Source organism: Rhinoderma darwinii, chromosome 10 (genome assembly GCF_050947455.1).
Source record: "Rhinoderma darwinii isolate aRhiDar2 chromosome 10, aRhiDar2.hap1, whole genome shotgun sequence".
In the NCBI taxonomy this organism is placed as follows: Eukaryota; Metazoa; Chordata; class Amphibia; order Anura; family Rhinodermatidae; genus Rhinoderma; species Rhinoderma darwinii.
This window is the reverse complement of record NC_134696.1, coordinates 87,809,066-87,881,154: the sequence shown is the minus strand read 5'-3', so window position 1 is coordinate 87,881,154 and position 72,089 is coordinate 87,809,066. Positions and strand designations below refer to the sequence as shown.

Genomic DNA, 72,089 nt, shown 5'->3' with positions numbered 1-72,089 from the left:
TCTTATTTTCCGAACCCCTGAAGCTTCCTTATACTTGAATAAAAAACAACTGCAAGTTTCTATGTCGCACTATATTTGGAAAGGAGGGAGAGGATAAGTTAGGGAAAGTCTCCTGGAAAATGAGCTATTTAGAGATGAAAAATGCTGGATTGGGGATACCAAAATCTGGAGGAGCAAAATGCAACACTGTGGGCGATAGACAATCTTGAGCGGAGCATGCTGCTCACTGAGCAAGTAATAAGTGGGGTAGAACTGGCTGGAGAGGGAAGACATGGTTCAGCAGGATCAGGTAAGTAGCTGGGTTAATGCTGTTAGGGGCAGTAGAAAGGGGTCCAAGAAAAGGAAGGCCAACCCTGTTTCTGATATTCCAAGCAAAATTGCCAAGTTAGGTGATGATGCGAGGGTGTCGGTCTCAGATATGGCAGCCCTAGTGGATACTGATCTCCCTAACAGCCAGGAGAACAACTCAGCCAGTAGTGGGCGGGGTGGTAATGCAGGTAAGGCAAGACAATTAGTAGTTGTGGGGCATTCTATACTTAGGAAGACGGATAGAATAATTTGTCGCCAAGACCGCCTCAACTGAATGGTTTGCTTTCTACCCGGTGCCACGGTTGAGCATGTGGTGGAACGGATGGATAAATTAATGGGAGGGGCTGGTAATGATCCAGCTTTTGTGGTCCATGTGGGTACAAATGATAGAATACATGGTAGGTGGAGGAGCCTTAAGAATAATTTGAAAGAACTAGGCTACAAGCTGAAGGGAAGGACCTCCAAGGTGGTATTCTCAGGAATACTGCCTGTGCCATGCGCATCACAGGAAGGACAGCGAGAGCTCAGGGAGTTAAATGCATGGCTTACGTCTTGTTGTAGAGGAGAAGGCTTTGGGTTCCTAGAGCACTGGGCTGACTTTTCAATGGGGTAAATATTGTATTTTGCAGATGATTTGTACCTAAATGGAAGGGGGTCCACTGTGCTGGGAATTCTAGCTGGGGTGGCGTAGTATTTAAACTAGGGCTTAGGAGGGAGGTCAATGTAGAAAATAAAGGGGTAGTTAGGTTAGAGAGGGTTCAGACTAAATTGGTGTGGGGAGAAATAGACTGTGGGGAGAGGACTAGACAACAGGATAAGTAAATTATTTTGATACAAAACAGCAATGAAAATAAAAATGCCCAAATAATGTCTGATAATCATATTTCTGATACTGAAAGAGAAAAATGTAAAGGAAAGTTTAAATGTATAAACACAAATTCCAGAAGTCTAGCAAGCAAAATGGGGGAGCTGGAGGCCTTGGTAAAGGAGGAACATATTGGTATTGTAAAGGATCTGCCAGTCACAGCTTCCATCCTGAGTGGTGGAAGATGGAGTCAGTCTCACAGACATAGAAGCAGATGCAGAGTGATTACCTATGGGCGTTGACACAGAAGCTGTGCCTGGCAGATCCTTTACAGGTATAGTTGGTGTTGCTGAAACATGGCTAGACTCTTCACATGACTGGGCTGTAAATCTACTGGGTTTTACAATGTTTCGGAAACACAGGAAAAATAGGAAAGGCGGTGGTGTATGTCTGTATGTGAGAAGTAATGTGAAGGTGAGTGTGAAAGAGACATTAGAGGGTGAAGATTGTGAGGAGATTGAAACCTTGTGGGTGGAATTACAAAGGGAGGTAAACACTGAAAAGATTACTTTTGGTGTAATCTATAGACCCCCCCAATATAACTGAGGAGATGTAAGGTCAGCTATATAAACAGATGGAGCGGGCTGAACAGGCTGGTACTGTAGTGATAATGGGAGATTTTAATTACCGGGATATTAATTGGTGTCATGGTTCGGCTTCAACTGCAAAGGGAAGAAATTTCCTCAACCTGTTGCAGGAAAATTTTATGGGCCAGTTTGTGGAAGAACCGACTAGAGGTAACGCTCTGTTGGATCTGGTAATTTCTAATAATGCAGAGCCTGTTGGGAATGTAAATGTTCGTGAAAACCTTGGTAACAGTGATCACAATATAGTTACATTTTACATATACTGTAAAAAACAAACACAGGCTGGGAGGGCAAAAGCACTTAATTTTAAGAAGGCCAATTTCTTAGGATGAGGGCTGCAATTCAGGATATAGACTGGGAAGAACTAATGTTAAATAATGGTGCAAATGATAAATGGGAGATTTTAAAATCTACTTTGGGTAATTATAGTGCAAAATTGAATCCTATAGGTAACAAGTATAAACAACTAAAATTAAACCCCACATGGCCTACACTTTTTGTAAAAAAAGGTGCAATATATGACAAAAAAAGGGCATTTGAAAAATACAAATTTGAGGGTACAGCTGTAGCCTTTGTAAATTATAAAGAGCTTAATAAAATCTGTAAAAAGGTAATAAAATCAGCAAAAATACAAAATGAAAGGCAGAATGCCAATGATAGTAAAACTAATCCCAAAAACTTCTTCAAGTATGTAAATGGTAAAAAAAAAAGGTCTGAACATGTAGGACCCCTAGTTAGTGGTAATGGGGTGTTGGTCACAGGGGATCAAAAGAAGGCAGAATTACTTGCCAGTGCTGCTAATATATCAGTTGATATACTGAATTGGCTGAATGTAGATATGGTCCAAGCTAAGTTAAATAAAATAACTGTACACAAGGCCCGGAGACCATATGGGTTACACCTTAGAGTTCTTAAAGAGCTTAGTTTAGTTATTTCTGTCCCCCTAGTCATAATATTTGGAGATTCTCTAGTGACTGGTATAGTGCCAAGGCATTGGCGCAGGGCAAATGTGGTGTCTATTTTCAAAAAGGGTTTTAGGTCTTCCCCGCGTAATTATGGACCAGTAAGCTTGACATCCATCGTGGGGAAAATGTTTGAGGGGCTATTGAGGGACTATATACAGGATTATGTGACAAAAAATAGTATTACAAGTGACAGCTAGCACGGTTTTACTAAGGACAGAAGTTGTCAAACCAACCTGATTTGTTTTTATGAAGAGGTGAGCAGAAGCTTAGACATAGGGGCTGCTGTGGATATAGTGTTTTCGGACTGCAAAGGCATTTGACACTGTCCCTCATAGACGTCTAATAGGTAAATTAAAGGAACAGTGTCATGGCAAATAATTTTTTTATATGTTAAAGATGTTAGTGCTGTAATAAAAACGTTTATATTCATTTGTGTGTTTGTGTTTTACTGTTTCTTATTTTTACACTTTTTCTTCCCTATGGGGGCTGCCATTTTTTGTTCCATTTCTGTGTGTGTCGATTAACGACACACACAGACATGGAGTACGGCAGCCACAGTCCCATAGGGACTGTGAACGGCTCCCGTCCCATTCACGTCCGTGTACGGCGTCTGTGTGGGAACTGCGCATGCGCCGCTCCCACACAGTCCTATTCGAAATTGGCGCCGTCCGGCGCCATTTTCCTGTGGACCGGAAGTCGCGGCCGGACTGTAATATTACTACTTCCGGTCGCGGCTTCCGGACTTGTGCACATGGAACAGCGGCAGCAAAGGGAGCGGACGGGCCGGAGGGAGCCGCGGCGGCAGGAGCAGGTAAGCGATTTCAATGTATGTTAGTGTTTGTGTGTGTTTACTACTGTATGTAAACCTACTACACTGTGGGTTACCTCAAAAAATGGCGACACACAGTGTAGGAGGTTAAACCTTTCAAACCCCTTGTTTATCCCGGCACTAGCCAGGATAAAGGAGGGGGGGATGCTGAGAGCTCACTAGAGCGAGAGCTTTTAACCCAATGTTGCAATGCTGCAATTTTGGGAACTAGCTCCATCTAGTGACCAAAAATGGGTAGTATTATAAATTTGAAAAAATTTATAATATTTCCTGACTCGCGAAAAAAATAAAAAAAATTTGAACAATGTTTAATCACCCACACACTAAATGTTTACATTTTAAAAAAAAAACATGTTTTTCGGGCGACACCATGCCTTTAAGGACTATAGGTTTAGGAAGTATAGTTTGGAATTGGATTCAGAATTGGCTCAAGGACCATATCCAGAGTGTTGTGGTAAATTATTCCTACTCTGAATGGTCCCCGCTTATGTGGTCTACCCCAGGGTTCAGTGCTGGGACCACTATTATTCAACTTATTTATTAATGATATAGAGGATGGGATTAATAGCACTATTTCTATTTTTGCAGATGACACCAAGCTATGTAGTAATGTTCAGTCTATGGAAGATGTTCGTAAATTGCAAACTGATTTTAACACACTAAGTGTTTGGACATCCACTTGGCAAATGAAGTTTAATGTAGATAAATGAAAAGTTATGCATCTGGGTACGAACAACCTGCATGCATCATATGTCCTAGGGGGAGCTACACTGGGGGAGTCACTTGTTTTGATGGATCTGGGTGTACTTGAAGATTATAAACTAAATAACAGCATGGAATGTCAATCAGCTGCTTCAAAGGCCAGCAAGATATTGTCGTGTATTAAAGAGGCATGGACTCTTGGGACAGGGATATAATATTTCCACTTTACAAAGCATTAGTAAGGCCTCATCTAGAATATGCAGTTCAGTTCTGGGCTCCAGAATAGTCACTGCAGAAGTTGGTCACAGCAGCTACAGTAGATGGCTGAAAAAAAGGCTCAGATAATTTCCTAGAACGAAAAAATATTAGCTCCTATGTGTATTTTTTCAACCATACTATGTAACTATAAAATTTATTATCCTATTATAAAGCTGCAAATCTAGAGCCAATTAATTGCTGGAGTCAAGAAGATGAAATTCCAGTATAAGTTAAATTAGAAGCCGCATCCTTAAAAGACGGATGGCACCCAAAACAAATTTTGATCTTTGACAGTCTGAACCTCCTTACTCCCCGCAACCTTCCACATATAATGTCTAATACTCCCAGAATATGGTGCCTTATGTGCAATGAGTGAGGGGAACGATCTATTAATATAAAAATGACAGATTTTAAATTAAGTTATTTTTGGCTACGGTTTCTTTATGATATAGACAAAAATGACTTTTTGAAATCTGCCAAATGAAAAGTGTTATTAACAGGTATAAAATTGTTGAGGCTATTAGACTACAGAGCCAGATGGATATAAAAAAATATATACTTATATGGGTCACTGAACCTAAAAGACTCTTGAATGGTTTATCACTGATCTGGTAATATCAATGGTAAACTTAATTACATGTTAGAATGGGAAAGAGATTCACAAAAAGAGTTTTTGTTAGATGAATGGTTAACCGCTATAAAATATACCTGCATAAATATTAAATGGATAAACCACCTTGTAATTGTTAAAAAAAAAAATCTGCCTTCGGTTTTATTTAGACCCGAAGAAATTGGCCCAGTTCATTCCAAATTACCAAGGGCTTTGTTGGAGAGATTGTGGGATAACGGGTGACCTGATACATATCTGATGGGGGTGTGGAAAACTGAGGACCTTTTGGTCTGAGGTTTCTGGTCTGATTAATCAAGTTAATGGAAAAGGAAAATAAATCCTTACTTTAGAACTGGCTTTACTAAATATAACAGTGAACCTAGTTGCCAGAGAAAATAGATGGGCGTGTTGCAGAATTTTAGTTGCAGCAACAACATAATTGCATCGAACTGGAAAACAAATAAAATCCCTTGTATTACAGAAATAATAAACAAGGTAAATACATATGTAGATTGGGAGTTTGGAAAGTATTTAGTCCAGGAAAAATGGACGCCCTGAAAAAAATAACTTTTCAAATATATGGGCTGTTAGCTTATTAGCTTCCTAGTTTTCTAGCTTTTTTTTTTCTTCCTTTCTTTCTCCCTTTTCTCCTTTCTCCCTTCTCTATTTATTTATTTATTTTTTTATCATTTTCTAATATCAACTTTTCTTGCTAATGCTAACGGGTATATAGACTAGAATATATATATATATATATATATATATATATATATATATATATATATATATATATATATATAAATGCCCTCATACAGTATAATGCCCCCATAGCAGCCCCATACAGTATAATGCCCCTCATAGCTGCCCACACACAGTCTCTATGGAGGCATTATACTGTATGGTGCCACTATGGGGGCATTATACTTTATGGGGGGCAATATACTGTGTGGGGGCAGCTATGAGGGGCGTTATACTGTATGGGGCTGATATGGGGGCATTATACTGTATGGGGCCATTTTACTGTGTAGGGAGGATAGCTATGCGAGCATTATACTGTATGGGGGCATTATACTGTATGGGAGCATTATACTGTATGGGGGCATTATACTGTATGGGGGCATTTTACTGTGTGGGGGATAGCTATGGGAGCATTATACTGTATGGGGCAGCTACGGGGAGCATTATACTGTATGGGGCAGCTACGGGGGCATTATACTGTGTGGGGGCGGCTATGGGGGGAAGTATACTGGGGGGGCTGTTAGGCGCGGCAGGGGTCTTGTGGTGTTGGGGAGGGGTAGGGTGTGCCCAAGCTGAATTCTTGCACCAGGGCCCATGAGCCTTTAGCTATGCCATCTTATTTCATGTGAGTAAGAGTTTAATCTTTTCTTTTCCTGGCAAGGTTTCAGTACTATATGCATGCATATTTGATGTCAGAGGTTTTTCAAGGTGATGATTCAATACACCTCTATTGTGATATGTACTTACCTTTATTTATAGACGTATATCCGCAACGTATATTTCTTGCCATGCTGCTTTTAACTAATGTAGCAAAATAATATCATATCCCACTCCATAGAATCCAATATGGTGTTGCATATTTGGTGTTTGATATCATTTTTTTGTTTTTGTAATACATTATATATTTGGGTTTTTATCTTTGCTGTTGCTTAAATTAATAAATAAACATATTTTTGATACAATATATATATTCTTGTCTTTATGCTCCTTTTGTTCGATTTTCGTTTATATCATGTCAATTTGGGAGCCATAGGCTGTTCCCTTCTTATTTGAGACAGACTATTTATAGGAATAAATAATGCTAACGGGTGTAAAAGTTTTGATCAACATCATGAATTGTATTTGTATAAATCGATAAAAATAATGTTAAAAATTTATTATTTTGCCATTTGTGAGACCAAACGAAGTCCAACATGGCAACTTTTAAAGGTTATGTAGACCATTGAAAGGTATTTTTTTTTATTTTTTTTTTAATAAAATGGTCAGTCAGTGTGATTGGTGCAACTTTCTAAATAGTTTTCATTAAAAATAATTTTAACTTTTTGAGACACAACTGCTCTGTATTCTCTATACATAGCAGCTGTATCTTTCGTTTTGACCTGAGTCAGTCCCGCAGATCAGACGGGTTCAGTGCCAACATGTCATGCGTGTCTCTGTGATCTACCTGTAATCTATCACATCTAAGTTACGAACTTAGATGTGATAGATTACAGGTGAATGACACGCAGGATCCACTTTCACTGAACCTGTCAGTCCCGCGGACCTGACGGGAGCAGGACTTAGTGAGCGATACAACTGCTCTATATAGAGAATACAGAGCAGCTGTATCTCAAAAAGTAATGCAAATTTTTAATAAAAACTATTTACAATGTTGCACCAATCACAATTGACCTTTTTATATATTAAAAAAATGACATTCAAAAGGTTTACATAGCCTCTAAGGACTGTCTTCAAATATATATATATACATACACACAATCCAGGTACAGATGAACACAGCACTCCAACTCACCTATATATTAGGCCATGTGCTCGTTACCAGAGGATGAATCAGTTCCCCAACCTGAATCCAAAACTACCATAGAACAAAGTAACGGCACCAGGACTTCAGGGAAGATGAAACACGGTGGATTTATTCACATATATTGCATCCTTTATATTAATTAACTGTGAAATTCATGCACTTTAAATAATTGTCTTTTGACATGGGTTGGAATTTATATTTATATACTCTTTTCATATAAACTGTACAACAAATATGTTTTTGTGAATTGTTGAATGTGCTTCCTATTTATACTTGACACTGTGTGCAGTGTGTTGTAGCTTGAGAAAGGTTCTGTGACAGACCGAAATGTCGCTCACTTGGGGTGAATAAGTGTTTCATCTTCTCTGAAGTCCTGGTGCCGTTACTTTATTCTATAGTTGTTTTGTATTCAAGTTGGGGAACTGATTCATCCTCTGATAATGAGCACATGGCCTATATTAGGTGTGTTAGGGTATGTTCACAGGCACAGTTTTTCAGGCGTAATTCGGGCGTTTTACACCTCGAATTACTCCTGAAAAACGCCCCTAATACGCCTACAAACATCTGCCCATTGCTTTCAATGGGAATTACGATTTTCTGTTCCCACGAGCCTTTATTTTACATGTCGCTATCAAAATACGGCGGGTAAAATGACGGCTCGTCAAAAGAAGTGCAAGACACTTCTTGGGACGTTTTTGGAGCCGCTTTTCATTGACTCCATTGAAAACAGTTCCAAAAACGGCTGTAAAAAAACGCAGTGAAAACGCAGCGAAAACCGCGAGTTGCTCAAAAAAGTCTGACAATCAGGAGCTGTTTTCCCTTGAAAATAGCTCCGTATTTTGAGACGTTTTTTGTTAAGCGTGTGAACGTACCCTTAGAGTGCTGTGTTCATCTATATCTGGATTGTGTTTGTTGAATTAGAACACGTGCACCCACCGTGGTATGATGTCTACCGAAGATGATGTGGATTTAGGTGTGATTACACCCCAAGTTTTTGCCTATACCAGAGAGGATGCTGACCATATACTCCAGGGTCCGTCTGGAGATGTTACCTTCCTAAGTTTACCCACTGTAGAAAATGTGAGGAGAAAATGGGAGGCAGACTCCAAAAGATTGATCTCTCTTGAACTGCACCTTTCAACTCTTGGGGAATATTATAGATGCCTTCGTATTCCACACGGATACACAAATTTCAATATCTGGCAATAACTTTGTTTCTGATCTCTTTTAAAAAAGCAAAAACTGACAAAAATAATCTTCTACATTATACTAGTGGACATCCTAGGATAATATTGAAATCATTGCCCGTTAGCCAATTGATCAGAGTCAAGAGGATATTGAGTCAAGAGGACTATAATATATCCACAAACTGGATGTCCACACCGCAGAAGAAATGCCTCCCGATCTGACCCCCTTAGACTTTTATCTTTGTGGTCATCTGAAGGCAATTGTCTCTGCTGTGAAGATACGAGATGTGCAGCAACTGAAACTACGGAAACTGGAAGCCTGTGCTAGCATTTCTTCTGCGGTGTTGCTATCAGTGTGTGAAGAGTGGGAGAAGAGGGTTGCATTCACAATCCAACACAATGGGCAGCACTTTGAACACATTTTATAAGTGGTCAGAAACTTGTAAATAACTCATGAAAGAATAAAGTAACGTTAAAACCAAGCACACCATTGCTTTTCTTGTGAAATTCTCGATAAGTTTGATGTGTCACATGACCCTCTTCCCATTGAAAAAACTAAAGTTGGATACAAAATGGCTGACTTCAAAATGGCCGCCATGGTCAACACCCAGCTTGAAAAGTTTCCCCCCTTCCATATACTAATGTGCCACAAACAGGAAGTTAATATCACCAACCATTCCCATTTTATTTAGGTGTATCCATATAAATGGCCAACCCTGTAGAATTGCTGCGAAATATATAGCAGAGTTCCCCTCTATTTAAATTGCTCCCCATATGCATATATAAGCAAGGGGAGCTTCTCCCCACCAAGTGATAAGTGTACACTGGCAGTATTTAATATAAGTCTATCCCCTGATGTTCATGGGTGTGGGTCCATTTAAAATCCCCAGTGGAGATAATATTATTCCCAGTACTCTTGAGAGTCCGATATGATTAGATGGTGAGTGTAGCTACAATTGACAATATATCTGGTTGTCTATTCAACGTATGGTAGGCTTTGAATTTGGGGGTCACATAAATGTGAGTTATTTTCCTTTGGATCCATGCTATCTGCTGCGTTTATTGGATGCTGCACTGCTCATGGATCTATTTTGCAGCTCCTCCTTTTCTGCTACATATTCTATTTAAATATTACATCTATATTTGGGAGACTAGCGCCGTAGCTCGCATACGCGCAGAACGGCTGGAACGCAAGTGCCGCTTGTGCGCATGTGTGCATACGCAGTAGTGATCCTCCTGTCATATGCGTTCCACTTGACCGAACTACCGGATGGACGCCATCTTTGAGCATGCGCAGTAGGTGCGTGCGGACGCTGTACTACAGATGTGTCCGGAGCCAGTAATGTATTATTATCTGCAAGATTTTTGTATATGTATATCTTCTAAGTTGGCCTCTCCAGCTTTCCAAATCAGCCTATTTGCTAATTAAGTCACTGTCCACAGTTTTTATACATTATGTATTCACATATACACCGTGTTCCAAATTATTATGCACATTGGATTTAAGTGTCATAAACATTTAATTATTAGTTTTTCAATTAAACTCATGGATGGAATTGTGTCTTAGGGCTCTTTGGATCATTGTAATCATTCGCAGACACCTGTGATAATTAGTTTGCCAGGTGTGCCCAATCAAAGGAAAACTACTTATGAAGGACGTTCCACAATATTAAGCAGGCCACAGGTTTCAAGCAATATGGGAAAGAAAAAGCATCTCTCTGCTGCCGAAAAGCGTGAAATAGTGCAATACATTGGACAAAGTATGAAAACATTGGATATTTCAAGAAAACGTAAGTGTGGTCATCGTACTGTGAAAAGATTTGTGGCTTTATCAGAGCACAGACGGGTTAGTTCAGATAAAGGCATAATGAGGAAGGTTTCTGCCAGACAAATTAATAGGATTAGGAGAGCAGCTGCTAAAATGCCATTGCAAAGCAGCAAACAGGTGTTTGAAGCCGCTGGTGCCTGTGGAGTCCCACGAACCTCAAGGTGGGCAAGTCACCACGTAATGGTAAGAGCAGAGTTCACAGCAGCACAGAGTTATTCAGGAGATGAGCGTGCGGATCTTGTGCGGGGTGGTGACTTGCCAATCATGTGAAGGTGTTATTGAGGACAGGAGTGGAGGAGAGGTACAACTGAGCTACGTAATGGTAAGAGGAGAGTTCACAGCAGCACAAAATCTGCACGCTCCTCTCCTGAAATACTCTGTGCTGCTGTGAACTCTGCTCTTACCATTACGTAGCTCTGTCTGTTACCTCTCCTCCACTCCTGTCCTCAATAACACCATGTGAAGGTGTTATTGAGGACAGGAGTGGAGGAGAGGTACAACTGAGCTACGTAATGGTAAGAGCAGAGTTCACAGCAGCACAAAATCTGCACGCTCCTCTCCTGAAATACTCTGTGCTGCTGTGAACTCTGCTCTTACCATTACGTAGCTCAGTCTGTTACCTCTCCTCCACTCCTGTCCTCAATAACACCTTCACATGATTGGCAAGTCACCACCCCACACAAGATCCGCACGCTCATCTCCTGAAATACTCTGTGCTGCTGTGAACTGTGTGTGTGTGTAGATGTTTGTGTGTGTGTGTTTGTGTATATGTGTGTGTATATGTGTGTGTTTGTGTGTTTATGTGTGTGTGTTTGTGTATATATGGGTGTGTTTGTGTATATGTGTTTGTGTATATGTTTGTGTGTGTGTGTGTTTGTGTGTATATGTGTGTGTTTGTGTATATATGGGTCTGTTTGTGTACATGTGTTTGTGTATATGTGTGTGTTTGTGTATATGTGTGTGTTTGGGTATGTGTGTTTTTGTTTGTATATGTGTTTGTGTATATGTGTTAGTTCGTGTATATGTGTGTGTATATGTGTGTGTGTTTCTCTCTTTGTGTGTGTGTGTTTGTGTATATCTTGTTATGTTTGTGTATAACTGTGTATATGTGTTTGTGTATATGTGTGGGTGTTTGTGTATATGTGTGTGTTCGTGTATATGTGTGTGTTTGGATATGTGTGTTTTTGTTTGTATATGTGTGAGTTCATGTATATGTGTGTGTGTTTGTCTGTTTATGTGTGTGTGTGTGTGTGTGTGTGTATATCTTGTTGTGTTTGTGTATATATGTGTGTGTATGGTTGTTTGTTTGTGTGTGCGTGTATATATGTGTGTAGGTGAGTAGAAGTATTGTTATTGTTCACATTGATAACTGTTTTTTTATGTTGTTGCAGATTTTGATGTACCGATTGGACTACATCTTCGATTCGTTGCACTACTGCGTAGATCTACGTTTTTTCAAATTTTAATAAAATGGTTAACGAGGGTTTTGTTGGGGATTTCTTATTTCAATAAAAAAGAATTGTCTTTGTGGTTTTTTTTTAAACTTTATTAATGCCTAGATAATGGCAGTTGGCTGATTGACAGCGTTCATTATTAAGGCGGTACTTAGTGTTAGCCGGTGCAGAGGCCAGCACTAACCACCCATTATTACCCCGGTACCCACCACCACCAGGGGTGCCGGGAAGAGCTTGATACGATCCAGTACCCGACCATCTGTTGTGATGGTCGGGTACTGGGGCGGCCGTAGGCTGGTATTATGAGGCTGGGAAGGGCCAAAAACAGTGGACCTTCCCACCCTTGTAATGCTAGGCTGCTGCTGCTGTGTTGTATCGGGCTGGTTATAAAAATGGGGGGACCCCCCCACGCCGTTTTTTTTTTTTTAAATTTAACAAATTTAACAATAGACGGGTCCCCCACATTTTTAATAACCAGCCATATACAAGGCCACAGCAGTCTGGAATTACATGGGTGGGAAGGGCCACTGGTTTTGTCCATTCCCAGGCTAATAACACTGTGTTGTATGTGGCTGGTTATGATAAATTGGGTGGAACCCCATGTCTTTTTTAAAAAAAATAAAAAATAAATAAATAAATAATTTAAAAAAATGACGTGGGGTCCCCCCCACTTTTATAACCAGCCAGATACAACACAGCAGCAGCAGCCTAGCATTACAAGGGTGGAAAGGTCCACTGTTTTTGGCCCTTCCCAGCCTCATAATACCAGCCTGCGGCCGCCCCAGAGTCCGACCATTACAACAGATGGTCGGGTACTGGATCATACCTGGCTCTTCCCGGCACCCCTGGTGGTGGTGGGTACCGGGGTAATAATGGTGCTTAGTGTTAGCCTCTGCACCGGCTAACACTAAGCATCGCCTTAGTAATGGATGTTTTCACTCAAACAGCGGCCATTACTAAAGTGGTAGTAATAAAATTTGAAAAGAAAAGACAAAGATATAGATAAAATATTTTATTGAAATAAAGCACCCCCAACACAACTCTCATTAACCATTTTATTGTAGAAAAAAAACCGTCATCTAAGTAGTCCTCGAAACCGACGTAGTCCAAACACCAAACCTGTAAAAAAATAAATAAAAAAAATGAAATAAAACATGTCGTAGGCTTAGATTCAGTTTAATGTGTGATACTGACTGTTATACCATGTATAGAAGCCTGCCGAGAAGTTGACATAGATACAGGGCGCCAACAGACAGTATCATACATGGCCATACAGACATATATACAAACAAACATACATGCAAACATACATACATACATACATACATACATATATACAAACTGTAATGGCAGGAAGGAGGTGAAGGGAAAGTGAGCCCTAATCTACCCACCGCCCTGTCCCTGCCTACTTGCAACGACCCGCCCTAGGCGACGGGGTACAACTGGGCGGCGGTCCCTACGCTGTCTAAGTGCACGGGAAAAAAAACAGGGAACACGCAAGGGAAGGGGCAGTAGCCCACGGAACGCCGCGAGGGAACGGAGTGGTGAATGAGTAGTCGGACCAGGATAAGGTGGAGTATACCCAAGTGAGCACGGAGGAGGAAGCAAGCCGGAGGCAAAGCAAAGCAGGTTAAGCAGAACAGCAGCAAGGCAGAAGCATGGCAGAAGCAGGCTGGAGCAAGCAGCAGTGGGGCCAGGAATGCAAAAGAATTACAAGCACTGAGGAGGAGAACACGGCAGGTAATAAAGGACAGGGGGCGGAGCTAACTCCGACTGACCAGGCCGCGATAGGCTCTCCCACTCCTGAGCCTGCCACCCTGGTTGGTGGGAGATTGTGTCAGTTGAACAGGTCTGGCCTCAGGTGTGGATTGATTAATCCCAGGAGTATACCTAGACGTAGTACCTGGCAGATCCCTAACAGTACTCCCCCTTTTATGAGGGGCCACCGGACCCTTACTAAGAGGACCCGGTTTAGTAGGGAAGAGAAGGTGGAACCTCCTGATCAATACCCCAGCGTGAACATCACGGGCAGGTACCCAAGTCCTCTCCTCCGGCCCGTATCCTCTCCAATGGACCAGGTACTGGAGGGAGCCCTGGACCATCCTACTGTCCATAATCTTGGCCACCTCGAATTCCACCCCCTCAGGGGTGAGAACGGGAACAGGAGGTTTCCTCGAGGGGGACAAGGACGGGGAGCAGCGTTTAAGGAGGGAAGCATGGAAGATGTCATGTATGCGAAAGGATGGGGGCAGCTCCAGACGGAAGGATACAGGGTTGAGGACTTCAATGATCTTATAAGGTCCAATAAATCGGGGAGCAAACTTCCTGGACGGGACCTTAAGGCGCAAGTTCCTGGACGACAACCAGACCAAATCCCCGACGACAAACCGGGGGTTAGCAGAACGTCTACTATCCGCCTGCATCTTTTGTGCGCTCTGGGACGCCTCTAGGTTCTTCTGAACCTGGGCCCAGACAGTGCACAGTTCCCGATGAACATCCTCTACCTCAGGATTATTGGAACAACCAGGGGAAGCGGAGGAGAACATTGGGTTAAACCCGAAATTACAGAAAAACGGGGAGACCCCTGACGAGTTACTGACCCGGTTATTCAGGGAAAATTCAGCAAGGGGAAGGAATGAGACCCAATCGAATTGACAGTCAGAGATGAAACACCTTAAATATTGTTCCAGGGATTGGTTAGTCCTTTCCGTTTGGCCATTAGTTTCGGGATGGAAGGCGGAGGAGAAGGACAGATCAATCTCCAACTTTTTACAAAAGGCTCTCCAAAATAAGGAAACAAATTGTACCCCTCTGTCAGAAACGATATTGACTGGGGCCCCATGGAGACGCAGGATGTGTTTCACAAACAAAGAAGCTAACGTCTTGGCGTTAGGTAGCTTCTTAAGGGGCACAAAGTGGCACATCTTGCTGAAGCGGTCTACTACCACCCACACCACCGACTTGCCCTGAGATGGAGGCAAATCGGTGATAAAATCCATGGAGATATGGGTCCAAGGTCTCTGGGGAATGGGCAAGGAACGTAGTAGGCCCGCAGGTCGGGACCAAGGGGTTTTGGACCTAGCGCAAACCTCACAAGCGGCGACGTAAGCTCTAACGTCTTTAGGCAACCCAGGCCACCAATAGTTTCTGGTAATGAGGTGTTTGGTGCCCAAGATGCCAGGATGACCAGATAGAGCGGAGTCATGGTTTTCCCTGAGTACCCTTAGCCGGTATTGCAGGGGAACAAACAGTTTGTCCCCAGGGACGTTCCCGGGAGCTGCACCCTGATCAGCCGCGATATCAGAAGCTAAATCAGAATCCGTGGCAGAAACGATTATACCAGGGGGTAAAATACCAGCAGGATCCTTCTCGGAAGGAGGATTGGCCATGAAACTACGTGACAGGGCATCAGCCTAAATATTCTTGGACCCAGCCCTATAGGTAACCAAGAAATTAAATCTGGTAAAGAATAGTGCCCACCGAGCTTGTCTAGGATTAAGCCTCCGGCCCGATTCTAGGAAAAGCAGATTCTTGTGATCCGTAAGGACCGTTACCTGGTGTCTGGCCCCCTCCAGGAAGTGCCGCCACTCTTCAAAAGCCCATTTAATGGCTAGAAGTTCGCGGTTGCCAATATCATAGTTACTCTCCGTGGGCGAAAACTTCCTAGAGAAGTAAGCACAGGGGCGGAGATGGGTGAGGGAGCTGGTACCCTGGGACAAGACGGCCCCCACTCCCACCTCGGATGCGTCAACCTCCACAATAAATGGCTCCTCTTGGTTGGGCTGAATCAGCACGGGGGCCAAGATAAAGCACTTCTTGAGGGTCTCAAAGGCCTGGACGGCCTCAGGGGGCCAATGGAGGACATCAGCACCCTTGCGAGTAAGGTCCGTAAGAGGCTTAGCGACGACCGAGAAGTTGGCAATAAATCTCCTGTAATAGTTGGCGAACCCTAAAAAACACTGTAACGCCTTAAGGGAGGCAGGTTGGACCCATTCCGCCACAGCCTGAACCTTGGCAGGGTCCATGCGGAATTCATGAGGAGTGAGGATTTGCCCTAAAAATGGTATCTCCTGTACCCCAAAGACAAATTTTTCAGTCTTAGCAAACAGATTATTCTCCCGAAGGACCTGGAGCACCTTCCTGACATGCTCCACGTGGGAGGACCAGTCCTTGGAAAACACCAGTATGTCATCAAGGTACACAACAAGAAAATTACCCAGGTAATCTCTCAGGATTTCATTAATAAAATTCTGGAAGACAGCAGGGGCATTACACAACCCAAAGGGCATGACCAGGTATTCGAAATGACCCTCGGCTGTGTTGAACGCAGTTTTCCACTCATCCCCCTCTTTGATGCGGATAAGGTTATATGCCCCCCGTAGATCGAACTTAGAAAGCCATTGGGCTCCCTGAACCTGATTAAAAAGATCCGGAATCAAAGGAAGTGGGTACTGGTTCCTTACGGTGACCTTATTCAGGTTACGATAATCAATGCACGGCCTAAGACCACCATGCTTCTTCCCCACGAAGAAGAAGCCAGCACCTACAGGAGAAGTCGAGGGGCGAATGAAACCCTTGGCCAGGCATTCTTGGATATACACCCTCATAGCTTCACGTTCAGGACAAGAAAGATTAAATATCCTCCCCTTAGGAATCTTGGCACTAGGCACCAAATCGATTGCGCAATCGTAATCTCTATGGGGGGGGCAACACCTCGGAGGCCTCTTTAGAAAACACATCGGCGAAGTCCTGAACAAACTCAGGAAGCGTGTTTACCTCCTCCCGGGGAGAAATAGAGTTAACAGAAAGACATGACATAAGACATTCACTACCCCATTTGGTGAGATCCCCAGTATTCCAATCAAACGTGGGATTATGCAACTGCAACCAGGGAAGACCTAATACCAGATCAGACGATAATCCCTGCATCACCAGTACAGAGCACTGCTCCAAATGCATGGAGCCAACTAGGAGTTCAAAAACAGGAGTATGCTGAGTAAAATAACCATTAGCAAGGGGAGTTGAGTCGATACCTACTACAGGGATAGGATAAGGTAAATCAATAAATGGCATCTTTAGAGACATAGCAAATTCCACAGACATGATATTAGCAGATGAGCCAGAATCCACGAAAGCACTGCCCGTGGCAGACCGGCCAGCAAACGAGACCTGAAAGGGAAGCAAAATTTTATTGCGTTTCACATTAGCGGGAAATACCTGTGCGCCCAAGTGACCTCCCCGATGATCTCTTAGGCGCGGAAGTTTTCCGGCCTTTTATTCTTGCGCCTGGGACAGGTGTTCAGAAGATGCTTGTCGTCCCCACAGTAGAAGCAGAGACCATTCATTCTGCGAAACTCCCTACGTTGTCGAGGGGACATGGAGGCCCCGAGTTGCATGGGTACCTCCGAGTCCTCCGTGGAGGGGCGAGGAGACGGGACCTCGGGGGGGGGATCGCAGAAAAGTCAGAGGGGAGCACATGGAAGCGTTCAAGCTGACGTTCCCTGAGATGTCGGTCAAGTCGTACTGCTAGGGCCATAACCTGGTCAAGGGAGTCAGAAGTGGGGTAGCTAAGCAGCAGATCCTTCAGGGCGTCAGATAATCCTAACCTAAACTGGCACCTTAGGGCCGGATCGTTCCACCGAGAAGCTACGCACCACTTTCTAAAATCAGAGCAGTATTCCTCAACCGGTCTCCTACCCTGACGTAAGGTCACCAGCTGACTCTCGGCTAAAGCAGTCCTGTCAGTCTCGTCGTAAATGAGTCCGAGGGCAGAGAAAAAACAATCAACAGAGGAAAGTTCAGGGGCGTCAGGAGCCAAGGAGAAGGCCAACTCTTGGGTCCCTTCCTGGAGTCGGGATATGATGATACCCACCTGCTGGTTCTCGGAACCTGAGGAGTGGGGTTTTAGGCGGAAATACAGTCTGCAACTCTCCCGGAAGGAGAGAAACGTCTTACGGTCCCCTGAGAACCGGTCAGGTAACTTGAGGTCGGGTTCTAGAGGTGAGGTGAGGGGAACTACTAAGGCAGCGTCACCCTGGTTGACCCTCTGGGCCAGGGCCTGGACCTGTAGGGAGAGGCCCTGCATCTGCTGGGCCAGGGTCTCAAGGGGGTCCATGATAGCGTAAGCGTAGTAGAAATGGTAGACTAGGTATAGGCTTGTAATTCTGTAATGGCAGGAAGGAGGTGAAGGGAAAGTGAGCCCTAATCTACCCACCGCCCTGTCCCTGCCTACTTGCAACGACCCGCCCTAGGCGACGGGGTACAACTGGGCGGCGGTCCCTACGCTGTCTAAGTGCACGGGAAAACAAACAGGGAACACGCAAGGGAAGGGGCAGTAGCCCACGGAACGCCGCGAGGGAACGGAGCGGTGAATGAGTAGTCGTACCAGGATAAGGAGGAGTATACCCAAGTGAGCACGGAGGAGGAAGCAAGCCGGAGGCAAAGCAAAGCAGGTTAAGCAGAACAGCAGCAAGGCAGAAGCACGGCAGAAGCAGGCTGGAGCAAGCAGCAGTGGGGCCAGGAATCCAAAAGAATTACAAGCACTGAGGAGGAGAACACGGCAGGTAATAAAGGACAGGGGGCGGAGCTAACTCCGACTGACCAGGCCGCGATAGGCTCTCCCACTCCTGAGCCTGCCACCCTGGTTGGTGGGAGATGGTGTCAGTCGAACAGGTCTGGCCTCAGGTGTGGATTGATTAATCCCAGGAGTATACCTAGACGTAGTACCTGGCAGATCCCTAACACAAACATACATACATACATATATACAAGCATGCACATACATACATGCAAACATACACACATATATACATACATACATGCAAACTATCATACATACATACATGCATACACACACATGAAAACATGCATACATACAAACATGCAAAGATACATATATACAAGCATGCACAAATATACATGCAAACATAAATACATGCAAACATAATTACATACATGCACATATATATAAACATACATGCAAACATACATGCAAAAATAAAAACATGCAAACATACATACATGCACATATATACATACATACATGCATGCCAACATACATACATGCAAACATACATACATTCAAACATACATACAAACATACATACATGCAAACATACATACATACATACATGCAAATATACATGCAAACATGCACATATATACATACATGCCAACATACATGCAAACATACATGCACATATATACATACATACATACATACATACATGACAACATACATACATACATACATACATACATGACAACATACATACATACATACATACATACATGACAACATACATACATACATGCCAACATACATACATGCAAACATACATACATGCAAACATACATGCACATATACACATACATACATGACAACATACATACATGCCAACATACATACATACATACATGCAAACATACACACATGCAAACATACATGCACATATACACATACATACATGACAACATACATACATGACAACATACACACATACATGCAAACATACATACATAAATAAACTCACCTAAGACGTTCCCACGAAGATTTGAACGGTCCCGTCACTTTTCTTCTTACTGCTCCCATTCACAATAACAGAGCGGTGGGCGCAGATGACGTAATCACGTGTGCCTGATATGATTACGTCATCTGCGCCACAACGCATGTAATGTAATGTAATGTAGTGTAGTGTAGTGTAGTGTAGAGTGCGCTGCAGCCTGTAAATGGCTGCAGAGGCGGTCACGTGGGATGAAGCGTCATCCCTGGAGGCCGGCCTTCTGACGTCATCCTGACGTGCGTGACCGCCACTACAGCCTATGATTGGCTGCAGCGGCAACATGGATGAAACGTCATCGCTGGAGGCCGGACAGGAGGAAAGTAAGTATGAACGTATTTTTTTTTTTTATTGTTACATTAAAATTTTATTTTTCGCGCGCCGAGCATGTACTGTCATGGTTGCTGAAAGAGTTAGTGCAGCCCATTAACTCTATCAGCACCCTGGACAGTACCATGCTCGGCGCACAGAAATTACAGGTTCGGTCCGAACTAGTTCGGTGCGAATCTAACTTTTTCGTGAAATTCGGCGAACTAGCCGAACCGAACTTTTGATAAGTTCGCTCATCTCTAGCCACCATGTCCCAACAAGGCTGCAACGTCAGCAAGGAGGTGGCAGAGTCATGTTTTGGGCTGGAATTATGGGGAGAGAGCTGGTAGGCCCATTTAGGGTCCCTGACGGTGTGAAAATGACCTCTGCAAAGTACGTAGAGTTTATGACTGACCACTTTCTTCCGTGGTACCAAAAGAAGAACCGTGCCTTCCGTAGCAAAATTATCTTCACGCATGACAATGCACCATGTCATGCTGCAAAGAATATTTCTTGTGTCATTGGCTGCTATGGGCATAAAAGGAGAGAAACTCATGGTGTGGCCCCCATGTTCCCCTGACCTCAACCCTATTGAGAACCTTGGAGAATCCTCAAGCAAAATATCTATGAGGGTGGGAGGCAGTTCAAATCAAAACAGAAGCTCTAGGAGGCTATTCTGACATCTTGCAAAGATAATCAAGCAGAAACTGTCCAAATACTCACAAATTCAATGGATGTAAGAATTGTGAAGGTGATATCAAAGAAGGGGTCCTATGTTAACATGTAACTTGGCCTGTTAAGTTTTTTTTTATTGAAAGAGCTTTTGATTTCTGTAAATATGACCTCCTGATGCTGTAAATTCAACAAATTAACATTTTAGTTCTCTTTACAACCTTTAAAATGTTTTGATTTCTGTTGTGCATAATAATTTGAAACAGTGCATTTTGAGTTTCTTACTTCTAAAAAAAAATCTGTTATCATTAGGAGATTTGTTCAATAAAATTTGCATTATTATCCAACGGTTGATGGCTTGAAGATTATACTGACTGTCATTTGCATCGACTATTTAGGAAAATCAGCGAAAAATAACATTTGCATAATAATTTGGAACGCGGTGTATTGCATCCTTTATATTAACTGTGAAATTCATGCACTTTAAATAATTGTCTTTTGACATGGGTTGGAATTTTTAGTTATATACTCTTTTTTATATAAACTGTACATCAAATATGTTTTTGTGAATTGTTGAATGTACTTCCTATTTATACTTGACACTGTGTGCAGCATGTAGAAGCTTGAGAAAGGTTCTGTGATGAACCGAAATGTCGTTCACTTAGGCTGAATAAATCTACCGTGCTTCATCTTCTCTGAAGTCCTGGTGCCGTTACTTTATTCTATGGTCGTTATATATATATATATATATATATATATATATATATATATATATATATACAGTGAAGGAAATAAGTATTTGATCCCTTGCTGATTTTGTAAGTTTGCCCACTGTCAAAGACATGAGCAGTCTAGAATTTTTAGGCTAGGTTAATTTTACCAGTGAGAGATAGATTATATTTAAAAAAAAAAACAGAAAATCACATAGTCAAAATTATATATATTTATTTGCATTGTGCACAGAGAAATAAGTATTTGATCCCTTTGGCAAACAAGACTTAATACTTGGTCGCAAAACCCTTGTTGGCAAGCACAGTAGTCAGACATTTTTTGTAGTTGATGATGAGGTTTGCACACATGTTAGATGGAATTTTGGCCCACTCCTCTTTGCAGATCATCTGTAAATCATTAAGATTTCGAGGCTGTCGCTTGGCAACTCGGATCTTCAGCTCCCTCCATAAGTTTTCGATGGGATTAAGGTCTGGAGACTGGCTAGGCCACTCCATGACCACAATTGCGCTTCTTTTTGAGCCACTCCTTTGTTGCCTTGGCTGTATGTTTCGGGTCATTGTCGTGCTGGAAGACCCAGCCACGAGCCATTTTTAATGTCCTGGTGGAGGGAAGGAGGTTGTCACTCAGGATTTGACGGTACATGGCTCCATCCATTCTCCCATTGATGCGGTGAAGTAATCCTGTGCCCTTAGCAGAGAAACACCCCCAAAACATAATGTTTCCACCTCCATGCTTGACAGTGGGGATGGTGTTCTTTGGGTCATAGGCAGCATTTCTCTTCCTCCAAACACGGCGAGTTGAGTTAATGCCAAAGAGCTCAATTTTAGTCTCATCTGACAACAGCACCTTCTCCCAATAACTCTCAGAATCATCCAGATGTTCATTTGCAAACTTCAGATTGACCTGTACATGTGCCTTCTTGAGCAGGGGGACCTTGCGGGCATTGCAGGATTTTAATCCATTACGGCGTAATGTGTTACCAATGGTTTTCTTGGTGACTGTGGTCCCAGCTGCCTTGAGATCATTAACAAGTTCCCCCCGTGTAGTTTTCGGCTGAGCTCTCACCTTCCTCAGGATCAAGGATACCCCACGAGGTGAGATTTTGCATGGAGCCCCAGATCGATGTCGATTGACAGTCATTTTGTATGTCTTCCATTTTCTTACTATTGCACCAACAGTTGTCTCCTTCTCACCCAGCGTCTTACTTATGCTTTTGTAGCCCATTCCAGCCTTGTGCAGGTCTATGATCTTGTCCCTGACATCCTTAGAAAGCTCTTTGGTCTTGCCCATGTTGTAGAGGTTAGAGTCAGACTGATTCATTGAGTCTGTGGACAGGAGTCTTTTATACAGGTGACCATGTAAGACAGCTGTCTATAATGCAGGCACCAAGTTGATTTGGAGCGTGTAACTGGTCTGGAGGAGGCTGAACTCTTAATGGTTGGTAGGGGATCAAATACTTATTTCTCTGTGCACAATGCAAATAAATATATATCATTTTGACTATGTGATTTTCAGTTTTTTTTTAAATATAATCTATCTCTCACTGGTAAAATTAACCTAGCCTAAAAATTCTAGACTGTTCACGTCTTTGACAGTGGGCAAACTTACAAAATCTGCAAGGGATCAAATACTTATTTCCTTCACTGTATGTATATATATATATATATATATATATATATATATATATATATATATATATATATATATATATATATTTCTATCTAATAGATATACTGTGAAATTTGAAACATTAGCATCTTGGCACAGTGTCGTTCGGACTTTTCTTGTGCCACCACAGGAAATTATTCTGGGAGTCCACTTGTCATCTATACAGAACATGGTACATGTCCACATGTTTCATCATAAGCTTTGTTATTATTGCATACACATGATATTTTATCAACAATATCTAATGGGTTATTTGTGAATCAACAAATAATAACTAGACCCTAGTGACCAATGATTGCTCCGAAGTCAAATCAAAATGGGGTTGTCTTTTGCTGGACCTTTTAGTCCCATTATTTTATCAGAACATGGGCCAACCATAGGATGCCCTGGTGCTCTGATGGGCCAGCCCAACCCTGTATGGGCCACATTTAATTGAAATAAATAAATAAAATAAAATTGTGACTTCTCAGGAATATAGTCTGTAAGATTTTTTTTCGATTACAATAAATATTCTTGCATTTATTTTTCATTTTCTTTTTATGGAATCTAAAATCTGTGTGCAATATATTCTTAGAAACAATCTTGGGATAAATGTTAAAAAAGTAAGTTTATCTAAATTATTACTTAGATTTTGTTTCGGGCAACCAAATATTTTTCTATAATAGAAGTGGTAGATAGACGTGATCTTTGGAGAATTGGACAAGAACTAAAACATTTTAACAGCATAACCCTATAATATAGTCATAGAAAAAGTTGGTCCAGTGACACTGTGAAAGTTTCTTCCTAACAATCATTGTCCTCAAGCCCTTTTCCAGAGAACCATTTGAGCAATCATTCAGGATCTTTTGTTAAGAAGTGGTGAGAGGTCCGCTGGAATTCCAATCCATTCTGGAAGATAAGAAGCTTCATATTTAAAATGATCAAGGAAGGTGGAATCGGGTAATGTGTAGTTTGTTAAATAGATAGTTTCCCCTCCTACCAAATAAGCAATCCAAAAACTAAACGTCCCCATGCTCATGATGGTGTGGTTACAGTGTGCAAGCAAGGCAAAATCCCGACCAGGCGAGCTCTCCTGGCCATCTCCAGCAAAGTGGACATCACTAAGTGAATTGTTTATATTCTCTTTACACCAATCCATACCATTACTGGAGACCACAAAGAGAGGGTTTTCATACTTTTGTCTGAAGTAGTCCATGGCTTTTTGCAAATAACCTTTATCAGCAAGAACTGCTTTTATGTCTGGCATGATATGCACAAAGTCACCTCTCCTGACGTGGACTGCGACAAAGGTCACATTCTTCCGGTCTCCTCTAATCTTCTCAAGATAAGCGTTAGACTCCTCTCTGACAAAATTTTGGAAAGTAAATTCGTGAAGTATCTCATTCTTTATATGGTGGTAGAGAGTAAATGAACAAGGGAAACCATCAAGGCTGACATATTCGCCTTCAATGTGTCTGTACTCATCCGACATCCAGTCATGAAGTCCATAATGTCTCCATTGGATGCGATTAATGGTCTCTTGGTGAAGCACAGGTAATTTAATTTTAAAGATCTTTGACAGTTTTGTATGCATCTCTGGCAAAATGTAAGCTTGATGACCATTCATCTTCGAAAGGGCATAAAGTGTTGCATACTGGCCCATTAAGTTGCCCATACGTCCTAAGGCATTGATAGTCCAAACACCCGTCAGTTGTTTGGGTTTGCTTAATACCAGCTCCAATTCTTTTTCAACAGCTTTTTGTTCTTTTATCGGGGTCATGAACATATTAGCATCCGGCTTGGTGTGATAAATATAGGAGACTCTCATAATAACAAGGATAAGCAGAATTACACTAATGTACCAGAAAAAACGTTTGGAAAGCACACCTATGAATAAAATGGAAAAAGATAATAAGTAAGTACATGGTGTAGTCAAAGATGTCATACATATGTGTACAAGGCTATGTGAGTAGGGGTTATACTTGGAAAGAAATAACCCCAATTTAACTACCTTCTTCATATTTATTTTTAAAGAAGTCCATGGGTTTCTAAAAGTAGCATTGGTCAGCAACCACCCCTAGTAGAATATCAATCTGTGCAAGGGCTATGGGGGTGGAAAAACAGCCCTAATTTAACAAAATGAAATAAAACATTATAGGGCGTGGTTTAGAAAATCCTTTAATACACTATTAGGGTAGGAACACACAGATTATCCGTCCTGGAAACCTCAGGAAAGTCCGCCCGAGAAACCGCACCAAATTGTGGTGTCGTTTTTCAGGTGGCATTTCCACTGCAGAAATCCTACAAGAATAAAAATGTATTTTTTCTTATCACCCGGACGTTGTTATAGCAATGTGTCCTTCTATTTTGAGCGCAGCCCGGCCTCCTGGAATGACATTGTAGTCCATATGACCACTGCAGCCTTTGATTGTCTGCAGCAGTCAAATGGGATGAAACGTCATTTCAGGAGGCACTCAGAACAGTGGCTCGCGTGGCTATGACTACGGCCGGGAGTAAGTATAAGCTTTTTTTAATTAATTTTAAATAATTATTATTATTTTTTCTCATTTGCGATTTCGCAGCCGAATCGCAGCATTTCCACCACAAAAGTTGCAACACATGACTCTTTGTTGGGGGTTTTACCTTCCAATTAAATTCAATGGGGAAAACTCGTAACAGAAGAGCAGTGGAACTAAATCTGAGAAACTGTTCATAAATTGACCTGCGGTGCAGTATTTTAAATCCCAGCATGTCAATCTATGCTGCCGATTAAAATACTGCACCGTGGGTCAATTTTTTTTTTTTTTTTTTTGCAAACTCTTTATTTGGTAAACAAGACATAACAAATCAGTAGACATTCCCACATATCGGGAGCATATATCGCTACGTAGAGCTTTGATAACATTCTCAAAAGAAAACATAGTGATAAAGGTTCATTTCTTTACAGATGTTGCGAGAGTATCTCATTTTATTTAAAACATTGTTATATCAATACTGTAAATGATATTTATGTGTTCAGTGTAACAATACAATACTAAAAACAAGTAAACCAAAATCTACAAAACATGGTGCAGCTATCCATAGTAAAGAGTCTATTTCTGTCCTAAACTGATGTGTCCTCCAAACTAACAGAGGGCTTTAAGTGATTTCTATGAGGTCCAACTGATCCACTGGGCTTCACATTGTGGTAATCTGTTTTCCAGAATACTAATTAATTTCTCAAATTGGTGTATTTCCTTAATTTTGTTCAGCGTCCTTGGGAATGGGATAGATAGTGATTTCCAGCTAATGGCTACCGTCCATTTGGCTGCTGATAAAATATGCGAGATTAATTTTCTATTTATTTTGGGTACATCAGGAATTTCTGCATTCAGTATCGCTGACCAAGGTGTTAATTTGATTTGTAACTGTAATTTAGAATTGATAAGGCGCTCAATTCGTTTCCAATGAGCCTGTACTACTGGACAGAACCACCAGATATGAGCCATAGTGCCCCTCTCCCCACAGTTTCTGAAACAAGCGTCCGAACTACCTGGAAACAATTTTGCTAATTTGTCCGGAGTAAGATACCACCTCGTTAGAATTTTATACGATGTTTCTTTAATATTATTTGATTGAGATACTTTAGCTGTGTTATCATATATTTGTTGCCACGAGGTCGAATCTGGTATATTTCCCAGCTCACGTTCCCAAGCCATCATATATGACGTTGGACCATTATACGTTTCACTTCTGAATTGGGAGTACAAAACTGAAATCAGCCCTTTCCCCCTTGGGGAGTCTTGACAATTAGCCTCATAGAAGGTTATACTAGTGTCGCTTGGTAAAAAGACAGATCCCATGAGAAGATGGTGTATTTGTAGATATCTAAAATATTCCCTGAGCGGGATTTGAAAATCCTGACGTAGGGCCTCAAAAGAAAGGAATTTACCATCTTTGCACAACTTAAGTAATGAAGTGAAGCCTAATGAGGTCCACCACTGGAAGGCCTCCGGGTGTAATCCCGGCGGAAAGTCAGGGTTAAGCAATAATGGTTGTAATGCAGATGGATTAGACATAAGTTTAAACTTTTCCCGACATATAAACCAAAGTGTGAGGGAGTGTTTGATAATGCTATTTTTGATGCCAGAAATGTGAGATCTTAAAACCGGAGACCACATCAGTGCCTTTAGTGAGGATGGAGATGTGGTAAGGGATTCAAACAAAACCCATCTTACGGTGCTGGGGTCACAGTTCCATGCTGCGATCTGTGAGATTTGTGCCGCATAGTAATATAATTTCAGGTCCGGAAGACTAAGTCCCCCACTAACCGTGGAGCGATGTAAGGTGGACTTACCAACTCTTGATCCTTTATTCGCCCAAATGAATTTATTTATTATCCGCTGTATATGTGAGCTGGCATAACGCGGAACCCTAACGGGAAGGGCCCTAAATAAATACAGCAGCTTGGGTAGAATGGTCATTCGAACTGCAGCGAGTCTGCCCAACCAAGATATATGGTACCTAGACCACTCCTCTAATAATTTCCTGATAGATGCAAATTTTTTAGGGTAGTTACTTAAGTATAAAGTAGTTGGATCTCTAACTAGAGCTATTCCTAAGTATGTCATGTGAGAGTGTTTCCACTGAAATCCAAAGTTAAGTTTTAACAGGTCCACCTGTTCCATCGACATTTGTATCTGCATTGCTGTGGATTTAAGCGGATTTACTATTAACCCTGAGTAAGCCCCAAAGCGGGTAAGAGTGTTCATGAGATTTGGTAAAGAAACCATTGGCGTTGTAATGAATAAAAGCATATCATCTGCATAAATGCTAAATTTAAACTCATGAGATTGCTCCTTGTATCCCTTAATGTCTGGATTTAGACGAATATGCTGTGCAAGAGGCTCCATGGCGAGAGCGAACAAGAGAGGAGACAACGGGCATCCCTGTCGTGTCCCTTTTTGTATCTGAAAATAAGGAGAGTATTGACCTAGGAATTTTACTCTAGCTTGTGGAGAGTGATATACCGCCCTGATAGCGTCTAGGTACGGACCCCTAATGCCAAATTGTGTAAGTGTGCTATATAAGTAGTTCCAGTCCACCGAATCAAATGCTTTCTGGATATCTAAGCTCAAAATTAGTAATTGGCGTTTGTGCGTAGTAGCATGAAGAATAATATTGTGAGCCAATCGAATATTGTCCGTTGCTTGTCGTGATGGTATGAAGCCCGTTTGATCAGGAGAAATTAGGGAGGTCACATATGGTGCAAGTCTATTTGAAAGTATTTTAGTAAATATCTTGTAGTCTACATTAAGTACTGATATTGGACGTAAATTTGCACAGTGGGTTTCATCTTTTCCAGGTTTTGGAATGAGTGAAATATTAGCCTGTGAAAATTCAGGAGGTGGTACTTCCCCTGCCAGAAGTGTGTTGAAATATGTGGTTAGATGCGGTGTTAATTTCTGTGAAAATGTTTTGTAATAGAAAGCGGAGTAACCATCAGGACCTGGACACTTGGAAGATGTGAGGTTTTTTATGCTTTCAGTGACCTCTTCTGCTGTGATCGGGGAATTAAGTTGTAATCTTGCCTCATCTGTCAGAGATGGAAGTGGGTGTGTTGAAAGCCATTCAGATAAATCTGTGGAGTTCAAGGATTGGGGTTTGCTATACAAAGCACTACAGAATGTACTCATGGTGTCTAATATATCAAGCGGATTGGTTGTTAGTGTTCCCGTGTTGTTATGCATGTGGTAAATTTGTTTACCTCTAATGTGGGAGTTTAGTTTTCTGGAGAACATTGAGGTAGCTCGATTGGAATATGCATACAATTTTGCTTTGCCCCATCGAAGTGCTTTCTCAGCCTTGCTCTCCTCCAATGCTCTAAGAGAGCAGCGAGTTTCCTCTATCTGAGCTTTAATCATAGTATTTGGTTTATTAATATACTGACGCTCTAGTCTTGTAAGGGTCGATAGCAATTTATTAAGAAGTTGCAATCTATCTCTTTTCAATTTTGATCCTTTTGCCATTAGTACACCTCTCAACACTGCTTTATGTGCCAGCCATATTTGAGCAGAAGAGGTATCTGGTAGGGAATTAATGGCAAAATACTCTTGTAGAGCGCTGGATATGGATGTGACTATTTCTGGATGAGAAAGTAGGGAATCATTCAGCCTCCATGATGGCGGACGTGTGACGTTGCCAATGCAAACTTGAAGTGAGTGGATATTGTGGTCTGACCATGCACATTGGGTGTATGAGGTATTGTGTGGTCTAACAGATAGCTGGGAGGAAGTTAGGATGTAGTCAATCCGAGAATAACTGTCATGTACTGCGGAGTAAAACGAGAATTCCTTATCTAGGGGATGATCTTGTCTCCACAGATCTACGAGAGATAATTGTTTCATCCTGTACATAAATGATTTCGGTGCTGACTGTGCATTAGCTTGGGGACGGCTTCTATCCCATTGGGCATTCATCACTATGTTAAAATCCCCCCCTAGGATAATGTAGGAGTCGGAGAATTTCTCCAGCTGTTTAAAAAACTTAGTAAAGAAGGAGGTTGCTGAATGGTTAGGTGCATAAATCGTTGCAAAGGTAATACGTTGTCCCGCTAGTTGTCCTGTAAGGATTATGTACCTACCATCTGAGTCTATTATGGAGTCAGTTACTGTAAATGGAAGTGTATTTCTGAAGAAAATGGCTACTCCTTTTTTCCTTGTGTCCGAGGTGGATAAGTAAACTCTCTGGAACATCTTATCAAAGTATTTTGGGTAACTAGTATGAGTAAAATGTGTTTCCTGTAACATTATAACATCGCCATGGAGCCTCTTGTAATTATTAAAGGCCATTCGTCTCTTCATTGGGTTATTAAAGCCTTTTACATTATGTGTAATAACAGTATATGCCATAGAAATTCGATAGAGTTACATTATGTAGATAAGCAGACAGTACTTTTGTATGTAAAATATAGCTGCAGCCAACGCAAATAACATCTTTTACAGTTAACGTCAACATAAAAAAACTAAAGTGGAGTGCGGCTAAGTGCCCTCCACGTGACCCCATTCGGGTCTCTTTCTCTTTCTCAACTTGCTGAACAAAACCCGCGCTCGATAACACCGGCTCTGAGCAAGTTCAGCAAGTCTAGCACAGAGGCGTCACCAGAGTTTTGGCTGACCCACCGCAATATCAAGCGGATTATGCAATGTTAGACAAGTAAAAATATAGAATTAGCTTAAGTACAATATTTGCCAGCAGGGCAGTCTATTGCCCTATATTCATCCAGGGTCCTCCCCCTCCCAGCCGGGAGGACAAGGTCCCATAGAGAAGAGGAAAAATAAACCAATACAAAAAAAAATGTCCATAGCGACCATACAGATTATTACATTAGATATACGTTACAAATATATTTCGCCACCCTCCGTCTCAGGTCACAGTCGGTGTTCTTGATCTCAGTGAAACTGGTCCTGCAGGAGGAGTCATATGCAGTTGTCGGCGACATGCTGTTGTCCAAATGGGTTCCAACGGGAGGCTTTGATGAGGACGATTAGCTGATTCTGGAGTAGGAGTCCCTTCTCTGAGGCCTAGTCGAGTGATCAGTCTCCATCCCATATCCAGTGCTGAGATAGTATGCGGAGCACCTTTGTATTGAAAGGTCAACCGGAATGGAAATCCCCATCTGTATCTGATTCCAGCCACTCTCAGAATGTCCGTAAGGGGTTTCAGTTGTCTCCGTTTTTCCAAAGTAACTGGAGAGATATCCGCAAAAATCTGTAGCGGTTCTTGTTTAAAGGAGAGTGGAGTTTTTTCTCTTGCCGCTTTAAGGACCTCTTCCTTCACTGTAAAGTAGTGAAGTCGCAGAACTATGTCCCTTGGTCTTTCTCCAACCGCCGGCCTGGGTCGCAGCGCCCGATGTATACGGTCCATTTGGAATTGATTCGTCGGGACATTCGGTAGTAGGTATGTAAAGAGTTGTATCGCATAGTCCCTGAGATCCTCCACCATTTCTGAGACTCCTCTTAAGCGCAGGTTATTCCGTCTAGATCTGTTTTCTAAATCTTCCAGATGAAGATGTATCGATTCCTGAGAGGATTTCATGAGATCAATTTCGGTTTTGAGTTCGCTGTGCGCTTTAACCAACTCGTCATGTTTTGTTTCCAGAAGATCTGTGCGAGTGCCAATTGATGTTATCTCCATGGTAAGATCATGCGTCGCTCTTTGTAATTCGGTATGAAAAGAGGTCTTCAATTTCTGGTACAGTGCGTCTATACACGTTGTTAGGTCCTCTTTCGTAAGATGATCCTCCCTGACCATTTCAGGCGCTATTGAGGTTGGAGTTCTTTTTGGAGATCTCTGCGGTAAGGGGACTGAGTCACCCGCCATTGAGACCTGTGATGCTGACATATCCGAATCCGTATCCTGAAATATGGAAGGTAACGAATTTCTGCGAAATATATCTGGGATGGAAGATCGAATTGAAGCCGCCTTAGAAGACTTGCCCCGCCTCGGCATTGGATCGTATTCTTCAGGGGACCTTATAATCAGATAGGTTGTATGCAGCTTATGTAGGTCCGTGGTAGACAGTTATGCGGTGAGTCAGATCATTGTAGTAAGATTAAGGCATCACATAGAGCTTCTCAGGTGAAATAGTGCAGCACTGTGGTCACTTCTGTAGTGGTTTATTAAAATGTATTAGTTTAACTGAGTATGGAACTCCTGCCTTGTATTGCTGTAATGTGCTCCGCTGCGGAATGGTCTGCAGGTGGATGCCCTCATTAATCCAGGCCCCAGTCTCTCAGACAGTGGTAGGCCGCAGCTGGTAACGTGGCTGAGAGAGTCTCTAATGTCCCTTGACCATAGGAGAGGGTCCAGTTGTGCCCTGGGTAGTTGGGCAATGAGGTAGGGGAAATTTGGGAAGCCCATCTGGTTTCCTTTGTCTGCTGTGGCCAGGTCCGGACTTCCGAGTTCCGTCCGGGTCAAAATTTAGTCCCCGGCTTCGGCCGCGTGTGTAGGCCCCGATATCAAATACCTCCGTTTTTGGCCCAAAAACCTGGATTTTGCTCGTAATCGTCTAGGGGGATCCAGTTATACTGTGGGGTTTCACCCCGAAGCTCGCCCAGAGGAGGATGCCTGCTATTTTTCGCCGGGATTCTGGAGCACCATGTAAGTGCGTCCGTTCAGCCTTGCCGTCGTAGCCACGCCCCCCGTGGGTCAATTTTTGAACGTTTTCTCAGATTTTTACCGCTGTGTGTGGATGAGATTTGTTCAAATTTCATCCACACTGCTGCTACTGTACTACGCTGCAGATTTTCCACAATTAAATTAGTTGCAGAAAATCCACAGTGTATCCGCTGTGTGTGTTTCTACCCTTAAGAAACATTGAATAAATTGAAAGTGGTCTCCCATTCAGTACGCTTATCTACTAGCCAGAGAGTTTCTACAAAGAGCCTCTCTCGCATTGGAGGATCTGGTGCATTACATGGACAGTCAATTGATTTCAATAGGCACTGTGTAATGCTTCATTTCCCCTGCAGGGGCAGTGCAGGAAAATTGATCACTTACTGCTGAGTTTCTTCACAGAAAACTGTTTATTGCTCGGGTTCTCAGCAGCAAAACACTCTGTAGTCAACTTTTTATTGGGTGATCCTTCTAACAAAAAAGGGATTATTCTTATCCTTGACGGTAATACAATATTTAGTGAATTACACAGCTACTGAATATCTGCCATAGACAGTGGGTCTGTTTAACAAGTGAGTATTATGTTATTGGCTCTCATTTAACTCAAGTATGGTCTTTCACCAAGTCTGATAAAAATGTGAAGTGCCATAGGGTCTTCATTCTCCATAAGAGACTATGGATCATTTAAGTGTGACAAAACATAACAGAGTCTGTAGCAATATAGAACTCTGTAAACTCTGCGTTAATTTAATTATCTTTGAAACTTCTGCAAACAATCAACCTCTAATATTACAATGGTTTAACATGGTCGTAAAAATATAATCAATAAGAGAAAAAACACGTCCTTATATCATGAGACAACCGTATACATCCTTTCAGTGCTCATTATTAGCTAGATATTTGCTACATTGAGAGAAGCTAGATTAAAAGATAGATAGATAATAGATAGACAGACAGACAGACAGACGATAGATAGATAGATAGATAGATAGATAGATAGATAGATAGATAGATAGATAGATAGATAGATAGATAGAAAGGTAGAAGAAAAAAGCAGCACTTTGTATTTGTATATGTTGGTGCTATGCGATCCCGACCTCGATCCAACGGTCCTATAGATATATGTAGAAATGACCGCAGCACTCCAAAAGTTGATGTCAAAGATGTGGTTTATTATTCCATGTTTCAGAGACAAGCTACGTTTCAGTCCTCACAGGACCTTTTTCAAGCTCAAGTGACGTGCAAAACAGGGTTTTTATACCTATGTGTAAACAATGCATAATCAGCAGTGATAAATGTCAAGTCGTACAAATAAGGCCAACATTTGGCTAATACAATATATAAAAAGTGCACAGCACCATGTAGCAGTGTTAAAAAACATATTACATAAAATGTGTGTTAAAAATTCATTGCGAAACTGTGTATAATAACGGTTATATAACATTAGAAAAATATACATATTCATGAAGGGGAGGAGTCACGAGCCACTCACCAATCGTCGGACCACAGACAGGTGTATGCAAATATCACTTCAATTAGCAGCAACGATCCTCCAGCGTCTACAACAATCAACAGTGCATGTCTCCCTGTCAGAAACAAGCCAGTTCCGTTGCTCCAGTTACGAAGTCCCTGCTGTAAACAGCATAACACCAACGTATGTTGCTTATAAATTGCTGAAGTTATCAGAGAAATGCGACCATATACATAACAAGATAAAACCTTTATTAGCTCCAATAAACAGAGATAGATTATAACTTAGCGACCGGGTCATTGTCTAAACAGCCACATAAATAATGTAGTATAAAGACAAGCTTCATGTCTAATATGATCTACCATCCCCACCTTCGTGTGATGGTTCTCCATTATAAACATAACGGTCAAATGTGCATTAGGGCCAAGAAACAAAAGGAGTTTTCAAGGTTGACTTTATAGAAATATGCAAATCCCTTTATTATATATGGAACTCACAAGTACTGCAATACTTTAAGCAATTCATACTAACTGTTGATCATTGTTAGATTAAAGAGGAACAAACATATCAATAGATATACAGTGTTAGAAGGATCATTGATGAAGAAGAAAAAAATGACCCCACTTTAAAAATCATGATTGACAATTTTGGGAGACGGGGATACCCACAACGAATCATTGATAAACAAAGAAATAGGGCACACTATTTACTAGAGATCAGGCATTAAATAAACATCATAAAAATCAGGGTCTGTATAGAATACCCTTTGTCTCAACATATAATGATCTAAGCCCCGAGATAGGCAATATCATTAGACGCCATTGGCCATTAGTTAGTGATGGTCATGGAGAAATTAAACAATTTAAGGTTTCTCCCCTTTGACATATCAACGCCCTACAAGTCTGAAGGACAGATTGGTCAAATCGGACATTGTTGACAATACTGGTAAGAGAAAATTATTTTTTAAACCGCAAAAAATGGGGTGCTTCCCTTGTTTGGGATGCATCAATCGTGCACTAATATCAAAAGGGAGAGGTTTTGTACATCCACAGACCAGTCAAAATTGTAAGATTAAGCATTTCTTGACCTGTAGTTCAGATTGGGTAATAAATGTGATACGTTGGTGAAACAATGTGCGACATGAAGACACGCCTTAACAATCATAGATACACTATTTTGAAAGAAAGAAAAGATCTACCTGTGTCCAAACACTTTTTTGACAAGGGACACAGGGAACGTGACCTTCGTTTTATGATCATATACCAGTGTTAAAACGTGGAGGTGATAGGCTCACTGCTCTAAAGAGACGTGAATTAGAGTGGATTTTCAAACTTGGTACATTAACACCTAATGGCCTGAATGTTGACTTTCAGGTATCTAGACTTATGTCGAGATAATGTTATTTGATTACTATTCTTCGTAAAATTTCGCTTATGTGGTTAGTCTTGCCCTCATTCCTCTACCCTTTTTTCTGTCATTGTCTGAGAAAGTATAATGGTGACATGATGGAAGTCATTTTTTAGTAATTATTATATATTTTCTCTTTTTTTATTCAGAATCACTATCGAATGGGGAAGAGCCACACCCCACCTGTGAACAACAGACATTCAACAAAATATCGTCTCTTTATACTCTGTATATCTATTGATATGTTTGTTCCTCTTTAATCTCACAATGATCAACAGTTAGTATGAATTGCTTAAAGTATTGCAGTACTTGTGAGTTCCATATATAATAAAGGGATTTGCATATTTCTATAAAGTCAACCTTAAAAACTCCTTTTGTTTCTTGGCCCTAATGCACATTTGACCGTTATGTTTATAATGGAGAACCATCACACGAAGGTGGGGGTGGTAGACCATATTAGACATGGAGCTTGTCTATATACTACATTATTTATGTGGCTGTTTAGACAATGACCCGGTCGCTAAGTTATAAACTATCTCTGGTTATTGGAGCTAATACAGGTTTTATCTTTTGATGTATATGGTGGCATTTCTCTGATAACTTCAGCAATTTATAAGCAACATACGTTGGTGTTATGCTGTTTACAGCAGGGACTTCGTAACTGGAGCAACGGAACTGGCTTGTTTCTGACAGGGAGACATGCACTGTTGATTGTTGTAGACGCTGGAGGATCGTAGCTGCTAATTGAAGTACTATTTGCATACACCTGTCTGTGGTCCGACGATTGGTGAGTGTCTCGTGACTCCTCCCCTTCATGAATATGTATATTTTTTTAATGTTATATAACCATTACTATACACGGTTTCGCAATTAATTTTTAACGCACATTTTATGTAATATGTTTTTTAACACTGCTACATGGTGCTGTGCACTTTTTATATATTCTATTAGCCAAATGTTGGCCTTATTTGTACGACTTGACATTTATCACTGCTGATTATGCATTGTTTACACATAGGTATAAAAACCCTGTTTTGCACGTCACTTGAGCTTGAAAAAGGTCCTGTGAGGACTGAAACGTAGCTTGTCTCTGAAACATGGAATAATAAACCACATCTTTGTTTGACATCAACTTTTGGAGTGCTGCGGTCATTTCTACATAGATAAATAGATAGATAGATATGAGATAGATAGATAGATAGATAGATAGATAGATAGATAGATAGATAGATAGATAGATAGATAGATAGATAGATAGGTAGATATGAGATAGATAGATAGATAGATAGATAGATAGATAGATAGATAGATAGATAGATAGATAGATAGATAGATAGATAGATAGATAGATAGATAGATAGATAGATAGATTAGATCGATCTTAATTCCGCTGCTGAAATCCTTGAAATTGTTAGATTATGCTGTTTTCACCGTTGAAGTTGAGAATTAACCTTTTTGCAAGGGGTATGCGAAAATCACCAAAAATGGAAGCCATTGTTTCAAGTATGAACAAATAAAATCTCCATCAGGTCATAGTAAAATAATCTCTGGAATATTTTCTATTAAGATCTTTGGCATGCCACACACACACACAGATAAAGCAGATGTCCCTCTGCTACAATAAACTTAGAATCATTACATACAATATTACATGTGTGGCTGCTCTTACTATTCATTGGTCTCGTGCCTTCATTTCCTTCACATTCTTTAACTATAACAATATGCATTCAAATTAATTCTTTAACTTACCATAAGCAAAAATACAAAATTGAAATGTTCAGATAAGGACCATAAAGGTAAAATCTATTGAAGGAGGGACACACTGATATTCCACAGCAGCTCTAGAAAACGTTACCTCCCTACTATACAAAAGATGGACAAACCTCCTGCCTCAACTTGAGGGTGATTTTCTTCAAGAAGAGGGCACAGGTAAAACCTCAAGACAACCTTCATTAGAGCGGCTGTGACATCATCGGTGAAATAACCAATTCACGCAGGACATGTTGGCATAATAAAACCATACCCTTCAAGTTTTAACACCTCACAAAAAAGAACAACCGATGTGGTGCGCATAGCCAATTTTTTCAAATCTGACATGTGTTAACTTATGTAGTAATAATTTGGGAATGCTTTTACCTGTCCAAGTGATTCTGAGAGTGTTTTCTCGTGACATATTGTATTATATGTTAGCAAAAAAATTTGGTTCATAAATTTAATATTTATGTGTGAAAAACACCAACATTTTTAGAAAATGTTAAAAAAATAGCATTTTTCTAAATTTAAATGTATCTGCTTGTAAGACAGACAGTAATATCACACAAAATAGTTACTATTTCATATATCCCATATGTGTCCTTTATGTTTGCATCGTTTTTGAACATTTTTCCAGGACGTTACAAGGCGTAGAACTTTAGCAGCAATTTCTCATATTTTCAAGAAAATTTCAAAAGGCCTTTTCTTCAGGGGACAAGTTCAGTTCTGTAGTTGCTTTGAGGGCCTTATATATTAGAAAGTCCCCATAAATCACCCCATTTTGAAAACTGCACCCCTCAAAGTATCCAAAACAGCATTCAGAAAGTGTTTTAATCCCATAGGCGTTTCTCAGGAATTAAAGCAAAATAGAGGGGAAATTTACAAATTTCTTCTTCTTTTGGCAAAATTCTTTTGTAATACAGTTTTTTCTGTAACACAGAAGGTTTTACATGAGAAATTCAATTCAAAATATATTGCCTAGATTGTGCAGTTTTTTTTAAATATATCACATATGACCCTAGTGTCCTAATGGACTGCAACACAGGCCTCAGAAGCAAAAGTGCACCTAGTGGATTTTGCGGCCTCCTTTTTTTTAAAATATATTTTTATATGTCAGGTTTAAAGAGGTCTTGTGGTGCCAAAACAGTAAAAAAAAAAAAAACAAGTGACCCCCCATTTTGGAAACTACACCCCTCAATTCATTTATATAGGGGTATAATTAGCATTTTGACCCCACCATTTTTTTTGCTTAATGTATTTGAATTAGTCTGTGAAGATAAAACGCTACTTTAAAAAAAAAACTTAGACATTTTTTATTTTCACAAGGAATAAAGGAGAAAAAATACCCCAGCATTTGTAAAGCAATTTCTCTCGATTACGGCAATACCCCATATGTGGTAATAAACGGCTGTTTGGACACACAACCACAACAGGGCTCAGAAGAGAAGGAGCGTCATTTGAATTTTGGAGCGCTGATTTTGATGGATTAGTTTTAAGTGCCATGTCGCATTTGCAATGAACTGAAGGGACCAAAACCGTGGAACCCCCCCCCCCAAAGTGACACCATTTTGGAAACTACACCTCTCAAGGATTGACCCCACTTTTTTTTTGCTAAATGTATTTGAATTAGTCTGTGATGATGAAAATCTACTTTTTTTTTCTTAAAAAACATTTTTAATTTTCACAAGGAATATAAGACAAAAACACCCAAAATTTGTAAAGCGATTACGGAAATACCCCATTTGTGGCAATAAACTGCTGTTTGGACCCACAGAAGTAGCGCTGTTTGGCTTTTGGAGCTCAAATTGAGCTGAAATGGATTTTGGGTGCCATGTCTCAAAGGGACCAAAACAGTGGAAACCCCTCAAAAGTGACCCAATTTTGGAAACTACACTACTTAAGGGATCTATCTAGGGGTATGATGAGCATTTTGACCCCCACAGTTTTTATGCAGAACTTATTAGAATTAGGCCGTGAAAATGAATAGCAACAATATTTCCAGTAAAATGTTGAATTTTTTAATTTTCGCAAAGAATAAAGGAGGAAAAAGCCGCCCAACATTTGTAAAGCAATTTATCCCGAGTACGGTAATACCCCACATGTTGTCATAGATGCTTTGTTATTAGAAATGAATTAACCCTTTCTGGACTGATCCATTTTTTGCTTTTTTATTTTCATTTTTCCCTCCCTGCTTTCCAAGAGCCATAACTTTTCTTATTTTTCCGTCATTAGAGTCGTGTGAGGGCTTATTTATTGCGGGAGGAGTTGTATTTTCTATTGACCCCATTTAAAGTACCATTTAACGTACTGGGAATCTGAAATAAAATTCTTTGCAAGCTGAAACTGGAAAAAGAGTTTTCTCCATTGTTTTTTGGGTTTTGTTTCTACTGCTTTCAGTAAAAACTACAACTTCATTTTTTTCTGCGACTCAGTACAATTACTGTGATGACGAATTGATATATATATTTTACTGCTTTTACAAACGAAAAACGATTTGTTAAAAAAAGAAATTGTTTTGCTACACCACATTCCGAGAGGCATCACTTTTTCTATTTTTTTTGTCGATTGAGAGGTGTGAGGGATTATTTTTTGTGGGACAAGCTGTAGTTTTTATTGGTACCATTTTTTGGTACATACAAGCTTCTGAGAACTTTTTATTAATTTTTTTTTTACAGCTAAGGCGACCAAAAACCAGCGATTTTGTAGTTTTAAATTCTTTATTATTTACAGCGTTCACCATGCGAGTTAAATAATGGTATATTGTAATAGTTTGGACTTTTACGGACGCAATGATACCAATTTTGTGTATGTTTTTATTTTTCAGATTTCCTTTTTTATTTTACACATTTTATTAGTCCCCCTAGGGGACTTGAACCAGCGATCATTACTAATGTACTAATGTATTGTAGTATAATGTCACCTGTAACAGCGCAAACGCTGTTCCTGTCCGTTAGTCCCGGGAGTCAGCTGTAATACACAGCTGACACCCGCAATGTATGGCACGGGCTCAGCGCATGAGCCCGCTCCATACATCCCCCCCACACCACGTCAGTAAGTCGTGGTGCATGAAGGTGTTAATGCGCAACAGGTGGTGCGGAGTGAAAATTGCAATTTTCCACTGATATGCCATTTTAGTGCACAATATCTTGTGCCCAGTTTTTGCCACTAGAGAAAAATACCTCATAAAATATTAATCGGGTTCTCCCGGGTATGGCGGTGCCATATATGTGGAAGTAAACTGCTGTTTGGGCACACTGTAGGGCTCATAAGAGAGGTAGCGCCATTTGGCTTTTGGAGCACAGATTTAGCTTGGTAGTTTTTCGGTTTGGGGTTTTACTTGTATTTCAGTTTATAATGTGGGGGCATAAGTAAGCAAGCTGTGCGGAGTACATCAGGGTATATGTAATCTGTGCGGAGTACATCAGGGTATATGTAAGCTGTGCGGAGTGCATCAGGATATATGTAATCTGTGCGGAGTACATCAGGGTATATGTAATCTGTGCGGAGTACATCAGGGTATATGTAATCTGTGTGGAGTACATCAGGGTATATGTAATCTGTGCGGAGTACATCAGGGTATATGTAATCTGTGTGGAGTACATCAGGGTATATGTAAGCTGGGCGGAGTACATCAGGGTATATGTATGCTGGGCGGAGTACATCAGGGTATATGTAAGCTGTGCAGAGTACATCAGGGTATATGTAATCTGTGCGGAGTACATCAGGGTATATGTAAACTGTGCGGAGTGCATCAGGATATATGTAATCTGTGCGGAGTACATCAGGGTATATGTAATCTGGGCGGAGTACATCAGGGTATATGTAATCTGGGCGGAGTACATCAGGGTATATGTAATCTGGGTCGGAGTACATCAGGGGATATGTAAGCTGGGCGGAGTACATCAGGGTATATGTAAGCTGTGCGGAGTACATCAGGGTATATGTAAGCTGTGAGGAGTACATCAGGGTATATGTAAGCTGTGCAGAGTACATCAGGGTATATGTAAGCTGTGCGGAGTACATCAGGGTATATGTAATCTGGGCGGAGTACATCAGGGGATATGTAAGCTGGGCGGAGTACATCAGGGTATATGTAAACTGTGAGGAGTATATCAGGGTATATGTAAGCTGGGCGGAGTACATCAGGGTATATGTAAGCTGGGCGGAGTACATCAGGGTATATGTAAGATGTGCTGAGTACATCAGGGTATATGTAAACTGTGAGGAGTATATCAGGGTATATGTAAGCTGGGCGGAGTACATCAGGGTATATGTAAACTGTGAGGAGTATATCAGTGTATATGTAAGCTGGGCGGAGTACATCAGGGTATATGTAATCTGTGCGGGGTACATCAGGATATATGTAAGCTGTGCAGAGTACATCAGGGTATATGTAAGCTGTGCGGAGTACATCAGGGTATATGTAATCTGTGCGGAGTACATCAGGGTATATGTAAGCTGTGCGGAGTACATCAGGCGCATAATAAAAGGATATAATAATGGGGTAAATAAATAAATAATAATCCGCAGATGTGTGGCCAGTGTTGCACTGATAAATGGTGCCAGATGTTATGCGCTTTTGGAACACTCTGCACATTTTGCCGCGCCATAACTTTTTTATTTTTTCTCTAACAGAGCTGTGTGAGGTCTTATTTGCTGCGGGACAATCTGTAGTTTTTATTAATACCATTTAGGGCTACATGCGATTTTTTGATCACTTTTTATTCAATTTTATGTTAAGCAAGGTGACCAAAAACCATGAATTCTGACAATGTTTTTTATTTTATTTTTTTTAAAGCGTTTCACCCTTGGCTATAAATTAAAATTTTACTTTATTCGGTGGCTCGGTACGATTACGGTGATACCATATGTATATAGTTTTTTATATGTTTTGAAGCATTTGCACAATAAAATCACTTTTTTTATAAAATGATTTATTTTTTTGTGTCACCATATTCTGAGAGCCATAACTTTTTTATTTGTCAGTCAAAAAAGCTGTGTAAGGGCTTGTTTTTTGAGGGATGGGTTGTTGGTACTATTTTGGGGTACATGCGACTTTATAAGCACATACTGATTCTGACATTATTTTTTACTTATTTTATTTGCGGTATTCACCGTGCAGGAACAATAACATTATAGTTTCATAGTTTGGGTCGTTACGAATGCGGTGATACAAAATATGTGTATTTTTTTAACGTGTTCATTTTTTTCCTATAATAAAAGACATATTATAGGAAGAAAAGGATTTTTTGTTTATGTAACTTATAACTTTTATAAAACATTTTTATTAACTTATTTATAATTGTTTTTACTTATCCCACTAGGGGACTACGAGACTTGCAGCTCTGATCACTGCTATAATACATTACATTACCTACGTAGTGTAATGCATTCCAACTGTCATTGTGACGTGACAGTCACAATGACAGGAAGCCTATGAGGACCAGCCTCTGGCTAGTCCTCATAGGCTTCTGTACATGGCAGCCCGGAGGCCATTGTCTGGTTTCCGGTTGCCATGGCTACCATCGCCAGCCCCTGTGAGTTCATGTGGGGGCAGCCGATCTGCTCGAAACTCCTTAAATGCGGCGATCGCAATCGACCGCCGCATCTAAGGGGTTAACTGCCGAAATCAGCGGCGATGGGCCGCTGATCGGCAACAGGGAATGCAAGGCAGACACCCTGCACAGTTAACCGCCGCTGCGGTTTAGCGCCGCGCGGTGGTTAACTGTCTAAGTACAGACGTAACTGCACGTCAAGGTGCGCAAAGTTACTGCTCACCTTGACATGCAGGTGCGTCAAGTTGCGGGAAGGGTTTAAGCCATACCTCTAACCCTGCCCTTACACACCTGGCTCAGCCCACACAGTATCATGCTGTCATAGTGCCTCCCCACGGTATAATTCCCCCATAGAATCCCCCACACAGTATAAAGTCCCTACAGCTACCCCCCCACACAGTATAATGCCTCATAGTGCCTCCCACACAGTATAATGCCAAATAGCTGCACCCAAACTGTGTAATGACCCCATAGATGTGCCCACACAGTATAATGCTCACACAAATTACCCCATAAAGTATAATGCCCCATAGCTGCCCCATATAGCATAATGCCCCAATAGATGCCCCTATACAACATAATGTCCACACAGATGCCCCATACAGTATAATGCCCACACAGATGCCCCACTACAGTATAATTCCCTCATAGTTGCCCCAATACAGTATAATGCCCCATAGCTGCCCCATACAGCATAGTGCCACCGTAGCTTGCCCACATACAATATAATGCCCCCATAGCGGCCCCATATAGTATAATGCCCCCACAGCTACCCCATACAGTATAATGCCCCTATAGCTGCCCCATACAGTCAGAATAATGCCCCCTTAGCTGCCACCAGACAGCATAATGTCTCCTTAGCTGCCACCATACAGTATAATGCCCTATAGCTTCCCCCATACAGTATAATGGCATCTTATCTGCCCTCATACAGTACAGTATAATGCCCCCTTAGCTGCCCCTAATGCCAGTGCCCACATATAAAGTGCCAGTGCCCATGTAGATAGTGCCACAGTGTCCCATGTAGATAGTTCCCATATATTGCTACAATGCCCATGTAGAAAGTGCCACAACTACTGTTCCTTATACGATGCACGGCAGCGCACCTTCCATTGTTGGCCGGCTCAGTAAAGTTTAAAGCCTGCGCACTGTCACTGGCGGATGAAGTAGCGACAGCCACGTTCACTTTTATGTGCATCCTCAGGACGCACATACAAACGTCCCACCAGAGAAGCAGTGTAGCGCTCTGTCTGTCGTGGGAACGGGGCAAGGTAAGTACAGTCTTTTTTTCTTAAGGAGCTGTGGGGGAGGGGTGGCTGTGTAGCGCTATATACAAGGGGAGGAGTGGGGCTGTGTAGTGCTATATTCGAGGGGAAGAGGGGGGCTGTGTAGCACTATATACAAGGAGAGGAGGCGGGCTGTGTAGCACTATATACAAGGGGAGGGGGCTGTGTAGCACTATATACAAGGGGAGAGAGGTGCTGTCTAGCACTATATATACAAGGGGACTGTGTGGCACTATGTACACAAGGGGGCTGTGTGGCACTATGTACACAAAGGGACTGTGTGGCACTATATATACAAGGGGGCTGTGTACGGCACTATCTACGGGGGGGGGGGGGGATCTGTGTGCCACTATCTACAGTGGGGTCTATGTGGCACTATCTGCAGGGGGGTCTGTGTGGTACTATCTACAGGGGGCTGTGTGGCACTATCCACAGGGGGGTTGTGTGGCGCTATCTACAGGGGGGGTTCTGTGGCGCTATCTACAGTGGGGTCTGCATGGCGCTATCTACAGTGGGCTGCGTGTGATGCTATCTACAGGGGGTGACACTATCTACAGGGGGATGTGTGGCGCTATCTACAGGGGATGTATGTGACACTATCTACAGGGGCTGTGTCGCTATCTACAGTGAGCCTGTGTGGTGCTATATACAGGGTCTGTGTGGCACTATCTACAGGGGGTCTGTGTTGCACTATCTACATAGGGTCTGTGTGGCACTATCTACAGGTGGTCTGTGTGGCACTATCTACAGGGGGTATGTGTGGCGCTATCTATAGGGACAGTGGTGTAATTAGTGATTCTTTCATTGATGTCTTTAATTGGTGTTTATAACCGTCTATTTTACTGGTGGACTTGTAATATTGTAGTATTTAAAAAAGTAATTAAAACTAATTTAAAATACAATTTCTTATTCTCTTATTTAGTCGCTATATTAGCGTTTACTGGGGATATTAATTTTGGTCATCAGATCTCCTACCATTGATGGAGACTTGCCCTGCTCCCTAACTGCCCTGCTCAGGAGCTGCCAAGACTTAGAGGGAACATTTGCCACAACCCCCTTGAAGATAGCGCCACCCCCTGTAGGTAACGCTACCCCCCTGTATATAGCGCCATTGGGGCTCCATCTAGAAGCGGAAGCCCCAGCCAGAGCATCAGTTACGCTGTGACAGGGTCCTCTCCAGGAGGAGCCCCTGACACCACTGTAAATATATGGACAATGACGTCAGGGGTTTCCTCTAGGAGCGTAATCCCCAGCCAAAACGTTGGCAAAGCTCTGGCAGGGGATTCCACTCCAGGAGAAGCCCCTGACGTCACACTCCATATATGAACAGTGACGTCAGGGGTCCCCGGCCAGAGCATCAACAACGCTCTGGCAGGGGATCCCGCTCCAGGGGTAGCCCCTGACATCACTGTCCACATATGGATAGTGACGCCCGGGGCTTCTACAGGAGCGGAAAGCCCGGACAGAGTGTCAGAAATTATTTTCCAGGTGATTCTGCTCCTATATGGACATTGACATTAAGGGCTTTCCCAAGACAGGAGTCCCCAGCCAGGGAGCTCGCATTGCTCTGGCCGGGGACTGAATAGTCGAAAGTCCGACATCACTGTTCATATATGGACAGTGACGTTAAGGGCTTCCCCGGGCTCAGCGCTTAAAGTTGCGCTGTGCCCAGGGAATACTCGACTAGTGGAGGAGCTCCCTCTGCTCTTCCCCTCTATACTAATGCTGAAGCAGAGGAATGACGGATCCTTCAACTGTATCTTTGTCCTGAGGAAGCAAATACAGTTGACACTGGGACATACCACCGACCGCTCTGGACAGTGGGACACCGCTCAGAATCCGGGACTGTCTTGCTGAATTCGAGACGGTTAGGAAGTATGATAAAACTGTAGATCTTTCTGTCAAATTTAACAGAGAATTTTGCCTTTAGAATGCCAAGCTGCTGTCAGGAAAGGATCTTGAACTCAGGGCCGGCCTTAGGGTGGATGGCGCCCTGTGCGGGACTCTCTATTGCCGTCCCCTAAACAAACTTAAAATAACCACATATATAGACACGCTGGACAAATATATTCTGTACATACATAGAGACAGATATTTAGACATACAGGCAAATATATATAAACACATCTGGAATGTAAACATACAGGTAAATATATAAACGTACAGACGCATATGTACACATACACACACACACACACACACACACACACACACACACACACACACAGCAGCAGATAAATACACAGGCAGGGACATATACATAAAAGGCACATCTATACAAGCACAAAGACACATTCACATACAGACCCATATATACCAACACAGGCACAAATATACCCAGTACATATAATGTCGTAGCTTTCATGTGCAGCCCTATGTAACACCAGAGATAACACACAGTAATAACTGAGAACAGATAATGTAGTAGATGTTGCCCGCAGTCCTATGTAACACTACAGATAACACAGTGATAACTCTGTGAGTACAGATAATGTCGTAGATGTTACCTGAAGTCCTATGTAACACCTCTGATAACAAAGTGATTTCTCTCTGAGTACAGATAATGTCGTAGATGTTACCTTCAATCCTATGTAACACCGCTGATAACACAGTGATAGCTCTCTGAGTACAGATAATGTCATAGATGTTACCTGCAGTCCTATGTAACACCACATATAACACAGTGATAACTCTCTGAGTACAGATAATGTAGTAGATGTTACCTGCAGTCCTATGTAACACCACAGATAACACAGTGATAACTCTCTGAGTACAGATAATGTTGTAGATGATAACTATACCCACAGACACATATAAACACACACACACAGAGGCATATATATAAGGGCAGCAGTGTATATAAGGGGCAGCAGAGTATGTAAGGAGCAGCAGGGTATATAAGCGGCAGCAGGGTATATAGGGAGCAGCAGGGTATATAGGGGCATCAGGGTATATAGGAGGCAGCAGGATATATAGGGGGCAGCAGGGTACATAAGGTGCAGCAGGGTATTTAAGGGGCAGCAGGGTATATAGGAGGCAGAAGCTTATATAAGGGGCAGCAGGTTATATAAAGGGCAGCAGGATATATAGGGTGCAGCAGGATATATCGTGGGCATCAGGGTATATAGGTAAATCCCCTTCCACTACCACCCGCTGTGACATAAACACCATAATACAAAATATCCCAACAAGACACCATTGTCCAGAACAAACCAGTAACCACCTCGTCGACCACCATGTGAAATACCTTTTCCTCTTTTTTTTTTTTTTATAATAGCATTTTTTTTTTCTGAGTTTTTTCCATTTATTTTCCTTTTTTTTTTTTTTTTGTGCAACACTCGTTACAAATAACCGTAAATTTTGAGGCCTCTTTGTTTTTTGTTTTTTTAAATACATACACATTCCACCACCCACCAACCAACTCATACCGTATTCCTGTCAAAGAGGCCGCACTACCGGTAAGCAGCCCCCTATATACCCACTCCCATTATCCTAAGCCCACCCCCTCTCCTCCTCTAACGCCCCCTACCTAACTGACTCACCCAAGTACAAGGGAGGGGGAGGGAGACGACTCTTAACCCTCACTTAACCCCTTCCCTGCAACAGTCCCTGGCTTGGCTCAGCGGCTATATGTCTGTGAGCCCCCATGAAGTGACTGCAATACTGGATTTTGGTCATGTGGCTGATGAGATCTTAACATGTATAAGTATATGTGTGCTCAATAAAAGCGACTAGCACATGATTCATTCTTTCCAAGAACTATACAAACGGCCAGGAAACATTCTTCACATGTGAAGGAAAAGTATTTCCGAAATCAACATAGGAAAGGATTCTTTACAGTTAGAGTAGTCAAACAATGGAATGCCCTACCCCGAGAAGTTGTAATGTTAGATACAGTGACAGCATTCAATGACTAGATTTTTATATTATGACATGTAGCATTGTGGGTTATAATGAATCTAGTAATAATTGATGTGTAATTAATCTCGGTAGGTTAATCTTGATAGACCTGTTTCTTTTTTCAACCTTAGTAACTATGTACTGTGTAATCTTTTATTTTTCCCTGTGATGGCACTGCAGAGAAATTAAAGCGTAGCAAAACTTTTAAAAAGCTTTTGACATGTCTGAAGTTGCGTTCGGTGGGGGTCTGACAACTGAGAACCCCACCGATCGTTAAAAAGAAGCGTCAGAAAGTCTGAGTGTAAAAACCGCTCACTTGGCTTTCCGAGGAAAGCCGATCGAAAAAGGAGCACAGTGCCCAACCGAGCGCTTCTGCCACTTTGTTTTAGCGATCGGTGGGGGTCCACTGCTCGGACCCTCACCGATCAAAACTTCTGACGTGTCACTATGACATGTCAAAAGTTTTTTAAAAATGTAGGTACTCTTTAACCCCTTCCCGACATTTGACGTATCCATACGTCAAAGTCGGGTAGGGGAAGTATGGAGCGGGCTCACGCAGTGGGCTCGTTCCATACGATGCCAGTGTCGGCTGTATGTTACAGCCGACACTTCAGAGTAACTAGCAGCATCGCGCTCGAGCGCGATCCCGCTAGTTTAACTAGTTAAATGCCGCGGTCAATACCAACTGCAGCATTTAAATCCTCAGAAAGAGGGGGCGACCCCCTCTAACAGCTCTTTGCGCCCCCCCGCAATGCAATCGCGGGGGGGGCGATGGTTGCTATGGCTGCCTGGGGGCTTAATCAACGCCCCCAGGTCCGCCATCTTTGTACACCTATTAAGCCCTGCCAGAGGCTGTCAGAATCACGATATACTGCAATACATTAGTATTGCAGTATATCGTGCAAGCGATCTAACGATCGCTGGTTGAAGTCCCCTAGGGGGACTAATAAAAAAAGTAAAAATGAGTTAAATAACGTTTTTTTTTGTGTACAAAAAATTAAAAAAATTAAAAGCTCAAAAAACCCCCCTTTTCCCATTTCCCCCTAGAGCATATTAAAAAAATAAATAAACATAATTGGTATCGCCGCGTCCGTAAAAGTCTGAACTATTACAATATATCATTATTTAACCCGCACAGTGAACGCCGTAAAAAAATAAATAAATTGTAAGCGCCAGAATGTCTATTTTTTGGTCACCTAATCTCCCGCAAAAAAATGAAATAAAAAGCGATCAAACCATCGCATTTACACAAAAAATAAGCCCTCATACCACTTAATCGACAGAAAAATAAAAAAGTTATGGCTCTCGGAATTTGGCGACACAAAATAAATTTTATTTTTTACACTTAGGTTTTTACTTGTAAAAGTAGTAAAATATAGAAAAAAACTATACATATTTGGTATCGCCGTAATCGTATTGACCCGCAGAATAAAATTAACATGTTGTTTTAATTGAACAGTGAATTCTGTAAAAACCGTTGGTGAAAAACCATGGAGGAATCGCTGTTTTTTTCATTTTCTACCCCACAAATAATTTTTTTCCCGTTTCCTAGTACATTATACGGCAAAATAAATGGTGCTACGAAAAACTGCAACTCGTCCCGCAAAGATCAAGCCCTCATAGGACTATATCGACGGAAAAATAAAGACGCTATGGCTTCTGGAATGTGGGGAGGAAAAAACAAAAATGAAAATCTGAAAAAGGGCTGCGGCGGGAAGGGGTTGCTGACGAGTTCCCCCAAAAATTACAACTGATTGCTGGAGGTCCCAGCAGCAGGAAATCCTGGGATCAGCTTATCGTTTGGGGACACTTGTAACACAAAGAGGTTGTAAAAAACAATAAAGAGGAATATTAGTGAACTGCTGGTTATGCAATTCTCCTAAATAAAAGTGTAGGTTTTGCTGGGACTCACCTAAGGTAAACCTTTGCTTCAAGAACATACTGTACTTGATATAACAGTTGTTTGCATACATGTTATATTCCGTTTAATAGAAATATCTAGATTTTATCTCTTGCACTAAGATTAAAATAATTAAAAACCTATAATAGGCTCCATGATGTCTATTAAAATTGTTTCAAATATCTTTTTATTATATTTTAAAGTCAACAAACAATAATAAATTGTAAGAATGTAATAAAGCTCCGGACAATATCATACGGCATTCTAAGACATTTGTAGTTACAGCTGAGAATACATTTGTTAAACCAGGCATATAATGGGAAGTCACAAATATATGTCTAAAAGAACAGAGGTCTTCATTGTACATATCAAATAGAGTAATTGTAAATCATAACCGATAATGAAGGGAATGAGTGAGATCCTGCATATTATGTTGAATTTTATACATTTAAAGTCGCAAACACATGTGTAATGTGTATGTAGAGCTAAGAGGACGAAAAGTAACCAAAGCCTAAAGGGTCTGATAGAAAATTAAGCAACGGAAGAAACATTTTTCTAGAACTTGTTTAAGGGTCCAAGATTTTGAGCTACACCTTTGCTTAGCAAAACTGACTATCATTTAAGTAGGCTGTCCGCTTGAACAATTCCCTTTTTGTTAGAAGTGTCCACTTACAATAAGCTGATCACAGGGTGTTTTTCTGCTGGGTCCCCCAGTGATCAGCTGTATTTTGTAGGGGAGCCCAGCAGCGTTAAATTTTCCTGCAGCGCCACCACAGGGTAAATTAAGCATTACACATCTTATTAAAATCAATGGGTCCTGTGTAATTTATAGACATGCTGGGTCCTCCAGAGCGAGAGACCTCTTTGTAGCCCCTCTGCTCTGGCAAATCGATGAGGATCCTGAACGGGGGTTCCCCCCTTTTTTAACTCAGAAATCCCTATTAGGGTATTTGAAAATGGGTTCCCTAAACCAGACAACCCCTTTATCTGTTTGTTCTAGTATAATGATGACACTCAATGTACTCATTTATGTTTTTCCTGAACAATTTTGCTTTTGTTATTATAAAAAAACAAAACTGGATCAGAAAGATAAAATTAGTGGCTTAAAAAAATATTTACATAATATGATGGACACCCTGCTACATCTGTATATACTGTATGATCCTAAACGTCATGATTATCGTTACATCTATACAGAGATGTGACTAAATATCTTCCTGTATGGAATTGTGACTAAATACATTCTTGCAACGCTTCTGTAAATCCATAAGTAGAAAGTAATAGTACATGGGCTGATGGCAGGAGATGTGTGAGCTTACCTGTTACCGCACGTTGATTCATTTTTGCTTTTAGTCCCTTTGTCTCCTCTAATGTTATGACATTCACAAAGTATGGGTAGAGCACCTGCACCGCAGTCACCTGTCCTCTTCCCAGTAACAATACAGAGTGTAAACGCAGCAGACTTAGGTGACCTGACCATGAGACACACTCTGGGTGTGGTGAATTATATTCCCTGCTTTGTTTGAAGCCCAGGAAATCAAGTACAAGTAGTCTGGCTTCAATGTAAGCATGTAAAAGAGGAATAAGTTAGGAAAATGCAATAGGCTTAAAGGGGGTTTCCCAAAATCATAAATTATCACCTATCCACAGGATTGGTAATAATTTTCTGATTGCTGGGGGCCTCACCACTGGAACCCTCACTGATCGTGAGTACAGTGATTCCGAACCCCCTGTTACTCCTATTTGCTCGACCACATTGAGGAGGACATTGAATGTCGAGCATGCGCACGCTGCTTTATTCATTGTGTGTGGGTATAACAGAAACAGCCAAATGTTACACTCGGCTGTTTCCGTCATTCTCATAGACAGTGAATGGAGCAGCGGGCGCATGATTGACCGCTGCTCCATTCAAGCTCCTACTCACTGTAGGAGGAGCAGTAAGGAGGAATGAGTTGTTCGGGACCCCCATTCTCCGCGGGTGGGGCTCCCAGCGATCAGAAAATTATCACCACCTCTGTTGCACAGGGGAGCAGTGTTCAGCCGCACCGAAAGGAAGTGGCGCCGGAAGTCGCTGGGTGGCTGCCATCTTGAGCTGAGCGGCGCTCCTCCGCAACATGCCGCCGGCCTGCTGAGTACAGTAGTGCCACAACATACCTTCCCTTCAGCTGCCTGGCATATTCAGTCTGGACTATTAATGAGAGTGGAGTCCTCTTCAGCTTCCTGCACCACCTTGAAGGGCTGTAAAACAGTGTGCACCGCTGCAGTATCATCCATCTTAAAGCGGCAGTACACCAATTGATTCTTAAAGGGACAACGACACAAAATAGTTTGCCATGCTTGATCCAAGCAGCAGTGAACAGCATCTCCTGCGGTAGCCGTATCTGCACCTCTGGCTGCCAGCACACCTCCAGTTTCTTCTCCAGTTATGTCATTTGGGATGCCAGTGTTCTTCTGAGCCTCCAACTTGCTGAGCTACAGAGGGGATCCACATACCCTCGTGGAATTTAAGGAGAAGATCCTAAGGACCTTGGAGTTTATTTCTCTGACTCATATTCAGAAAATACAGCTCCTACTGGGTCAGCTGGAAGTACCTGCTGTGAAGGAAGTGCGTTCCTGGCCATCCACTGACAAGACCAGCGTGCACCAGATCCTTCACCAGCTCCAGAAGAAGTTTGAGCTAACAGAGGTTAGACTCCACTTCTATGAGTGACGGCAGAGACCAGGTGAGACCCTCAAGGACTTTGTGCTTGCCCTTCAGACGGCTTTCAGGGCAGTTTGCAAAGTAGACGCTCTAGCCCCAGCTGACATAGTGCGTGTAATCATGGACAGGTTCATCGAGGGTGTGGACTCTAGGTTGCTGCAGAGCCAACTCCGTATGCTGGCTGTCCAGAACTCTGGATCCTTTTCTGAGTTTAAAACCCTGGCACTGCGTGTACTGGGGACTGATACAGGTTATGGGGGATCCTCTATGGCTACCTGCTTACCAGACCTGGCTGGTAGAGTCTTTACCCTACCCCCATCTCCACCTGCTCTGCCCTCTCAGGCCTGTCATGCTTCCCAGGCCTCTATTTCTACCACCATGTCTCTTCTACAGGAGCAAGTACATACTATGTCCAAGACTCTTGACCTAGTTTGTCAAACCCTAAAAGGAGCTGACGATTCAGAAGTCTGCGTTCCCCCATGGACCGTTACTAAGCAGAGACATGTCACCTGAACCTTGCCCTAGCCGCCCCTCGGGAGCAGAATCAGAGGGTCCCGAGCGATTATCACAATGGGTGTCCAGATTTCTCTCATCCTGCCCGCACATAACTGTACGTTTAATGGTGTGCCACTAGAAGCTTTGGTGGACACTGGGTCTCGGGTGACCACACTTAAAAAAAGGTGTTTGATGAGTTCTGGGACTCTAAAGAGTTAAATACTGTACCTAAAGTTAAAATTAATTTACTCGCAAGTGATCGACTGCCTATCTCGCAACTGGGTTATTGGGAACCCACCATCCAAGTGGGTGATCACACTTTACATAGTCAGGGAGTAATAGTTACTGATTCTGGTAGAGGAGCAATGTCGGCAGTAATTTTAGGCATGAATGCCTTACTTAATTGTTTTTCTGATGTACTCGATGCTTTACATGCCTCTCTCTCCACTGCTTCCTCCTCCTACAGGCAAACCATGCAGCACACCATCCAGAACCTCTGTGCCCAGTGGAATTTTGCCAACTGCCATGGCGAAATTTGTCGAGTCCGTATTCAAGACGCACGTCCTGTGACCCTGACACCCAACAGCGAAATGCTACTTTGGTGCCATGCCCGCCCGGGCCTTGAAAACAAAGACTACCAAGCCTTCCTGGACTACATTCCAGCAGATGGTCAGCCACTGGTACAAGCTGCAAGAAGCATTGTAACCGTCTCAAACAGTAGAGTTCCAGTACGGCTAGTGAATCTGAGTAACGTGCCAGTAGTGCTCTATAAATATCACCCAGTTGCCCAGCTATACCAGCTCGATCCAGAAGACGTCCTGGACGAAGAGAACATCGCCTATCAACAGTCAACTACCGCCCTTACCAAGAACTCTGACAAGTCCAACTCCCTGCCTTGGTGGTCTGAACTCAATGTGGGAGACGCAAATGCTACTCCTGATCGCATTAATGGAGTTTTCAACGTTGCCAAGCGCTACCACCAGGCATTCAGCAAAAATCCATTAGCCTTTGGGAAAAACCTCTCTCATCCAGCATCACATCAATACAGGCAACCATCATCCTATCAAGGAAAGACACCGTCCAGTAGCTCCAGCAATGTATCAACCTGTGAAGAAGTTGGTGAGAGAAATGAAAGATGCTGAAGTCATCTGCGAAAGTCAGAGTCCTTGGGCTGCACCCCTAGCCTAGTGTGGAAGAAGGATGGCAACATAAGATTTTGCATGGACTACAGGAAGCTTAATCACATCATGCACAAAGACGTGTACCCGCTTCCATGAATAGAGGAGTCACTCACCGCTCTCAGCTGCCTATTTCTCCACTCTTGACCTGACCAGCAGATACTGGCAAGTCCCTGTGGCTCCCTAGGACAGAGAGAAGACAGCATTCACGACTTCTATGGGACTGTTTGAATTTAACAGCATCACATTCGGGCTGTGTAACGCCCCCGCCACGTTTCAAAGACTCATGGAAAGGTGCCTCGGTCATCTCTACTTCCAGAGTGTCCTCCTGTACAATATTGGTGCTTTCCTTCAAGTATTTTACAATTATTTTAAAACAGTTTTTTGTTGTTTATTTTTCAGTATTAATTTTATGTTGTATGGTTCGGTGTTTGCCTCCCGATTCGTTCATATCCGTTCTTTCAAATTCATTAGCGTAATAAGTTTAGTAAATGCATATCCACTCTAATACAATATTGTTGCGCTCTCATAGAAGAGCGCATATTTGCTAACATAGTGATTATCTGAAAAAGAAATATATATAGTGAAACATTTACATTAAATACAGAAAATCCTGTTGCACCTTATGTTGTTTACTTCCAGTAAACACAGGTGGTTTTGAGATTTACCTGGAACACACGCACCGGATTTAAACGTCGGGAGCAGACATTGACCTTCATACGTGCCATGATTAGGAACACAGGACGTGTCGGAAATGCATAGGCGAACAAACAATGCGATTCACCCTTTCCTTTTTTGCACTTTGATATTTTAAAATTTGTAATAGAAATGAAATTGGAACCACGATTCCTTTTACTAACCTTCAAGAGCTAGATTACAGTCTCTTTTGCTCTTCCTGTTGATTGCCGTTGGCCATGCGGAAATCCGAGCTATCTCCTCCGTGCACAACTGAAGCAGCCCACATCATAAGGGCTTATATTTAAAGTCTGCACAGTATTGTCCACAACTTACTGGACACAACAAGGGTTCTGATATCGCTAATCAGGGAAGACTGTTTCTATTATTCACATTGACAGTTTATTGTTAGGGATTTATTCCGCTGTTCACTATGTCACAAGAGCATCAATGCTCCAATTGCACGGACACTAGTAACTTGGTCTTGCAGGACCAGTTCCGTGAGCTGGAAAAATTATTGGTACAAGAAACAAGGGTTTGGTGGGACTCCACGACCCTCCAGAATTATATATCCAAAAAAATGGTTCCAAGAGGTTTGCGTATTAAGAAAGTTGTAACATTTAATTATTCTGATGTATTTTCCAAAGATTGGAACACAATTCTTACGGATTGCTCGCTTAATCTGATGGGACTGATTATTAAACATGAGGAAATCAAATTGTCAGAATTACAGTTGGACATCTCCAAATTGAAAGAAGAACTGAATAAGTTCTCAAATTCTTCGGAATATGGCATTTTGGAAGCAGGAACCACCAAGTATGTGGACCAATTGGTGAAGTATATTACAGACATTAAGAAATCTAAGTTCCAACGTGATTTTACAGATTATGCAAATGACGATGTGTACAATTGAAACAAGAGGGACCGGACCACTAATAAAATTAGGCCGATACTTAAAGATCGTAGAAAGTATAAAAAATATGATACAAATCCTAATAGGGTCAGTTTCAGCTACACCGAACAGGATTCTACTGATGGAGGCAATAGTGGGTATGAAACTGATTCTACAAGATTTCAACAACCTCAAAGACAACCACCAGGCAATAATCACAATTTGTCAAAAAACAGGGGAAGAGAGGGGACAGGAAACATAAAGCAAACAGATATAGAACCTCGCCGCCTGCGGAATCACAGGAATCAACATCTAACATGGATGTTGTTAATCTGTCATCTACCCCTCTAACACCGATTCAACTAGAGGTTCTTTCACTAGGTCTTAACTAAGTACTGAATCAAAATTTTTATGTTTTCTGCACACTTTTGGACATCAACAAATTTATTCGCAACTTAACAGTCAAGAGACATTTCTTGACACCATCTGATACAGCCCAATTTGATACAGACTGCTCAATATATCCTGAATTTAATATGCCATTGGATGATAAACAGGACCTGGAACTCTCTACCTTTCAGGAACAAGTTACCTTAATGTGCTTTGAAGATCTAGATACGGGGGAACCAAACCCACTGACTAATATTGCTGAAAACTTTGCTATATCAAATCCTAGATTTTATCCCATACAGTCAAGGACTGATTCTATGGATAGATTCCAATTTGCAATAGAGAGAGACTTACAAAAATGACATGATGCTAGCAAATTTAGCAAGAACAGAAGAAACATGACAGTTGCTCACCATGCTGCGGTGAAGTCATTGAGAGACAATCCTGAAATTAAAATAAAAATGACTGATAAAGGAGGAAGTATCACAGTAATGGACACTCACATGTATAGAACACAAATCCTGGAGCTATTGTCGGATGAAAATACATACAGAAAATTGGATGGCAAAGTTTCAAATTAGCTGCAAAAAATTGTTGGATGAAGGTTTTCATGGGGGGGAAGGGGATTATTACTAAAAAAACAACATGAGTAGTTGAATTCCCGATTATTCCCATCATGCATGCCCTCCCTAAAACACATAAAGGCATTAATCCTCCACCAATGCGTCCACTTGTGTCTGGGATCGGGTTCCTCACCGGGAGGCTGTCGGAGTGGCTAGACTCACTCCTTCAGTCTCTTGTGACTGCATGTATACCATAACCCTTAGATAACATAGCTAGGGACATCCTAATAGTAACTTGACACAGGACAACATGAACGTTCCTTTAACGTGGGTTGACTCGGGGTCGACCACAGCTTTTATTATAAATATAACAAATATAATTTAACATTTTAAGGTAAACACCCGTATGCCGGCCTACCAACATAGGTGGGCATGTAGGTAATTCACCTTACCAAACCGCCTGCTGTGACAAAAGAACATTTCACCCATGAACAGAACATAAATTAATCAACACAAGAAAAGTGCAAAATACCACACAATACAATTGTAGAAAAAACTTCTGCTCTGAAGGCAGTGGCATTTGCCAATGCAACTTTGAAGTATTCCTAATCACAAGGCAAACCAGCTACCCTGCACCTACGAATGCCTGTGATGGTACAATTTTTTTTTTTTTTTTTTTAACACTGAACATTAATTCCACAAGGGGCGGGAGGGAGGGAGATTGCAATGTAACAGCCAAAAGAGGCCGAGACCCGGAAGACAGCTCCTTAAATACACTATTCAGGAGGGAAAAAGGAGAAGGACCATAACTCCTCCCCCCGGATGGAGGGGGCTAAGAGCAGCAGCCAGAGGTAATAAACTTATTAACCCCTACCCTTGCTGGGCATACAACAAATAGCTGAATCCCTAGCTGGGGCCCTATTAGTTTTTTACCCACCTTACCTGCAGTCAAAGACCCAGCGGTTAAACATCTATGGGTCTACTAGTCTAGGGTTCCGGGCCATTTACGGGACACAACAGATGTCTTACGTGCATTAAATAACAAGGTTTGGGACCACAGATATCTCTGGCTAAGTTGTGATGTGATATCACTATATACTAGTATCCCACATGCAATAAAGCCCTTGATCACCACATCTCCAAATATAGCACATACACATCAGAGTGGCAATTTTTTTGTGCAGAAGTTTTGGTGTTCCTTATGACACACAATTATTTTCAGTTTGACGGGCAGTATTTTTTGCAGTTGAAGGGTGTGTCGATGGGTGTGAAATTTTCACCCTCATTGGCAAATCTTGTCATGGCCTGGTGGGAGGAATATATAATTGTTGCTACAGACATTGCTGTTTTTTTGCACTGGTATGACAGATACATCGACGACCTCTTAATGATATGGGGTGGGGGGGGGGGGGTGATGTATCTGCCATACCTGATTTCATTAATTATCTTAATGATAACTGTAATCTTAGATTCACACATCAGATAGAGACCAATATTATCTGCTTTCTGGACTTGGAGTTGTCAGCTATGCCTGGAAAGACTATTCCATCTAAAACATATCGTAAACCCACTTCGGGTAATACTATTCTCTATGCGAATAGTAGCCATCCCAGACACACCATCTCTTCCATACCTGTGGGAGAGATGGTTAGAGCTAGGAGAAACTGCAGTCAAATCCATAGTTTCAACATGTAACAAGCTCTGATCTGTAAGAGGCTACATAATAGGGGTTATCAAAAGGGGACTTTAGAAAGAGCAAAAAGGATAGTGGGATCTAAAAATAGAGACCAATTACTTTCCAAAAAAATATAATAATAATAAAAATAACATAACATCTCCTAAGATTTGTGGTCCAGAAAAACCCACACTAGTACTCCAATACAGCACCCAATTTACAGACATAAAAAATATTGTGCTCAGATATTTACCAATCCTCTACGAGGATGAAAAATTCAATAAAATATTAAGAGATGGATGCCGCATAGTGTCACGCAGGGCACCTACTCTAGGCAATATACTTTCTACTTCTCTTTTCACATCATTCAAAACCAATACCAGCTGGTTACACCACAAAGGCTTTTACAGATTTGGGTCTCACCCATCACTTTCCCCATTAAGTCGGATATTAATTGCAATAGTGAGTATGTCACATATGTCATTGAGTGCACAGAATGTAAATTAATGTATGTTGGTTGCACAACAAGAAAATTAAAAATCAGAATCTTGGAGCACTTGGGTTATATCAGGAATCCTAATATTCCTGGTATCTCCAATACTGCCAGGCATTTTATTATGTGTTACAACCGTGCAATTAATTCATTTAAAACATATGCCATTGAGAAAACAATATCTTCCGCATGAGGTGGCAATATGAAATAGACCCTATTGGACAGGGAGGCCTTCTGGATATAAAGCCTTAAAACTAGGTTCCCGAGGGGGCTCAACCTGAAAAGGGAACTCATGTTCCACTACTGATTAATTAACTGATAGTTCTATCCTCCCCCTTCTCTTTGAATGTAAATTAATTTATGATTTACGTTTTTTGATATAGAAACCATACATTATCAAATGGTACGCTCTATTTGTCCAGAAGCGTCTGTTTCATATTTAAAATGGTGTGCTTTACTCCTAATTGTAATTCAATAATCCCCCTTGTCACTACTACAATTAATACGTCTAAAACATCTTCTAGAATATTTTTAAGCATTATCCATGATTCATTATATATGTAATATCCATGGCTGAGGGCCGTCAGCTCCTATCTCCCCCTTATCAGGAGACGCCAGCTCTCGCGTCCACTCACCACAGCCGGATCCCGTAGGGGCAGCGCGCGCACCTGACTTCTGATGAACATTGAACCCGTGAGTACCCTGGACTATAAGAGGGGTCGAGACCCCTGCTTCTATGGCTGAGCGTTGTTGATGTTGCCTATGTTTGTCTATGTGATGGCCTCCTAGCGCGTTCCTGTTCCTTGCATTCCATACTATCCTGGTCGAGCACTGTGCTGTGCCAAAGTCGTGTCGTGCTGCATCCACGTCTGACCTGCTTCACCTCGCCTGACGTCCACCTGCTGCCTAGTCCCAGCCGAGCCTGCCTTGCTGTTGTCCGAGCTGCCACAGGTACCTATACGAACTATAGACATTGACCTGCGCCCTGTTGGCCAGCTGCCTTACCGCCAAGGCGGTACGGCCCACTGGGTCTACGGACCCTTCGTGACAGTACGCTCAGGCCATGGACCCCGCTGGTCGATTCAAGACTATGACGACGTCTCAAGAGATGCGAGCGGACCTGTCATGCATTTCTGAATCAGTGCCAGATCCACTTCAGTCTGTATAATAGGACATTTTCGTCTGATGGTGCAAGGGTCGCTTTCATCATCTCTCTCCTGACTGGCAAGGCTCTTGACTGGGCGAACCCTATCTGGGAGAGATGAGGACCAGAGACCCGTGACTTCCAAGCCTTCCTCCGGACTTTTCGTATGGTTTTGAGGATCCTGGTCGGATCTCATCTGCAGCGGCCTCTCTGATTAATCTACGCCAAGGAGACACCTCCGTGAGTGAGTACGCCATCCACTTCGGCACCCTGGCGGGAGAGCTGTTATGGAACAATGAGGCCCTGGTAGCTGCATTCTAGCATGGACTGACTCCAAAGATTAAGGACGAACTTGCCGCTCGGGATCTGCTGTCTACCCTGAATGACAAGACCGATAAAATACCAACACATAGGATGCAATGGAAAATAGTGCTAGAAAGTATCAACAAATGAACTATGAGACAACATTACTGGCCATAATAGATGCACTATATATTGAATCCTACGAAGTAACCAAGATATACTTGGTGCGTCGATCAGAAATTGACAGAAAACCAACCCAAGAAAATATGATCGACTACAGCACAAATGTAGAGAAAAATACAAATGATTCTTTATTGGAATAAAAACATGAGACAGATAAAAATGGAAATAGGGGATGAGTCACACAGTAAAAAAGGACGTCTGATCAGTCAAACATGCCAGGTATGGATATTGTGTCCACGTATTGTGTAATAGCAAAATAGGAGTAAATGCATGTAGTCATATAAAGAGCCGTGTCTAATGGAAAACAGCACGGATATAATCAAGGTACATCAGATGACAACAGCACAAATCGCAGAGAGGTAAAAAACAGATGCCGATAGCTGTGGTAATTACAAAATACGTATATACCATCAATAATAATTACAACTAGTTACCAATGTAATGTGCACCAAGTAGTGCCAGAATGTGCTTGAAATCAGAAGATGACCATAAATGATGAACATAATGGAGCTATGTTTGCTACACAGGACAGAAAAGATAACACTACATACCAGTGGACATGATGGAAACACGGATGAAACGTCCTAACCCGACGCGCGTTTCGGCGATTGCCTTCGTCCTGTGTAGCAAACATAGCTCCATTATGTTCATCATTTATGGTCATCTTCTGATTTCAAGCACATTCTGGCACTACTTGGTACACATTACATTGGTAAACTAGTTGTAATCATCATTGATGGTATATACGTATTTTGTAATTACCACAGCTATCGGCATCTGTTTTTTACCTCTCTGCGATTTGTGCTGTTGTCATCTGATGTACCTTGATTATATCCGTGCTGTTTTCCATTAGACACGGCTCTTTATATGACTACATGCATTTACTCCTATTTTGCTATTACACAATACGTGGACACAATATCCATACCTGGCATGTTTGACTGATCAGACGTCCTTTTTTACTGTGTGACTCATCCCCTATTTCCATTTTTATCTGTCTCATGTTTTTATTCCAATAAAGAATCATTTGTATTTTTCTCTACATTTGTGCTGTAGTCGATCATATTTTCTTGGGTTGGTTTTCTGTCTACCCTGAATGACCTCATCCTTCTGTCCGCCCGGATTGATATACGGATCCGAGAATGCCTCCAAGAGGTTTGACGGGAGGGAGTCCTTGACAGTCCGGCTCCTACTTTGCAGCAACCCCTGCTGTCCTCAGATGTCGATCCTCCTAAAGAGTCTGTGATAATGGACCAGTGTAAGTTATCCACCCAGGAGAGACAACGCAGACGCACTTCTGAACTCTGTCTTTATTGCAGCCTCCGTGGCCATCTTGTGTGCATGTGTCCCCAAAGATGCCAAAGCCTAGGGTTGCTAGGAGTGACAACATTGGGTAAGAATGGACTTCCGTCTAAATTGTCCATACCTGTGACCATAGTGTCCGGTGAGAGATCGCATCAGGTCTCTACGTATCTGGACTCTGGATCCGCTGCTAATTTCATCCGGAGAGACCTGGTGGACCTTCTGCAATTGCCCACCACCCCTCTGGAGAGCCCGTTGTCAGTTGCTTCAGTAAATGGACTACCTCTGCCGGACCCAGTTGTAGCTGTAACCAATCCGCTGAGGCTCTAAGTAGGGGCTCCTCACTCCGAACATCTGTCGTTCTATGTCCTATCCAAAGCTGTTAACCCTGTGTTGCTGGGCCTGCCTTGGCTCCGATTGCATGCCCCAGTCCTGGACTGTAATTCTGGAGAGGTTCTCCAGTGGGGCCCGGAAAGTCAAAGCCATTGGCTGGTGCAGATTCGTTCAGTTCAGCCTTCGCTGCCTCGGTCATTGGCAGGATTGCCGAGTCATTATGCTGCATTTTCGGACATCTTCAGCAAGAGGGAGGCGGAGACATTGCCTCCACATCGGGCGTATGACTCCCCTATTGAACTGATTCCTGGTACATCCCTTCCCCGTGGTAGGGTATATCCTCTCTCCTTGCCAGAGACTCTGTCCATGTCCGGCTATGTGAAAGAAAACTTGGAGAGGGGCATCATATAAAAGTATTCCTCCCCGGCAGGAACCAGGTTCTTCTTTGTCAAAAAGAAAGATGGCTCTCTTCGTCCTTGTATCGACTACCGAGGTCTCAACCAGATCACGGTGAAGAACAAATATCCGTTGCCACTGATCTCTGAACTGTTTGATCGTATGCATTGTGCCAAGATTTTTTCTAAACTAGACATGCGTGGGGCTTACAACCTAGTCCGGATTTGCCAGGGAGATGAATGGAAGACTGCATTTAACACTCGTGATGGACACTATGAGTATCTAGTAATGCCCTTCGGCCTGTGTAATTCTCCCGTGGTCTTCCAGGAGTTTGTTAATTACATTTTCCGTGACCTTCTCTATGTTTGTGTAGTAGTCTACCTTGATGACACCTTGATTTTTTCTCCAGATCCTATGACGCATCAGAGACATGTCCGTCAAGTTCTGCTACGGTTAAGGGAGAATCGTCTCTACGCTAAGTTGGAGAAGTGCATGTTTGAGAAAGATGCTCTACCCTTCCTGGGCTACATCGTCTCGAATCGAGGTCTCGAGATGGATCCTGAGAAGGTAAAGTCTATCCTAGAATGGCCACGCCCTCAAGGCTTGAGGGCCATACAGCGCTTTTTGGGATTCGCCAATTTTTACAGGCAATTTATTCCAAACTTCTCCTCACTGACTTCTCCCATCTCTAACCTTACTAAGAAAGGTATGAACGCCAAGGTGTGGACTCCCGAGGCAGAGTCCGCATTCGATTGCCTGAAGAGTGCCTTCACATCAGCCTCTATCCTCCATCATCCGGATGTCTCTCTGCAGTTCTCATTGGAGGTGGATGCATCCTCTGTCGGTGCTGGTGCACTCCTGTTCCAGAGAGGTCCGAAGGGCAAGTCAAGGGTATGTGGATATTTCTCTAAGCTCTTCTCTTACGCAGAATGCAACTACTCGATTGGGGATCGGTAGTTACTGGCCATCAAATTGGCTCTGGAAGAGTGGAGACATCTACTAGAGGGCGCAGCTTATCCGATCCTAATTTTTACAGACCACAAGAATCTGACCTACCTCCAGACGGCCCAATGGCTGAACCTTCGTGAGGCCAGGTGGTCATTGTTTTTTACCAGGTTCCAGTTTGAGCTCCATTACCGTCCGGCCGTCAAGAATGTTAGGGCCGATGCCTTGTCCAGATCTTTCGAGACGGAAGACACCAGGGAGATTCCACAGAACATTATTGATCCGTCTTGCATTGTCTCTTTCAATCACCTGCAAGTTCTGGACATTCCACTAAGGAGGACTTTTGTGCGCCTGGCTGATCGTGGAAGAATCCTCAGCTGGGGACACTCCTCTAAACTGGCAGGGCACGCGGGGGTCCGTAAGACCCGGGATTTGATTGCTCATCATTTCTGTTAGCCCACGCTGCCCAAGGACATTATGGACTTCGTTTCTTCCTGTTCTGTATGTGCAGTCAACAAGGCCGCACACTCCAGACCTGCTGGTCTGCTCCAGCCATTGCCTATGCCCATTTCTCCCTGGCAGCATATAGCTATGGACTTTATCACGGACCTGCCTTTCTCTGCTGGATGCAGTGCTGTCTGGGTGGTGGTTGACTGATTTTTGAAGATGGCCCACTTCGTTCCTCTGACCGGTCTTCCTTCTGCTTTTCTGCTCGCCAAGCTGTTTATCCAACACATCTTCCGCCTGCGCTGCTTGCCCCAGCATATTGTGTCTGATCGGGGGGTTCAGTTTACCTCGCAGTTCTGGAGAGCCCTCTGCGGACTTCTCGATGTGAAGTTGGACATTTCCTCGGCCTACCATCCTCAGTCCAATGGTCAGGTCGAGAGGATCAACCAGATCTTGGAGAACTACCTATGACACTTCATCTTTAAGCAGCATGATGACTGGGTGCAGTTGCTCCCATGGGCTGAATTTTCCTACATTAATCACACCAGCGATTCTACAAGGAATACACCATTCTTCATTGTCTACGGCCAGCACCCACGAATTCCTCTCCCGGGGCCCGATGCTACCGTGGTGCCAGCAGCTGACTCCACATTTAGAGACTTCCTGCAGATCTGGCAGCAGACTCGATCCTCCATCTTAATGGCCAAAAATAACAGGCTCAATCATAGGGTCAGCAGCAGAGACACGGCCTAAAAGGCAATGAGTAGGATTAACCCCCAGACCAGTCTCTCCTATTATATTATAATTGCTGAACCACAATAATTGAAAGGTAATTGCGCTGTACCACGCTATACCATGCGCTACACCGCGCTAGTCCGGCTCTTTAAGCCAAGTACAGTGATATGGTCAGCAATCGAACCCAACGAATTCCGGTGATAAGTAGCATATACCTTGTTCTACAATTGCTGCCCCACATTCACTCAATGTCTATTGTGATATACCGCGCTAATCCTACGCGTTTCTGCACCACCAGTGTTTATGGTGCATCATCAGGGATTGTTGGTATTTTAAATTGTTATTTCACAATATTGCCGGATCGCACATTTGTGTGCTTTACATAACCTCCCGGCCCGTGCACGACTGAGGTATAATAGTCGCACACGAGCCGGCGAGGTGCCGGTCTTTTAAACGGCTCAAAGTCCTCCTCCTACACTGACATGCCCACGACCGCCGCCAATCCAGATACGACACGTCACTAGTGACCTGTCAGGACTGCGGCGCGCCTCCTTGTCTCGGCAACCAATCAAGTGTAGTCCAGACGCTCAGCGTCCCTAGTAACGTCAGAGATCCGAAAAGCGGATATATTATTCACATGGGGATCTAGCACTGGATTACCAGAAGCAATCCATGCATCGAGCAGCACTGTGCTCAAAACTTGACTATATTAGATGTTGTTCTCTTCTTCAACAAAGTACTATGTACACAACTCTTACGTTGTCAGCAGAGTGTTGGCGTCTGGTTGTCATGACAACCAGCACACCCATAAGGACATACTGCATTACATTTGCCCATTGACCCGGGACTTGAAGACTCAAATAGCATTAGGTTACTATGGTATGTAGTTCAATCAGATATACATCCCTATCCTAATGAATCTATAATAGTGAACTCCGTTAAGGAGTAAAACGAACATACATATGTTCGCTGAAATCCAGTACGGCCTATACAGAGTGTTGGCGTCTGGTTGTCATAGCAACCAGTACAACCATAAGGACATACTGCATAACATTTGCCCGTTGACCCGGGACCTGAAGACTAAAATAGCATTCGATTACTAGGGTATGTAGTTCAATTAGATATACACCTACCCTAATAAATCTATAGTGAAAGACCTCCGTTAAAGAATAAAACGAACCTAGATATGTTCGCTGAAATCGAATGCGGCCTATATAAGTTTACATTAGGTGCACACCATCAATAGAATGTAGCTGTATTAAGGGCTTACCACTCCATAGAGTACTATTATCTAATCAAGCACCATTACGGTGTTAACATAGTTTTGGCATCTGTTTGTCAGGGCAAACAGACTGCATTATACATGCCTATTGACCGCAGGGTTTATGTCTCCAGACAACATAGAATTACTATGGTGGGTAGGCTAAATTATGTATACATCATGCTTCTATTCAGCCTATAATGACCTCCATCAACGAACTAGGTATAAATGGATATGTTTAACACACTTATAGCAACCTGATCACACGGATTTAGAAAGATGGTAAACAGTAATCGTCACAGAAAGCACGCATATGAGATCTGTTCATTGAGGCCCAGGGAAGCAGTAGTACGCAGCCGAAATATCCATTGCGCCTCTTTTTGTAGAATAATTTTGTTAATATCCCCCCCTCTAATCGTGGGTCTAATGTGTTCAATGCCTTGGAAACTGAGACATGAACTGTCACCCTTATGAAATTCCCATACATGACGGGATATCGGGGTATCCTCCTTCCTCCTACAATCCCCTATATGATCCCGGATCCTCCTTCTAAACTCTCTGATGGTTTTCCCAATATACTGTTTCTCGCATACACATGTGATCAGGTACACAATGCCCTTAGTTCTACAATTAATATAGGATCTGTCCTCAAATGTTCTTCCTGTAGTGGTACTTTTGAACCTATTATTACACTGAATGGAGACACAAGCCTTGCAGGGTCCACATCTGTAGCTTCCTTTCAGGTTACTACTCAGCCATGTAGTGGGGGAATCCTGTCCACCCATATGGCTATGTACCACATGATCCTTAACATTCCTCCCCCTTCTAAAAGTGATAAGGGGAGAATGTCCTACCAAATTCCCTATGTCCGGATCAGCTTCTAAAATTCCCCAGTAGCGTTGAAAAATTGCTCTCACCTCCATGCTGGCTGAATCGAAAGTCCCAATGACCCTGGTTGTCATCGCTACACTTTGGTCTGGGATTCAGTAAGTCATCGCGATTACATCCCAGGGCATTCTGATAAGCCCCTCTTAGAATATGTCTCGGGTATCCTCTATTTATGAATCTATTTTCTAATTCACGTGCTGATGTTTTAAAGTCAAATAAAGTAGAGCAATTTCGTTGTGCCCTCAAATATTGACCCTTTGGAATCCCCCGTTTTAAGTTTATCGGGTGACAGCTCTCCCATCTGAGAAGACTATTTGTGGCCGTATTTTTGCGATGCATACTTGTTTGAATGTTGCCACTAGAGATGAGCGAACCGGGACAACCGAACCCGGTTTCGGTCCGAACTTCCGGTAAAGTTCGGTTCGCAGCGAATCCGAACTTCACCGGGTTCGGCCGAACCCGTTTTGACCGAACCCGGTCAAAAATATTATACAAATCGGCAGCCGCTTATTTCTATCAATCACTGATAGAGAAAAGAGGCTGCTGATATTAAATAAAAAGCATTTCATACGTACCTGGTCGTTGTCTTGCGGACAAATCCCTCTTCTTCCTCCAGTCCGACCTTCTTTTCTGACACGGCAGCCTGTGATTGGCTGCAGAGGCCTATGCAGCCTGTGATTGGCTGCAGAGGCCTCTGCAGCCCGTGATTGGCTGCAGCGCTCACATGGGCTGCATCGTCATCAAGGAATGTCGGGCCGGATGTCGCGAGGGACGCGTCACCAAGGCAACGGCCAGGAGACCGGACTGGAGGAAGCAGGGAGTTCCCGGTAAGTATGAACGTCTTTTTTTTTTTACAGGTACTCTATATTGTGATCGGTAGTCACTGTCCCGGGTGCTGAAACAGTTTCTGCCGATCAGTTAACTCTTTCAACACCCTGGAGAGTGACTATTTACTGACGTCGCCTAGCAACGCTGCCGTAATGACGGGTGCACACATGTAGCCACCCGTCATTACGGGGCCTCATGCACACGACGTAAAAACACCCGTTATTAAGGGTCGTAATTACGACCCGAAATAGCGGGCCCATAGACTTCTGTTAGCCACGGGTACCTTCCCGTTTTCTCACGGGAAGGTGCCCGTGCCGTTAAAAAGATAGAACTATTTTTTTATTTTACGGGCCGTGCTCGTAATTACGACTCGTAATTACGAGCACGGCCGGCCACGGGCAGCCGGCCGCTTTTACGAGCCGTGCTGTCATTATAAGGGTATGTTCACACGACAGCGTCCGTTACGGCTGAAATTACGGGGATGTTTCCGCCTGAAAACATCCCCGTAATTTCAGCCGTTACGGCATGTGCAGGCGCTTGAACGCCGCGTCCATTACGGACGTAATTGGCGCTGCTATTCATTGGAGTCAATGAATAACGGCTCCAATTACGGCCAAAGAACTGACAGGTCACTTCTTTGACGCGGGCGTCTATTTACGCGCCGTCATTTGACAGCGGCGCATAAATTACGCCTCGTGTTTACAGACAAACGTCTGCCCATTGCTTTCAATGGGCAGATGTTTGTCAGCGCTATCGAGGCGCTATTTTCGGACGTAATTCGGGGCAAAAACACCCGAATTAAGTCCGTAATTAGGGCGTTTTTGCCCCGAATTATGCCCGAAAATAGCGCCTCGATAGCGCTGACAAACATCTGCCCATTGAAAGCACTGGGCAGACGTTTGTCTGTTCACACGAGGCGTATATTTACGCGCCGCTGTCAAATGACGGCGCGTAAATAGACGCCCGCGTCAAAGAAGTGACCGGTCACTTCTTTGGCCATAATTGGAGCCGTTATTCATTGACTCCAATGAATAGCAGCGACAATTACGTCCTTAATGGACGCGGCATTCAAGCGCCTGCACATGCCGTTACGGCTGAAATTACGGGGATGTTTTCAGGCGGAAACATGCCCGTAATTTCAGCCGTTACGGACGCTGTCGTGTGAACATACCCTAATTATAGCAGCACGGCCCGTAAAATAGAAAAATAGAACATGCTCTATTTTTTTTACGGCTCGGGCACCTTCCCGTGAGAAAACGGGAAGGTACCCGTGGGTAACAGAAGTCTATGAGCCCGTTATTGCGGGTCGTAATTACGACCCGCAATAACGGGTGTTTTTACGGTCGTGTGCATAATGGGAGCACGGCTTGGAAAAACGACCGGCTGCCTGTGGCCGGCCGTACTCATCTCCTGAAATACTCTGTGCTGCCTTAAACTCTGTGGACAGGTCAGGATCCTGTTTCTTTTAAATGCTGCTAGGGAACCCGCTCGATCCACTATATAAGGCTGCGCTACAGTGCAGCATTTAAAAGAAACAGGATCCTGACCTGTCCACAGAGTTTAAGGCAGCACAGAGTATTTCAGGAGATGAGCGTGCAGATTCAGTGCTGCTGTGAACTCTGCTCTTACCATTACGTAGCTCTCAGTCTGTTACCTCTCCTCCACTCCTGTCCTCAATAACACCTTCATGATTGGCAAGTCACCACGTAACGGTAAGAGCAGAGTTCACAGCAGCACAGAGTATTTCAGGAGATGAGCGTGCGGATCTTGTGCGCGGTGGTGACTTGCCAATCATGTGAAGGTGTTCTTGAGGACAGGAGTGGAGGAGAGGTAACAGACTGAGAGCTACGTAATGGTAAGAGCAGAGTTCACAGCAGCACAGAATATTTCAGGAGAGGAGCGTGCAGATTCTGTGCTGTTGTGAACTCTGCTCTTACCATTACGTAGCTCAGTATGTTACCTCTCCTCCACTCCTGTCCTCAATAACACCTTCACATGATTGGCAAGTCACCACCCCGCACAAGATCCGCACGCTCATCTCCTGAAATACTCTGTGCTGCTGTGAACTCTGCTCTTACCATTACGTGGTGACTTGCCAATCATGTGAAGGTGTTCTGGAGGACAGGAGTGGAGGAGAGGTAACAGACTGAGAGCTACGTAATGGTAAGAGCAGAGTTCACAGCAGCACTGAATCTGCACGCTCATCTCCTGAAATACTCTGTGCTGCCTTAAACTCTATGGACAGGTCAGGATCCTGTTTCTTTTAAATGCTGCACTATAGCGCAGCCTTGTATAGTGGATCGAGCGGGTTCCCCAGCAGCATTTAAAAGAAACAGTGTGTGTGTTTGGGTATGTGTCTTTGTCTGTTTTTGTTTTTATATGTGTGTTTGTGTATATGTGTGTTTAAGTGTGTTTGTGTATATATGGGTGTGTTTGTGTATATGTGTTTGTGTATATGTTTGTGTATATGTGTGTGTATATATGGGTGTATGTGTATATGTTTGTGTGTAGATGTTTGTGTGTGTGTTTTTGTATATGTGTGTGTATATGGGTGTGTGTTTATGTGTGTGTTTGTGTATATATGGGTGTGTTTGTGTATATGTGTTTGTGTATATGTGTGTGTATTTGTATAGATGTTTGTGTGTGTGTGTGTTTTTGTATGTGTGTGTTTGTGTATATGGGTGTGTTTGTTTATATGTGTGTTTGTGTATGGTTGTTTGTGTGTGTGCGTGTATATATGTGTGTAGGTGAGTAGAAGTATTGTTATTGTTCACATTGATAACTGTTTTTTATGTTGTTGCAGATTTTGATGTACCGATTGGACTACGTCTTCGATTCGTTGGACTACTGCGTAGATCTACGTTTTTTTCAAATTTTAATAAAATGGTTAACGAGGGTTTTGTTGGGGATTTCTTATTTCAATAAAAAAGAATTGTCTTTGTGTTTTTTTTTAAACTTTATTAGTGCCTAGATAATGGCAGTTGGCTGATTGACAGCGTCCATTATTAAGGCGGTACTTAGTGTTAGCCGGTGCAGAGGCTAGCACTAACCACCCATTATTACCCCGGTACCCACCACCACCAGGGGTGCCGGGAAGAGCTTGGTACGATCCAGTACCCGACCATCTGTTGTGATGGTCGGGTACTGGGGCGGCCGTAGGCTGGTATTATGAGGCTGGGAAGGGCCCAAATCAGTGGACCTTCCCACCCTTGTAATGCTAGGCTGCTGCTGCTGTGTTGTATCGGGCTGGTTATAAAAATGGGGGGGACCCCACGTCGTTTTTTTTTTTTTGAATTTTAACAAATTTAACAATAGACGTTGGGTCCCCCACATTTTTAATAACCAGCCATATACAAGGCCGCAGCAGTCTGGCATTACATGGGTGGGAAGGGCCACTGGTTTTGTCCATTCCCAGGCTAATAAAACTGTGTTGTATGTGGCTGGTTATGATAAATTGGGTGGAACCCCATGTCTTTTTTAAAAAAAATAAATAAATAATTTAAAAAAATGACGTGGGGTCCCCCCCACCTTTATAACCAGCCAGATACAACACAGCAGCAGCAGCCTAGCATTACAAGGGTGGGAAGGTCCACTGTTTTTGGCCCTTCCCAGCCTCATAATACCAGCCTGCGGCCGCCCCAGAGCCCGACCATCACAACAGATGGTCGGGTACTGGATCGTACCTGGCTCTTCCCGGCACCCCTGGTGGTGGTGGGTACCGGGGTAATAATGGTGGTTAGTGTTAGCCTCTGCACCGGCTAACACTAAACCTCGCCTTAGTAATGGATGTTGTCACTCAAACAGCGGCCATTACTAAAGTGGTAGTAATAAAATTTGAAAAGAAAAAGACAAAGATATAGATAAAATATTGTATTGAAATAAAGCACCCCCAACACAATCCTCATTAACCATTTTATTGTAGAAAAAAAAAACGTCATCGAAGTAGTCCTCGAAACCGACGTAGTCCAAACACCAAACCTGTAAAAAAAAATAAAAAAATGAAATAAAACATGTTGTAGGCTTAGATTCAGTTTAATGTGTGATACTGACTGTTATACCATGTATAGAAGCCTGCCGCGAAGTTGACTTAGATACAGGGCGCCAGCAGACAGTATCATACATGGCCATACAGACATATATACAAACAAACATACATGCAAACATACATACATATATACAAACATACATACATATATACAAGCATGCACATATATACATGCAAACATACACACATATATACATACATACATGCATACACACACATGAAAACATACATACATACAAACATGCAAAGATACATACATACATATATACAAGCATGCACAAATATACATGCAAACATAAATACATGCAAACATAATTACATACATGCACATATATATAAACATACATGCAAACATACATGCAAAAATAAAAACATGCAAACATACATGCAAACATATACATGCAAATATACATACAAACATGCACATATATACATACATGCCAACATACATGCACATATATACATACATGACAACATACATACATGACAACATACATACATACATACATACATGCAAATATACATTCATGCAAACATACATAAATGCAAACATAAATGCATGCAAATATATACATGCAAACATGCACATATATACATACATGCAAACATACATGCACATATATACATACATACATGACAACATACATATATACATACATACATGCAAACATACATACATAAAATGCAAACATACATACATACATTCATGCAAACATACATACATACATGCAAATA

At 42.4% G+C, this 72,089-nt stretch overlaps 2 protein-coding genes and 1 long non-coding RNA gene across 3 annotated transcripts; 2 read left to right on the top strand and 1 right to left on the bottom strand.

The window, feature by feature from the left end:
* Positions 1–23,719: 23,719 nt before the first annotated feature.
* Positions 23,720–51,745, bottom strand: LOC142662168 (galactoside alpha-(1,2)-fucosyltransferase 2-like). The gene is made up of 2 exons (XM_075840188.1): positions 51,637–51,745; positions 23,720–24,942 (listed from the first exon to the last, which is right to left on the bottom strand). The coding sequence occupies exon 2, from the start codon at positions 24,881–24,883 to the stop codon at positions 23,912–23,914; it is 972 nt and encodes a 323-aa protein (XP_075696303.1). The 5' UTR covers positions 24,884–24,942; positions 51,637–51,745; the 3' UTR covers positions 23,720–23,911.
* LOC142661681 (uncharacterized) lies at positions 33,746–35,448 on the top strand. The gene is made up of 2 exons (XR_012850790.1): positions 33,746–33,865; positions 35,239–35,448. It is a non-coding gene; the product is annotated as an uncharacterized LOC142661681 (long non-coding RNA).
* LOC142662169 (uncharacterized) lies at positions 51,366–56,653 on the top strand. Its single transcript, XM_075840189.1, has 2 exons — positions 51,366–52,205; positions 53,145–56,653. Exon 2 carries the CDS (start codon positions 53,152–53,154, stop codon positions 53,818–53,820), a length of 669 nt encoding a protein of 222 aa, XP_075696304.1. The 5' UTR covers positions 51,366–52,205; positions 53,145–53,151; the 3' UTR covers positions 53,821–56,653.
* Positions 56,654–72,089: the final 15,436 nt, after the last annotated feature.

Bases quoted from the DNA above. Each gene is read 5' to 3' on its own strand.
- LOC142662169 (XM_075840189.1), top strand. From the start codon at position 53,152: ATGCAGCACACCATCCAGAACCTCTGTGCCCAGTGGAATTTTGCCAAC.
- LOC142662168 (XM_075840188.1), bottom strand. From the start codon at position 24,883: ATGAGAGTCTCCTATATTTATCACACCAAGCCGGATGCTAATATGTTC.